General features: G+C 39.2%; 1 protein-coding gene across 1 annotated transcript; it reads left to right on the top strand.

The window, feature by feature from the left end:
- Positions 1 to 14,143: 14,143 nt before the first annotated feature.
- Positions 14,144 to 21,900, top strand: LOC148871143 (alcohol-forming fatty acyl-CoA reductase-like). Its single transcript, XM_088972105.1, has 10 exons — positions 14,144 to 14,272; positions 14,392 to 14,495; positions 14,647 to 14,849; positions 14,976 to 15,076; positions 15,228 to 15,420; positions 19,965 to 20,126; positions 20,246 to 20,327; positions 20,416 to 20,682; positions 21,285 to 21,412; positions 21,547 to 21,900. Exons 1-10 carry the CDS (start codon positions 14,194 to 14,196, stop codon positions 21,698 to 21,700), a joined length of 1,473 nt encoding a protein of 490 aa, XP_088828231.1. The 5' UTR covers positions 14,144 to 14,193; the 3' UTR covers positions 21,701 to 21,900.
- The last annotated feature ends 39,048 nt before the right edge of the window (positions 21,901 to 60,948 follow it).

Raw genomic sequence — 60,948 nt, 5'->3', positions numbered from 1 at the left:
TAAGGTCCTAACCTTTGGTATTTATTTGTACAAAGTTGCCGTTTGAACTTGTGAGAACATGTACCTTGACAGTCCAAGGTTTTACCATTATACGTTATACACCAAGTTACTTTGTCCCCTGCAAGGGTAGAAAAACATAACTGTGGAGAAAACTAAAAACAATTTGCATTTAAAATAATTATAAAGGCTTTCTTCTTTAATTTCGCCTATTAATCTTAGGCATTGTTTGGGAGCACTTAAAAATAAGTGCTTATTCAAAACAAGTGTTTATTTTGGTCAGGATCATATCATTAAGCTTTATTGGTGTTTGAGAAATAAGCCCAAAATAAGTACTTATTTTAAAAATAAGGGCTTATTTTTTAGGCTCAAATTTCTAGCTTTTCTTTAAGTGCTTATACAATAAGTACTTATTCAATTCTTTTTTTTGCTTTCAAAATTATCCCTAGTTGAAATTTAAAATACCACTTATAAAAACTATCCCTAGTTAAATTTTATAAAAGTACTTTCGCAAAAATGTTTTCATAAAAGTACTTCCGTAAAAGTGATATTATTAAAGTGCTTTCATAAAAGTGCTTTTATAAAAGTGTTTTTAGTACTTTCGCAAAAGTACTTTCATAAAAACTTTTGTACAAGTGCCTTTGCTAAAGTATTTTTATAAAAGTACTTTCGTAAAAGTGCTTTTGTAAAAATACTTTCATAAAAACTCTTTTGTAAAAGTACTTTATTAAAGTGCTTTATTAAAGTACTTTATTTAAGTGCTTCTTGGAGAAAAAGAATACCAAACGCTCAATATGAAATATTAAAATTAACACTTAAAAAAATTGGGTGCCAAATACAAATAAATGCTTATTTGAATGAGCATTTGTTCAATAAATACTTATTTTTAACATGAACACTCCCAAAACATGGCCTTAATACAGAACTGAAAAGAGCAACTCTTAAAAATGTTTGTATCAGCTTCATATTGTCATTGAAACTCTGGAAATTCAAGTATTGGAGGTTGGCACACCATTGGCAATCAGATGAAACCAAGCTGAAGGGGTCATACATCGTAAGTTTTAGTTAATTTTATTGGATTGTTGCCCAAACATTCTAAATTGTATACTTTGATATGGGAAACAAAAATAGATAATATGCTTTGTAGAAATGAGGTTCAAATTATGAATTCCATGCCTTATGCATGAATCAACAGATCCAGCTGATCTTAATTAGACAGTTTAGAGAAATTTTTACTACTTCATTTTCCTGATATAAATTACACAAATTAAAAATGGTTTATATGAATCTCATAATTAGGGGTGTCAACGGACCAGTTTTGGGTTGGAGTACATCCAAATCAAAATCAATTTGGATGGACTGGGCGGACCAGTAACACAATTTGAACCGAACCAGTCTAGACTTAACGGTCCAAAGTATTTAGAGCCCGTTTGATTCAAAGGAATAAGGGTTTGGAATCTAAGTCGGAATGGCCTATTTCGACTCCAACTGTTTGGTTGGGCTATATAGCACCCCCCCCTCTCATTTGAGTGAATGGTCATTACCTCCTCCCTTGGGAATAAAATTTTATTCCAACTGATTTCAATTGTCATTCTAATAGACTCATGTCATAAACAAACAAATTATGGGAATAGACTATTCCATTTATAACTTTAAGAGATTTTGATTCTCATTCCGACTCTGATAAAAAAGCAAATAGATTCTTATTGGATTGGACCTGGTCCATCCACAATGAATTTATATTGGATTGGGCTAGATTGAACCAATACCTAGTCCATTGATAGAGGTGTCAATGGACCAGGTTTAGGATGGAACCAAATTAAAACCAATTTGAAATGGTCCATACAATGAACTGGATTGATCCAAAATGATCTAGAATATTCATCATATCGGATTGTACCTTGTCTAACTGCAATGGACTCATATTGGTCTAGATTGGATTGGACCAAGTCCAGTCCCAGTCCAATTGACATCCCTACTCATTATGGAGTGCTAGTGCTGCAATTTGGGCTGGGTTAGACTGAATCCAATCCTAACCCAACCCGAAAAAGTCGGGTTGAGTTGGATCAGGTTGATGCTTGGTTTAGGGTTAGGGTTAAAATTTATGGACCTAACTTTACTCCGGGGGAAACCCCACCAAACCCAAACCCGACTCTATAGTACATATCATATATAAATATATGTATATGATCATACATTGATTTGTTTAGATGCATGATAGTTGTATAGCCACTAGGGGTGGATTTGAGTTGAGCCGAGCCGAATAGTACGAGACTCTAGCTCAACTCACCAAGGTAGTCTAAGGCTCAAGCTCAATTCGGGTTTAGCTTGACTTGAGTCAAAAACTCGTAAGCTCGAGCTCGGCTCGACTTGAGCTTGACTTGAGAATTTTTTTTTATAAAAATAAAAAAATTATATATGGAAATATTTTTTATTTGATATTTAAAATTAGGAATTGTAATAATTAGTTATTATTATATAATAAAATAAAAATATTATATATATTATTTTCTATAATTTTCTATTATTATTATTATTGTTATTATTAATATTATTATTATTATTATTATTATTATTATTATTATTATTATTATTATTATTATTATTATTATATGTAGTTATTCAAGCTCGACTCATGAACCTCATGAGCCGAGCTATATTAGGCTCGAGGCTAGCTCAATTATTAAATGAACATGTAAATTGGACTCAAAACTGAGCCGAGCTGAGCTCTAGTAGCTCGTGAAGAGCTCGGCTCATGGCCACCCCTAATAGCCACTACCACATACTATCACTTATTTCATTTAAGATAATCTTTGACTTAATCCTAATTGTAAATACTAAAACCTTGATAACATATTTTATGTTTTCTGAATATTTTATTATTTATCCCCTCTCTGTTGTTTAACACCCATAGCTTGCTTCCCATAAAAGATCTATTATAAGTCATCATAATAAACTATAGTCATTTCAAACACTTTTTTTTTTGAACTTTGTACTTAAAGAACCAATAAAAACATCAACAAACAAATACTAATAAAACATAGGATTAATATATGTAATGAAAGTTGAGTTAAGATCTAAGATTAAGAAGCTCTACAAGATTTTAAGGGATAGGAAGAAGGTCGGGTTGGGCCCAACCCAAAGGTCAGGGTTGAAGGAATTTAGTTAGGGTTAGGGTTAGGGTTGGGTAGGTCGGGATAGGTTAGGGTTAAGGTTGGGGGTTTAGAACTTAGGGTTGGGCTAGGGTTGGCCTCAACCCGACCTAACCCAACCCAACTTGCAGCCGAGAAGTGCAGTGGCTTCAAAGGAAGAGCTTTAACCATACATCAATGAAGTTTGGGATTCGGTTTCTAGCGTTGTTGATAGGAACTCAGTTGAATATCCCAACAGAGTTGATGGCGATGATGAATTAGTCTATTACATTGTTGGCATTCCTGCTTTTAGAAAGTGAAAAGGATTTGAAAGATCTTGGGAGAATGATGGTTCAACCCAGGGTTAGAATTTTTAGGCCCAAAATACAGTTGGGGTAGGTGTCAGCTTGGAATTGATGCCAATTCACGGGCAGTCATTAGTGTATAGAATGGGGGGTTTTGAAATTTTGAATGTTTATACGTCTATAGTGGAATTCAGAAAGCTACATTGGGACTATCCGTACTTTTCCAAAAGATCTTTATTTGGGCACTGGTTTGGAAAAAGTAAGAGGTGGGAATAATTTAAGAGGATAATGGAGAGGAATGGGAAGAAAGCATGGGTAATCTCTTCAAAGTAGTGTCTTTTTGGCTTTAGATGGGGTCTTTGATGTGGACCTAATTGGTTTTCTATTTGCAATTTTAGATGATCTCTGGCCTTGGGCTTGGGTTTGAGCTCTTGGGCTCTTCTTGGCTTTGGATAATGCTAACTCAAGACAGGGTAATTTGTCCTAAAGTTTGAAACCCTACTTAAAGTACCTCTACTACTAGGGATGAACATTCGGTTTATGCGGTTAAAAGCTGAACTGAACAAATCAAATTTTTAAAAACCGAATTTATAAAATATAAAACTAAACCAAAACCAAATTATTAAAAAACGAAAAAACAAAACCGATTTTTTCAGTTCTGTTTTCAGTTCTTTTGGTTAAAAACGAATTTTATAAATATTATACTAATACATATTATATATTATATATATTAATATATTTATGTATAATAAAATATATGTATATGTTAATGTATTTTATATATTTTAATATTATATATAATATATTATGTTTTACATATTAATAATATATATTATATTATGTATATAATAAATTTTGGTTAATTCAATTTTTTCGGTTAACCGAATTTCCAATGCTGAAAATCGAAACCGAAACCGAAATTTATTAAACTGTTCAAAAACTTCCCGTGAATTGTAAACAATTTTGTCTTGGAGATACTGTCATGTGCAAATGTACGTACATGTTCACTAGTATATGAATATGGCCCAAAATACAAAGAATCTCCTAGCGATGTCTACCTTCTTTTTCAACAACAACCATGTTGTGTTAAAAAATCTATGTTTCATATAATGCTCAAAAAAGTGGGAATTTTTCTTGTCCTGGAACCATGGCTACCTGGTTTTAGAAGTAGCAACAAAATGAAAATGTCATTCAGAACGCTGGCTGGTTCTAGACTTGTTTGATGATAGGTGAAGAAGAAGCTGAGCTGAATGATTTATAAATGCCTTGTTTTTAATGGATAAAACAATTAAATAAAGAAATATTTTAGGATAAAGCAGTTGAGCCAGTTTCAGGTTCAGTCGTTAATAAATCAAGGACTGTTGTCCAATGTGAATTGCTTTTTCCTGTTGGAGTTCCTAACAGAAGAAAAATAATATGGTTTGAAAATAGATTGCATATTAAAACAAAAGCACCAAAAAAAACATGTTCAGCATCGAATTGTATGTGTTTTTTATTTCGATCGTATCCTGCCAGCATGTATGTACATGTGAATATATATGTACATGTACATGCACATGTGAATCAACATATATATGAAGGATATGATTTAATTGGTCCCCATGCCCCCATCCCCTTCCCATAAAACAAACCTTTATATATGTTGGGTCGTCTAGCTAGGTTCAATCTAATTCAACTTGATAGTTGGAATCCCCACGGATTTGTTGTCGATCGGGAGACACCAAAGGATGAAATCGCGTTGTTGAGGGTGGAAATGGTGGACGTGATCGAGTTGTTGGGAGTTTTATTCTAATTAAAGTCAACCAATACTACTGATTGTGGTAATTAACTTATGGTTGGAAGTTGGAATAAATGAATAAATATTCATAATCGACACGTCCAAGGTTTGGCACCGGCCGACATATATAGTACCTCTCTCAATCCCTTGGCACTTTCGCAGGCAGGCAGCACATTCTGCAGCCAAACGAGGATTAACACGTGGCATTTCCAATATTATTCTCGGCCCAACAGTCAAAATTCCCTACCAGTTATTAATCCAATCAAACGTCACTTCCATAACGGAATTGTTCTGACCATCATTTTGGGGTCCATAATTTGACCGTCCAGTTCAATTAGATGGCCTATTCTAATTGAGAAAAAAAAAAAAAATAGTCAAAATCTATTGAACAGGTTCATGGCTCAACCATTTAGATCAATGGGTTTTTTACCAAATCAATGATTTTTTACTAAGGATTCCATTGAAAGTGAAACTCAACTAGTTGCTTGGATGGTTTCTAGGACGAACGGTCCAACTTTTTGAATCAATTGCAGTTCGAAAATGCTACTTCAAACAATTGACCAATCATTAATCCCTCTTATACATATTTCTTAAAAAATAAATATAGACCTTCTTAGAATTCAGTAGGGGTGCTCACGCTTTGGTTAACTAAACTATTGATTTTTTTGAAACTGAAACAGTGATACTGGTTTTTCAAAAACCGATAACCAAAACTGAGCCCGAAGCCAATTGGTTTGGTTAACCACCGGTTCGGTTCATTGTTTTTTTACTGGATTTTTTTGTTCGGTTTAGTTTTCCAATTTTTCTTGTTCGATCAACCCTAGAGTTCAGTCAACCTCAACATTCATTTATTATTCCCCAAAAATATATCTATTTTTTTAGACAAAACTTTTCTAAAAAAGAAATATCTATTTTCTCTTCCTTTTACGCAGGGAATAAAGATGAACTAACGTTGTGTTTCTTGTTGAATCTCTAGGATGGGAAAATGACTGAAAGAGAGATCCGGTTCCAAACCGTCAGGAAATTCTTCCAGCTTACAATTAAAATTAAATTACAAACAACATTACAAGACAGGCATTTGGTCACACTCCATATTCTCGTCAACAATAGCCTCAGGCAATATTTTTAGATTAAAGCAAAAGATCTTGACCATTGTACAATTACAGGAAATTCAAGAACAAAAGCATACAATATTTAAATTACAAGTCTACAATACAAAAATAAATTCCATGGGTTCCTTCTCTCAGGGTGATTGCATTGTTCAAAGAGAAATTAGATCCTCTCTTACAATCAGACCAAGGATAAGAACAAGGAGACCAAGTGTGTGGAGGGTCTGCGTGTAAGGAGATAATGTTATTACTGCATCAATCGGAGTTCTCTTTATCCTCTTAGTTATTAATATCGAAGGAAGCTATGTTTTTGATCAATCAAAAGAATAAAGTGGAGAACAACCGTACCAAGCACTAGAAGTTAATGGTTGGCAGTATTCAAATCCAAAGGACTGGATTTCTGTTTCTCTTCGTCATCCAACAACGTACAAACTATATAATGCAGCTCAGGTTGTGAAACACTCCGAGAACTATTGAATTATCCCGTAGGTATGGTTAGCACAAGAAAACCACACGAACAGAGATAAGAAATGAAGGAAGCAGAGAAGAGTTTCCAACCGCCAACTCAACTAACCGTCACCTCATGCCAACTAATATAACAAACATAACTATCTAGCATCCCAATAGAATTTCCCGCCACTTTCTATGCTACATCAAATCCTCCCCCTCAAGAACCTTTGTCCTCAAAGGTTAAACCCAAGATACTTCTTGCAGAGGTCATAATAGAACTCCCAAGTGGCAGCTTTCGAAGGGTAATTCTGCCATTTGACCAGGACCTTTGTAGCAGCCACATTCCCTCGCCTGACCATATGACGATCAAGAATAGCTTCAGGGACTTTTGGGGCATCGGAAGGAACCATGAGAGGAGGCAAATCAGAAGCAACAACATTCGAATAACTCTTCTTCAGCTGGGATACATGAAACACATTATGAATCTGAACTTCAGTAGGCAACTCGAGTTTGTAGGCAACAACACCTATCTTGTCAACAATTTTATAGGGGCCATAATACTTGGGGCTGAGTTTATGATTCGAGCGATCAACAACGGTGCTTTGACAATATGGTTGCAACTTAAGGAATACCATATCCCCGATATTGAAGCACCTTTCACTCCGGCGTCGGTTTACCAACTGCACCATCCTATTTTGAGCTCTCTACAGATGAAATTTAAGAGATTTCATCATGTGCTCTCGCTGGTGGAGATTGCGACCAACCTCAACATTTTTAGACTCCCCTGGCAAATAAGGCAGATGAAGAGGAGGGGGCTGCCCGTATAAAATCTCATATGGAATCGTACCAGTAGAGGTATGGAAGGTGGTATTATACCACCACTTGGCAAGAGGAAGCTATTTACTCCATGAAGCTGGTTGATCATGACACATACAATGAAGATATGTTTCGAGACAGCGATTGACAACTTCCGGTTGGTTGTCCGTTTGAGGATGGTACGTAGAGGAATGGAGTAATTCAACACCTTGCAGTTTAAACAAATCAGTCCAAAATTCAGAGAGGAACATAGGATCCCTATCAGAGACAATGGTATCTGGCAACCCATGGAGCTTAAAGACCTCATTAAGATAAAGTTGAGCCACCTGCAGGGCTGTATATGGATGTCGTAAAGCCATAACGTGGGCAACTTTACTTAAGCAATCAACTACAACAAAAATAACATCATTCCCAAAAGAAGTAGGCAACCCCTCAATAAAGTCCATTGATATTGCAGACCAAACTTTATTAGGGATATGTAAGGTTTGCAGTAGACCAGGATAAGCTGAGGAATCATATTTGCAAGTTTGACATGTACTACAGGACCGGATGTATTGGTGAACATCCTTAGGCATTCCCCTCCAATAAAACAGTGACTTAATCCTCTGCAAAGTTGCTGCATGACCAGAATGACCTCCAAATGGTGAATCATGGATCTAGTTAAGAATAGACTGCTTAAGAGTAGCAAAAGAATCCATAACCAATTTCCCATTTCTGCGCAACTGACCATTACTCCAAGTATAATAAGGATGAGTTGTTGGATTTTGTTAAAGCTCAAAGATCAGTTTCTGTAAAGCTAAGTCAGTATTCCAAGCCTGTTGCAACTGTTGATACAAATTTGCATTCAGTGCACTCAAAGCCAATAACAGAAGTTCTGAAGATTGCAGCCTTGAAAGAGCATCCGCTACCTTATTTTCCTACCCCTTTTTGTATTGAATTTCAATGTCATAGCCCATTAGTTTTGCCATTATCTCCTGCTGTGCTGGAGTAGAAATCTTCTTATCCAACAAATACTTGATGCTTTTTTGATATGTCCTTATAATAAAATGTCTATTCAGTAAGTATGTACTCTAACTTTGGATTGCAAACAAGACAGCTAGCAACTCTCTTTCATATATTGATTTTTCTTGATGCAAAGGACTAATGGTGCGACTTATATAAGAAATAGGATGATTATCCTGTGTAAGAACTGCACCAATACCCACACCTGAAGCATCAGTCTCAATGACAAAAGTCTTGGAAAAATCAGGAAGAGCTAGAACTGGGGCAGAGCATAGAGCTTCCTTCAATTGATCAAAAGCCAATTGAGCCTATTCATTCCATGAGAATTGATCTTTCTTGAGAAGATCAGTGAGATGTTTAGTAATATGACCATAATGCTGCACAAACCTCCTATAATATCATGACAATCCCAAGAATCCCCTCAGTTGTTTCAGGTTAGTAGGTGGAGGCCAATTCTTGACTGCTGAAATTTTAGTAGGGTCAGTAGCAACCCCCTGGGAAGAAATAAAGTGCCCCAAGTACTCAACTCTAAAAGCAGCAAAGGAACATTTGCTTCTCTTAACATACAAAGAATGTAGTTGCAACAACTCAAAAACAACTTCCAAATGATGTAGATGAGTCTGCAATTCTGGACTATACACCAGAATATCATAAAAAAAATACTAAGACAAATCTTCTAAGATGTTGCTTAAAGACATGATTCATCAAATTCTGAAATGAAGATGGAGCATCTGTAAGGCCAAAGAGCATCACCAAAAATTCATAGTGCCCTTCATGTGTCTTAAAAGCTGTCTTGACTACATCCTCCTTATGCATTCGAAGTTGTTGGTAACCAGATCTTAAATCCAGTTTAATAAACACACTAGCACCAGATAGCTCATCCAAGAGATCATCCAAAAGAGGGATATGGAACTTATCCTTCACAGTTCTATTGTTTAATTCCCTGTAATCTATACAAAGACACCATGAACCATCTTTCTTTCCCACTAGAACAATATGGGAAGCATAAGGACTTACACTAGGTTGTATAATACTTTTCTCCAACATTTCATTCACCAACTTCTCCATAATGTTTTTATGTAAAGAAGGGTACCTATATGGCCTCTTATTGACAGAGAGAGCCCTAGGTTCAATTGGAATCTTGTGATCAAAGCCTTATCTATAAGGAGGCAAGCCCACAAGTTCTTCAAATACAGTAGACTACTTGTCCAAGAGCTTGCAGAAGACTGCATTATCCAGAGTAACAGAGAAAAGAGAAGCAGTAGCATCAACATCCTCTTCAACACTGCAGAGTTGCAACAAGGCTGATTGTCCTCTTTGCAGTAGTGATTTAGATATTCTTTTGCCATAAACTGCTCTTAGTTTATTAGTGGTAGCTCCTCTGACAACATGCTTCTTCCCCTCAACCTTAAATTCCATTCTCAACTATTGGAAATCCCAAACTATAGGCCCTAAAGTTGACAGCCACTGAATTCCCAAAACCACATCACAGAGTCCTAAAAGTAAGACCATGGAATCTGTTGCAAAAGTGGTGCCTTGTATCTACCAACTAAATCCTTTACAAACTGTTGTTGCATACACTTTATTACCATCAACAACTGATACAACCATTGGTTTAATAGTCTCCACTTTACACCCTAACTTCGTCACAACTTTCTCATCCACAAAGTTGTGTGTACTACCACTATCAATCAAGATTTGTAGAGGTCTTTTATTATGATACCCAGTCACCCTCGTAGTCTGAAAATGTGAGTTTCCTGTAATCACATTCACTGATATGCAAGGCTCAACAGGGGGTTCTTCTTCCTTACATTCTTCTGTAGTGCCATCTTCCTCCTCATCATCATTTAGTTCCACAACATATAGTTGGGCTCTCTTATGTTTCAATTGGTGCCCTGGTGTAAAGGGTTAATCACAGAACATACACAACCCTTTAGCTCTTCTATCAGCCATTTCCGCAGTTGAATACACCTTAGGTGGCTTGTCCAAGATAGGTGTTCCCTGAATCTTGAGAGGAACAAATGGTGATGGCTTAATAATACCTTGTTTAGATGTCTGATTATTACTCACAGCCTTTGGATACACACTCTTGATTTGAGAATACTTCGACTGCTTGTATTCTTGTGCAGATTCAAATAACTTTGCTAAGTTGGTAGCATGTTGAATAGTTGTGGGATGAAACATTCCCACATGCATATGTGTTTCACATTCTAACCATGTAATGAAGCAATTGACTTTATATTCTTCAATCAATTCCACCCTGGTCAAGATGTTCTCAAACTGCTCCATATATTCAACAACAAATCCTAATTGTTTAAGCGCCATTAATTCTGACATAGGATCATCAAAGGCAGGGCCAAACCTACTCGCAATGGCCTTAACATAATCCTCCCAATTCATGGGGTCATTAGTGAGTCTAGACTTCATCAAAGCGTGATGCCATTGCAACGGTTTACCTTCCAGATGAATCACTGCCAATTTGACTTTAGCAGCAAACAAAGTGCTATCCAAAGAGAAGAATTCGTCACATTTATAAAGCAAATCCTTTACACGGTCCTCATTGAATTTCGGGAAATCTACCTTTGTAAGCCTCATGGAGAAGGAGGAATCAGAGAAGGAATTACCATTTCCACCACTTCTTGGGTGTCCTCTCCCTAACCTTTCCCCGGTCTGCTCATACCTTGCTTGTTGTTTAACCAATGCCATTATCATATCCTTTATCCCAACGATGGATTGATCCAGCCGAGCATTAGTTTCATTCAACTTCTTTGTTAAAGATTCCTCCACTTCTTGAATGGTGGTTTGTTGTCGTGTCTCATCCGCTATTATCCAGAATCAGAACAGGCTCTGATACTAATGATGTAGCTCAGGTTGTGAAGCACTCTGAGAACTACTGAATTCTCTTGCAGGTATGGTTAGCACAAGAAAACCACACAAGCAGAGATAAGAAATGAAGGAAGCAGAGAAGAAGAAGGGAATGAGAGAATGCATGTGTATATTTTCTGTATTGATTTGACTCAATACAAGGGCTTTTTAAGAGCTCGTCCAACCGCTAGCTCATGCCAACTAATACAACGAACATAACTGTCTAGCATCCCAATAGAATTTCCCACCACTTTCTATGCTACATCACTATAAATCGTAGATAGGGTATGAACATACGGAGAGGAGAGAGGGCGAAAGACTAAGGATAAATCTTTTGTGCCTAAAAGGAAAATAGAAATTTACTTTTTAAAAAAGATTTATGGTTTTAAGTAATATGTAAATGAGGCATTAAGCTAATAAGTTAATTGGATTAATAGAGAGGAGAGTAGATTTAAGTTAATTGGAAGTCTGGATTGGAAGGGTTTTAGGTTGGAGAGAGAGAGAGGAGGGGGGGGGGGAGGGGGAGTAGGATTTTGGCCTTTTGAGTGAGGGAAAGGGAAACAAAAGAGATTTCGGGAAGAGGAAATAAAGCGTCATTTATTTGTAGGGATGGTAATTTTTACTCTATGCATGGGTATCTACCCATGTGATTTGGAATTTTACAACTTGTACAGTTAAAGATAGGATACGTTATTACACTAAAGCCATGAAGGTATATGAACTTATGTATTAGGTGGGAAGGTATATGAACTTATTTATTAGGTGCTGAATTTAATAACATTTTGAATTTTATGTAAAGGATAATTGATAGTTTATATATTTTTTATATGTCCTAATCAAATAGTTGGAAATTTTCATATTTATTCATGTTATTTTACTTGTTTATTGCTAACATATGTAGGGAGGGTAGGGTCAGGGAGGTTTTTGCATTTTCATGTGCGGATAGGGTTTTGATTCTAAAAATCTAACATCTCATGGGTACGGTCTAGAATTTATAAAACCCTTCTCATTGGCATCCCTATTTATTTGGACAACAATGAGGGGGGATTTGGCCCTCCAATGACATAATAGTGCATAGCATCTCAAAATAGTCAGTTGACACCTCAGCATCACGTAAATAAACCTTGGGAGTACCTCGAACACCTTGCAGCCGCCTTAACGAACCTTGGCAGACTGAACTGTGATCGACTTGGCAAAATGTCAAGTCGATGTAAGACACAACCTGCTTTCTCCGACTTGATGCAAATTCAACTAAGGACCTTCTTGTCGTGTTGAACGACCTCCTTTACAGGTGGAGTGTTGTTTTTGACTTCACCATCAAGCAGTTTGGTTTCTTCTTATTTAATTAAAGGAGACAGCTCCATTAAGTTACTTTCCATGAGATGGCAAATGAATAGATGTGTGCATAGAGGGTCAACAAAGCACTTTTTTATGGTTATATTTGAATTTAATCTCATTAGAGATTAAGTTTCAAGGGTGTTTGATTAATTAATTACATAGGAATGTAAACGGGGCAGGGACCATACTCCCTGATCCTCACTTTGAAAAGATTCCCATCCCAGACCTTAATCCCCACTAGTGTTAAAAAATTATCCTCCATCCTTAATCCTTGAAAATTTTCAATTAAAAGTTATTTGGAAAATATATTACCTAAAATATAGGAAATTTTTTAAATATAAATCCTTTAAATCTCCTCTGGGTTTTCTGAAAGGCCTTAAATCTCCCCTCAACTTTTGGTTTGTCCTTAAACCTCTCTTAACTTTGGGAATAGGACTTATAGACCCCTTCCGCTATTTTTAAGTGGATAAAGACATTAAATGTCTATTACGCTCATACTAATTCCTCACCCTTAAATTTCAACTTTACCCTTAAATTATTAATATGAGTAAATAAAATTTAGTATTTATTTTTTTTATGGCATAAACAAACCATTTTTGGGTAAAGAGAGGTTTAAGGTTCTTTTTAATTAGTTAAAGACCCAAGTGTATGTATTTTATTAATTAGTTTAAGAGTATTTCAGTCATTAATAATTTGATGATTTTAAATAAGGGAAAATCTAGCATTATAATAACATTGGCACTTGTTAGGTTTTTAAAGGTAGAGCAAAAAAGGCTTTATAAATTCCTTTTTACCCTTAAAGTAAAAAAAAAGGAAGGTGATTACTGATTATTACTGGAAATAAACTCTATTAATCCAAAGTTGGAAGAAGGCTAAGGTGGACTGCCAGATCGAATACATATCTACTTCATTATGAATCCACTGGATTGGCCGTTAAGATTCTTCCATGTAACTAAAACAGAGTGGATGTGGCAGATCCAAACCATCGGCCATGTAGGAGGCCCTCTATACATTGGCCAGATGTGCAGTCCTCCGGTCTAACACACCACACATGTATTAGTATTTTATCCGATGAAAAGATGCAGATAAAACAAATGTAGGTCCGTTCGAATTCTTAATAAGTTTTGCCTCGTGGAAAGTTCTGGGTTGCTTGAGGGAAATCACCGGATGACATCTTTTCCAATAGCGTTTATTCCAACGAAATGCGTACATTGCATTACACAGTTTCATGAGCATAGTGGTTCATGGTTGTGTAAATGGAAAAGAATTAAATAGCCGAATTGCATTAAACACTACTTTCCTGCACTCTGACATTAGAAACTTTTACATTATAAATACACGCAGAATTAGAAGAAGGTTGTCCAGCCATCAGATTGATCTTGTAGCTCTTTTCTCTTTTCCAAATGGAGTTGGTTGGTATTCTGGAGTCTCTTGAGAACAAGACTATCCTTGTCACTGGTGCTACTGGATTTGTAGCAAAGAGTACTCGATAATCTCCTTCACTCTCTTTCATTTCTGTCATAAAATGGTTTTTTTATGTTAATATTTCTCACTGGCCATCTGTTAGTTTAACAGCACTAGCTCTGCTTTATGGGATGCAGTTTTTGTGGAGAAAGTGCTTAGAGTTCAGCCTAATGTAAAGAAGCTGTATCTTCTTCTAAGAGCTCCCCATACCAAGTCAGCCATTCAAAGGCTGCATAATGAGGTAGACAGAAATTGTTCTCTCTCTCTCTCTCTCTCTCTCTTCTGTTTCCTTATTTGTCATGCGTAAAATGGTAGAGATAAAACTGAAAGGAGATTTGCTCTGCTTTAGTCTGCTTCATCTGCTAACAATATTTTTTTTGTTAATCTCATAGGTGTTAGGAAAAGAGGTGTTTAGGGTCCTAAGACAGAAACTTGGTTCTGGTTTTGATTCTTTCATGTCTGAGAAGGTGATTCCAGTGCCAGGCGATATCACTTGTAAGAGCTTGGGAGTAGAAGAAACTGATTTGAGGGATAAGATGTGGAGAGAAGTTGATATTGTTGTTAACATTGCTGCAACAGTCAACTTTGATGAAAGGTAACCATGGAAATAAAACAATTTGTATCATTTTGTATGCATTTGCACTGTACACATTTTTATTTGTACTCTTTCCAAACTGAACCCTGGATAATTTGAAGAATGAGATTCTTTCTTTGTGTGCAGATATGACGATTCATTGCATATCAACACCATGGGAGCAAAGCATGTTTTGGAATTTGCAAAGAAATGTTCTAAGTTGCAGATATTTGTTCATGTATCAACTGGTGAGTTCACAGATTTGCTTTATCCTTAGCTTGGTGTATGGGATAATAGCCAATCTTTCTACTCCCTCTCTCTCTCTCTCTACTAGAAATTAATTAACCGAGTTTCTTGGGTTGTTGATGGATTAACATGTGACATGCATGGTTATTTCAGCATATGTGGGTGGACAACAGGAAGGACTGATACTGGAGAAACCATATCAAATGGGCGAAACGCTCAATGGGACTTTGGGGCTAGACATCCAACAAGAGCTGAAGGTTGCGGAGGAAAGATTGAAAGAACTTCAGGCTGAAAAGATCACAATAAAAGAAGAGAGAATTGCCATGAAAGAACTTGGATTAAAAAGGTAAGAATTATTTCCAACCATGGCCTGTCTCTATGCTAAGATTAGGGGGTTGTTCTCTAGCTTTTAGACCTGCATCACCCAATGGAAGTTGGAAAGTTGGACCCAAGGCCCCAAGCATTTACTGTACTATACAATCGAGGATGAGATGTCCCTTTTCTAGTTTTATAGATGTTTCAATGCTGTTAATTAATAGATTATATCAGTATAGGAAAGTTGTGATTCAATATTTCAATTAGATGTTTCTAATGAATTACTACTGAGAGTTTTGGTAATGCAACCAAACACAAACAGTGTGGCTGTTTGGTTGAAGTGACCTTGAAGAAGTGAAGAGTGAAGAGATCCCTATTACATTGAAATCTGAAATCCCAAAAAATTCACTGACTCTTTATACCTAAAAAAGGTCCAGTAATGACTTTAAGAGTGTTGTACAGTAAGACAAGTAAAGACACGTGGGAGGCCTCACAACCTATCAGAGTTTGTGACTTTAATGACTTTAAGAGTGTTGGATAGTAAGACAAGTAAATCTAGTGGCAGCATACCAAAGAAATTAATAGGACATTTATATTTATATAAATATATTAAACTAAAATGTGTATATTAAAAATGAGGGAAATGAAATCTAACGCTCTCTCCTATCAATTTTTTCTTTTTTGCTTTTTTATTTTCTTTTAAATTATAAAAATGCCATTCTGTCAATTCTTTCATCTTTTTACAAGTTACAAGAATTTTATCTCTCTCCTACCATATCACTTTCTTTCTCCAATGGAGGGAGATCTCAACTCAATATGTCAGTTGCTAAGAAACCTATAATCAAAAGTAGTCGAATTTGTATTTCTGATCTCAAAGTCAAGTCTTTAATTTGAATAAATTGGAGCCTGGATGAAATAGGGCCCCATTGTGATGGTACGTATGTAAGAATTAATAACTATTAATATGGTAAGTATGTAATATAAAATTTGAAATAAAAATTAATAATTTTATAGTAGTATTTAAAATTTCATTTAATTCGAGGACAGAGGAATCAACTATAAGATCATCAAAGAAGATTGGGAAAAAAAGTACAAGAGAAACCAGGGCAAAACTAATTTCCCCTCCCTGAATTGTCAGTTGTCACTGATGGCCTGCTGCCTGCTCTGAGCATTAGATGCATACGGACTGTTTTCTACACCTTCCTCATTCACTGGGGTGCGTTTGCCATCTTGCATATGAACGTCCCCAAAACTTTATCACTCTCTCCTTTTTTTTTTTTTTAATGGGAGGAAACAGACCCTAGAAAAAGCTCTATCATTATCAGCGTAATCAGCTTGCCCCGTGATCTTCATTAGCTATCCATTGACCCAGAAACCACCATCTATTAAGGGCGTTTTTCAGTCAACTATTTGAATAGCTATTAATAACGAACACAAATACCATAAGTTGGAACATTGGATTCATGTGTTGTAAACCCATCAATCGGTCAAAAATTTTGTATTCCCATTGGAATACATCCAAACTTTCCAAAGTCATAATTTTGTATTCCCATTGGAATGATATTTTTCTTGATTTTGGGTAATTTTTTGAGATCTATGTGTCCTAAGATGCCCTAGGCACATTGTCCAGCTATTTTTGTGAAAAAACTCTTTCTTGGCTTTAAATTACATTTTTTAATATTATTTATAAATAAAAACTTAAAAACTGAATTAAAAACATAAATTAAATATAAAATAATACATATAACATATCTAAAAATAATAATTATACATTATTTATAGATAAAATATGTATTTATACAAATAGTCCAAATTAGCTGTCCATCATTCATTTCAAGTGCAGGTATGGGTCCTTAAAAATTGATATATATTTTATGATATACAGTGATACTTAAAAATCAATGTTTTAAAAACTGACATATACCTTGAGTACATAGATGATGATGTGGTATGACATGGCCTGACGTATTTGATTCAGACAGTTGAACCAGTGACCTGTGATCCACGAGGCAAAGCGATTCAACGTATATGTCAGTTTTTTAAACATTGATTTTTAAGTTCAACTGAATGTTGAATAATATGTATCAATTTTTAAGGTTTCATACCTGCACTTGATGGACAACTAATTTGGACTTCCCCAATTTTTCACAAATGTTTATAGGCTATTCATGTGAGTAGGAATGGCAACTGGGAAGGTTCACGGTAGGGATCATATTCCTTGTCCCTGTCTCCAATTCCCACTAGAGATAAAATTTTCCCTCCATCCTTGATCCCTGACTGGGATGAGTTCCCTGAGTGGACCCTATTCCTGAATTTGTTTAGATAACAGTATGTATTTCAAAAATAAATTTATTTAAATTAAATAAAAATTTAAATCAGAAATAAATTTTTAAATATATTTTGATATATATCTATATATATATATACACACACACATAATCAGGGTCAGGGCGGGGCGGGGCAGGGCGGGGCGGGGATCTCAATCCCCATCCCTAACCCAACCCCCATCGGATTAGGGAAGTCAGGTCCCCATTAGGAATGAGAAAAATTGCCATCCATACATGTGAGGTTTATCTCAGAAGGTAAGAAGCCGCTGCAGTTTAGCCCTCCCAATTGAATACATAGTCTGACTTTGTAATTTCTTTTGTATAATTATTATTTAATTAGTTTGTCACCAATCTGATGGTTAGTATTGTTTATTAGAGTTATAGTTGGTTTGATGGCTATTCAGACTCAAGGCAGCTTAGGTGGCACCCCAGTGTAGCACACCTCCAATATTTCCTACTTAAATTGTTTGAACGAAAGCAATTAGACTGTATTACTATTTGGTTTGAGAGAAAATAAGAGAGTAACAAAAACTTGGGAGAAAGTTTTTAACAAATCAAACCCAGTAGACAGTTCCTGTCCGGTCCATTTGACCTAGGAATCAAACCCAGAACGGCTCCTGAAAAAAGAAAATTAAACAAGGGCCAATGATGTCAGTTGGCATTTATTTCTCTTTGAGGAGACGTGGGTTCAAAGTTCCAAAGCATAGAAAGTGAGGCCTGCGTAAATTCTTTTACTCTAAAAATCAACCTTAGCTACTACGTGATTTTAGCCTTGTCTTTTATTTTTTTATTTTTTTTTATTTTACTCGGTGTTATAAAACATGAATGTCTTTATGGAAACCGATATACACATATTATGATTTATGGAACCCGATATTGAATAACCAACATATGTCTGATTTCAGTTTTTCAAACGAGAAATATATATCTATCTATATATATATATATATGCATCTAAAAAGTAAAAACATATTTTCTGTGTTTTTTTAAACCAGATGGTTTTGATTTAAAACTCCCAACAAGAAAAACAATTCATATTAAGAAACAGAATCATAGATATTGTGATTTAAAACTCCCAAAAGGAAGCTAAGAATAATATAATCTTGCTGATGTGAAAATTGTTTTTCTTTTAAGAAACAGAATCATAGATATTGGCAAACATCCCCTAACGAAACAGCAAGAAAACCTTGAGAACAAACCTGCCTTGACCCGCCCAGACTATACGCCGGCCTAAACTTAACCCAAGTTATTTTGGGTTTAGTTTGAATTGGTTTAGGTTCGTCAACACGAACTTTGACCTTAAATTGGGCGAGGCTTGGACCTAAGTCTAGGTTTCAATATTGGGCCAAAATTGGCCCAACCCACTCCATTATACCCGTAACAAAATTCATTCTAGCCCACCTTTATGGATGTGGTTGCCACATTCACTCTGATGCAATAGCTCTCAAATCTAACACAGTTGGGTTCAAATATTAAGGCATTGTCTAACTCATCTGATGAAGTATTCCATGTGCAAGGAGGCCCCACAACTTAATTTTATTAATTTTTACATTTTCTCTTTTAAACAATTCATCTTTACATAAAAGAATTTATGCTTAGTAAATGCTGTTTATATTTAGTGCAAAATTGAAACGATTATGACAGTCAGAAAACCTTTTTCTAGTTTTTATCTTTTATAATCATCATCGTCGTCTAAGTCTTATCTCAACTATATTAAGTCAGCTACTTAATTACATCTTATAATGTTCTGAAATTTTTGTTTCTGCTTAGGCTATGTTTGTTTTGAAGGAAAAACCTTGTATAGATTTCTCTACATTTTCTTTTCTTTTCCCTACCTTTTCCTATCTTGTATAGATTTTCCTGTTCCCTACCTTTTCCTTGAAACCAAATATGGCCTTGGTATCATCGATTGCTGAATTCATCATCATCATCATCCCAGCCTTGGGTTGGTTAGATGAAGCCCCTTTCATCATATTCCATTCTGTTCAGTGTTGTATCTATCATTAAATTATGAATGCTTAAATCATTTCTTATTACTTCTACCCATTTTTTTTTCAGTTTTCCTTTTATAACAAGTGCTCTAGATTTAAATGGATAGGTTAGTTGAATTTTGTTGTCTGATTATTCTCTGTTATTTTGCTTTTGTAAACTTATTAATACTTGTAAGGCAGTGCATGTTATGTTTAGCATGTATAAAGTGCATATGGGTTTTGTTGATGTTCATCTTTACTTTTTATTATCAAATTAGGGCAAGATTATATGGCTGGCCAAATACCTATGCCTTCACAAAGGCAATGGGAGAGATGCTTCTTGGGCACTACAGAGAAAACATTCCCCTTGTTATTATACGCCCAACCATCATAACAAGCACTTACAATGAACCATTTTCAGGTTGGATTGAAGGGGTCAGGTAATTGCATAAGTTCGCTCTCTCTCTCTCTCTCTCTCTTTTCAAAATTATTTACTTTCACTGCTAAAGCAAACTGGTTTCTCATCACATTTCCTTTTCATCATTTTGATCAATTACAGAACCATTGATAGTCTGATACTGGGTTATGGCAAGGGGAGGCTAACTGGTTTTCCTGGTGATCCTAAGTTGATCATGGATGTGGTGAGTTAACTCATCATCTCTATACATCATTCAACCATGTACATACAGTAAGAAATACTTTTGATATTAAAGTTGGAAGCAATGACAGATTCCTGGAGATATGGTGGTGAATTCCATTATTGTGGCCATGGTAGCTCATCTCAATCACTCATCTGAGTTCATCTACCATGTGGGGTCTTCCGTGAGACATCCCGCCCAATTCGCCATGCTTCGAGAGACTGCTTACCGTTACTTCTCTGTGAATCCATGCATGGATTCATATGAGAAGCCTGTCAAGGTTGGGAGGATCGAAATGTTTAACAATATGGATGACTTCCGCAGATACATGGCTATACGTTACTTGATCCCTTTAAAGGTTAGTTTTACACACCATATTGGTGCAGGTTGACTGGATTAGCTGAACGTGATGGCTGTAATAACTCCGGCGACAGCCACGTACACTTTTATGGCTGACATGGGGTGTTATTATTGATAATGCAGCCCCTAGTACAGTCTATAAATGTGTTTTCTTTCTTTTCTTTTTCTTTGATTTATGGGGAGGGGTCCATAAAATGGAAACCTTTTTCTTGATAGTAACAAAACAAGGATTTTCAGAAAAGATGAAAAGTTCTTGTTAGTGGAATTTATTAGTGAACTTGTTTCTAATGTTCTTTTATTAAATTACTTCACTTGTTTATATAAAATCTAAAAATAAGTGACTTTCTTAGTTTCCTTTTCTCCCATTGTCTTCACAAACCTTTTTTATGAGCAATAAGCTTGCTAAATGGGTTAATTACCTAATGAAGCATTAAATTTGGAAGTCTTTGAAACACAACTTAGAGCATGATGATGGGTCTTGCAACTCATGTAATTGAATTTTTATCACCCTAACTTCAAATTTAAGGGCATTCCAAATTTAAGGGGAATCCATAAGTACTAGCTCTTCTAATTTTGTTGATCTTCTGACTACTTTTTTAGGTCTTGCAACTGTTGAATATGGCATTTTGTCAATATTTCAAAGGCATATATGGAGATCTCAAACGAAAGATCAACTTTGTAATGCGTTTGGTGGAGCTTTACGAACCATACTTATACTTTAAAGGAGTGTATGTATCTTTATATCTTTTTTCTGGTGCTTGTGAGTGAAGCCAACTTATTCTTGATAAGTAGAACAATAGTTGATTTATTAACAAAAGTCTGTAGATGTTTAACTGATTTTAAGCTTAATTTTGACATGTAGCTTTGATGACTTGAATACTGAAATGTTACGTAAAGCAGCCCTGGTGAACTATGTTGACGCGAGTATGTTTCAGTTCGACCCCAAGTGCATCAATTGGGAGAACTACTTCATGAATATTCACTTTCCTGGTCTTGTAAAATACGTTTTCAAATGAAACTGAAAATGAAAAGAATGGCGTTTCACAGATGTCTAGTTGAAATAATCAATAATATCTTCATCTGCAATCCCTATTCTTTTTATTGGTATATGCATATTTTTTCTTTTCTTTTTTATGTATCGCTTATTTGGATAATATATTTAGTAATATATGCTTTTGGACCTTTTATTGGCATAATAAAAATTTGAGTTCAATTATATATATATCTCATCTAGCTAGGTTTGCATGTTGTAAAAAAGCCAAAATCCAGTGGAACTGATGTGGGAGTTACGACCAATCTCATTGGCCAGCTTGATTTCACACTTGCTGCATCCTGTGTAGCTCCAAATTTGAAGTGACCAGTGAAGAAAAAACATCACATCAACTGAAGTTTTGATCAAAACATTAACGTGTTTGCATTTCATAAAAAATTAGCCTGGGACCCGTGCGATGGCAAAAAAAAGTCAGGCTTGTAACGGTTAGGCTTGATTTTTCGACCGGCTTGGGGACTTCGGTGTTGAAATTGCATTCCGCGATAAAGTCAATTAAGGATTGGGCCTTGATAGCAGTTCGTGGCTTGTACTGGAGGTCGTATTCGGTGAGCCCGATGGCCCACTTCATCAACCTACCAGAGATCTCGGGCTTGAACAAGACTTGCCTCAGAGGCTTGTTGGTGAAGACGACGACAGTATGAGCTTGGAAGTATGGATAGAGCTTCCAAGCTGCAATGATTAGCGCATATGCCAACTTTTCGATCTCTGGATACGTCATCTCTACACCCTGCAACACTTTGCTAACATAGTAGATGGGTCGTTGGACCCGATCTACTTCTCTTATCAGTACCGAGCTGACCACATCGTCACTTGCAAAGAGGTACAGCTCCAAAGCATCACCCTCCTCGGGTCGGGTTAAGACCGAGATACTGGCGAGGTACTTTTTGAGCTCGTCGAACATGAGCTGGCATTCTTCGGTCCATTCAAAGCCTTTGCTTTTAATCTCCTTAAAGAAAGGCAAACAACGATTGCTGATTTGGATATAAAGCGGCTTAGAGCGGCTATGCGGCCATTCAACCTCTGAACCTCCAATTTCCATGGTGGTCTCATATCTAGGATGGCCTTAATTTTATCTGGGTTGGCCTCAATGCCACTCCGGTTAACGATGTACCCTAGGAATTTACCCGAAGTGACACCGAAAACACACTTGTTCGGGTTTAACTTCATATTAAATTTACGCAAAATTTCAAAAATAGAATGCAAGTCTTGTATTAAATCATTTGAAAATTGAGTCTTGACGACCATGTCATCTACATAACATTTTACTTTTTTGCCAATTAATGGCTAAAATAATTTATTTACAAGTCTTTGAAAGGTGGCCCCAACATTTTTTTAGTCCAAAGGGCATGACTTTGTAACAGTACAGGCCTAGTTTGGTTATAAAGGCCGTTTTCCTTCATCGGTATGGTTCATTCTTACCTGGTTATAGCCCGGGTAGGCGTCCAAGAAACTCAGCAACTCGTGCCCTGAGGTCGCGCCCACTAGGCGGTCAATCTTGGGGAGTGGGAAGCAATCCTTCGGACAAGCTCAATTCTGGTCGGTATAATCAACGCACATGCGCTATTTACCGTTGGCCTTCTTTACCAGGACAGGGTTGGCTACCCAGCTTGGGTAATGAACCTCTCTAATAAAGTCGACTACGGGGAGATTCCCGACCTCCTCGTCAACTACTCTCCAACGCTCTGTGGATAAATTGCGTTTCTTTTGTCTAACGGGCCTAACTACAGGATCAGTATTCAGCTTCTGAGTTATGATGCTAGGGTCTATGCCAGGCATCTCTGCCGCGAACCATACAAAAACATCTAAATTTTCAAGTAAAAAACTTACCAGTTGGGATCACAGAGGCTCCTCGATTGAAGCGCCGATCTGGAGAGTCCGAGTTGGGTCCTCAGTTGAAGTTGGGACGAAGACAGTCTCTTCTGTGGGTGCAGCTTGCTCCTCACACTGCTCCGTAGGTCTCTCCAGCTCGAGGTCATCTGCCACCTTGGCTTTTCCTTTGAGGGCGACAACATAGCACTTGCGAGACTCAAGTTGATCGCCTCGCGCCACCCCAACTCCGAAGTCCATAGGGAACTTCATCGCAAGATAGTAGGTGGAGACCACCGCACGTAGGGCATGGATGATGGGCCGACCTATTATGGCATTGTATTGGAGGGAAGTCGCGACCACCAAGAAGTCGTGGTTGAGCCTCACTATGCTAGGCTAGGTGCCGACCTCCATAGGTACAGTGATCCCCCCAAGGGCCTGACTTCCTCTCTGCTGAAGCCCACCAAGGGAGTACTTGCGGGCTTGAGGTCGCTTTCTTGGAATTGAAGCTTGTCGAATGCCACCTTGAAAATAATGTCCGCCGAACTGCCGGAGTCGATGAGGACACGCTTAGCTTCGAAGTCGTTAATCCTTATCTTCACGACGACCGCATCATCGTGGGGGTAGTGGACCCTGCGTGCGTTGTCCTCCGTGAAGAAGATCGGGTCTTCCATCCTTGGCCGCTTCGAGGGGTTCTGGTCTTCCCTTTCGACCTCGAGGGCTGATGTCCGAGCTGTAACCGAGGTGCAGCCCACGGCGATCGATCCTCTGACGATCACATGAATAGTCCCCCAAATAGGTCTCTCTTCCGGGGGCTGCCTCTGCGGTTGCTCTGCTTGCCTGCTGCTGGGTTCGGGAGCATCTCTACTTTGCTTCTCTTGCCAAACTGCTTTATTATTATTATTTTGTACAAAACTTCTTAAATATCCGCGATGGATGAGCTCCTCTATCTCGTCAGAGAGGTTTTTACAACTCTCGGTATTATGACCATGATTTTTGTAGAAGCTACAATACAAGTTCTTATTCCTTACATTAGGGTTCCCTCTCATCCGGGGTGGACACTTCACATACAGGGCGTCCTTGATCGCCATAAGTATCTCGGCCCGCTTCGTGTTCAGGGGCGTGTAGTCTGTCCTCTTTGTTGGTGGAGTTCAGAAAGGTTGACCTGGCCTTGCCCCTTGAGCTGGGTCTTTTTTCTTCTTGCTGTCCCCCTGTGTCAAGGACTCGACTTCCCTTTTTCCTTTTTCAGGGACTTGCTCACCCTTCTGGTTGATTTCCTCCTCTGTCCCTATAAACTGGTCTGCGAGCTTGAGGAACTCGGTTACCGTCTTGGGCCGATTAACAACCACATGCCACTTGAATTCTTTATGCGCGATTCCTCTCAACAGAGTGGCTTTCACTTCGCTCGAGCTTACCTCTTCTTTTCCTTTGAGTTCGGGCATGCACTGCGTTGTAGTTCAGCGAGCTCGGCGACGCCTCCTCTACTTTTTTGCGGGCTCTGCAATGGTGCTGCTGGCCTCAGTATTGTCGGGCACAGTTTTTGCTGGGAGGGGGATGGATTGCTGGTGATGCCTGTGGATAGAGGGATCTTGCTTGGAGTCTACGGCCAAGATCTCAAACCAGTTCTCCACAAGCGGGGCCATGAACTCGGAAAGCTGAGGTGATGCGGGTTTGGTAGGTTGGGACCCTCCCGACCTAACTGTGCGCGGTGAGGTAGGGGTAACTGTCTTTCCTTCCTCTCCGTGGGATGAGACTTGACTCTTGAGAGGATTCTGGGTCTGAGAGGTCTCTCCCCGACGAGAAGGACGTTCATTCTGACGGCAAGGCCTGATTTGTTGCGTAGCCGGATGTCAAGGAGGAAGCGGTTGTTGGGTCTGAGGCAGCAGAGGAATCTGCTGCTAGTAGTGATGCTGAGAAACTTGGTGCAGCACTTGCTACTGATATAGTTGGAATTGTTGGACCTATTGCATTTGAGCTTGCATAGCTCGCATGCATTGCACCAGGTCTTCAAGCTGGTTTTGGGCGGTCACCGGAGGAGCAAGGGAGGGTTCAGTGAAGGTTGTTCCAACTGTGAAAGTGAGTGGAGCGTTCACGGGTGCCATTGTTTGAGGCACATTCAGAATGGAAACTCCATCTATGGAGAAGGGGACGGTGAACTGTCCAAAACACACCGCTGGGACCTAGAGTTGCTCCCCGGCGGTGTTCATTTCTGCACTGCATCCAGCGTTGCTGGAGGAAGCCATGAGAGCTGAAGTCGACAAAGTTTTGGTGGAGGGCTTTTTGAAACATTCCCACAGATGACGCCAAATGATGTAGCGCAATTCAGTCACTCCTAGCTGGCGGTGGCCTGGCTCCTAGCTGGCGACGGACAACACCTGAGATGGAGAAAACAGTGAAGGATTCTCGGGGAGCTCGCCCGGCGGGAACACTCTGATAGTCAAGTTAGAACTCTGAGAGAGAATTGTAGAGAATACAAGGAGAGCTAAGAGTGCAGATAGCGTGAAATCAATTACCTTTGTCCCTTGGGGATCGGGACCCTTTTATACTGATGCCCTGTCAATTATGGCGTAACTGCTACTGATACTCTGCTGCAGACTGCAGCCTGTAGCCATTATTGTCATACATGAGGTAGTGGGTGCAGGTAACCATTGTAGGGTACGGCCCTTCCAGATAGGGGACGCTTGTTAGAGCTTGGCAGGCATGATGCTTGGCAGGCATGACGCCGCCTGGCTAGAGACGTGGGTGCAATCTCCAGATCTGGTAGGTACGATTCAGGCGATATACCGAGTTACCTGGTATCGAGCTACTGCTGACATATCGAGGTGCTCCTGCCCGAAATAAGTTTTTGAGTTGGCTACTTAGGCTTGGGCTGGAGCTTACTGGCGAGCTTACCCGAAGTGCCTTCAGTTCGGGATGTCCCTTGCCTAGGGATCTTAGATCGGGTTGCTTCCTTCTTGAGGGGGAGCTCAGAGGCTCCTTACTGAGGAGGAGCTCGAGGGCTCCTCACTGAGGGGGAGCTCGAGGGCTCCTTAATAAGGGGGAGCTCTGGGGCTCCTCACTGAGCGGGAGCTCGGGGCTCCTCACTTGGAGGGACCTCGGGTCACTCCTCTAGTGGGAGAGAGTTTGGGGTAACCTAAATACTGCCTTGTAGTGAGTAGTTGCCCGTGCTGAGCCATCAGGCTTGGCTCCTGCGAGCTCATCACGCCGAGTTGCGGCTAGGCTATCATGCCGAGTTGTCACTAATGTCAAATCATGTCCACGTGTCCCCCTATTATGAGGTCGGGCCAAATCACCATCCATCAACAGCCATCTAGGAGGTTGGAGAAACACAGAAATAGAGAGAGAACTATCGTCGGAGCACTATCTCGGCCATCTAGCATTATCTCAGTCAACTTGGACGTCAGAATGCCCGCAGAAAGAAAGAAAACAAAGAAAAATATAGAAGATTAGAGAAACAAAGAAAGAAAGAGTTGATCCTTGAGAGATCTAAAGAGATCTCAAGAGAGAGAGAGAGAGAGAGAGAGAGAGAGAGAGGAAATAGAGGAGAGGGGAAACAAATACCTCGAGAGAGAAGGGGAAAAAGCACAGAAAAAGGAGAAACATAGAGAGGGGAAAAACACAGAACAGAGGAAAACCTCTCTACGAACAAAGAGAGACAAACCTCGAGAGAGCAAGAGAAAACCTCCCTAGGAATAGAGAGAGACAAAGCAGGGGGTGACGAGGGAGTCACCCCCTCCTAAATAACTCTACGGTGGACTTTGGCGCTTCCTAGTACGTAGAGCTTGAAACTACAACCACATCCATGTTTGTATCTCCTATATAGTATTATGCAGGGGGAAATGTTCTCAGTTTATGGGAATAGTGTGTTGTGAGCAAACGTAGGCAGAGTTTTTGTAGACAGGAAATCCCACGTCCCATAAACTCTTTGCTGGTTGTAAGGGAGGCTTGGGATCGAATCCCACTGGTTTGGAGGGTTATAGGTTGGGGATGGTAAAAATAATCAAATCTAAAATCTTTCTAAGCTTTTTCTTCTGGGGTTAGGTTTCTTTCTTTGAGCTCTGAGAGTCCCTGGGCAATTTCGAGCTTTCATGCATAGCCGAAAACCCTCAGGCCCGCTCTCCTTTTTTCATTACCTGATTCTGCAACTATATGATTAGATCATCCAATGCAACTCCTTCCTTGTTCATACTGTCAACATTCTCATGTCCAATTAATCCATACTACTCACAAAACACAGGGAATCTTCATAAACAAATCTCTGTTTTCCTCTGAAATTAGAAAAGATCAACGGAAACGTGGTTCTTCTCCTCTGAAATTCAACATACACGATCCGAAAAGGACATTTTGCATTTGCACTTGTTGAGGCTAAAGTAGGGAAATGCCCCATTTTCCTGTAGATGGCTGAAATAGGTAGGGTTGTCTAATACAAGAAGAATCATTCTACAATAATGAGGGTAACGGGTACCCTCCATTTAACTTTCACATGCCCCATTGTCCCATTGACCCAGATATGTGAACCCCACCATCAAATGGGTCGTCTTACCTAATGGATCTTATGTCCCCTACCCAATAATAAAAAACAAATAAATAAAACCTTTTCAGCCATCTGAATTGTGAACCCCACTATCATATGTCTTTTAGCCAATAAGAAAATGTAAATAAATAAAAACTTTTCAAACATCTGAATTGTGAATTACTTCTTAAGTTGTCATAGTAATCTTTTCCACCAATGTAATGGTGAGTATTGTTTATTATAAGTATTATTTAGTTTGCATCTTTTCGAACTCAAAGGAAGCTTGAGAGGCACCTCATTAAAGCACACCTCCAAATACGGGTCCTACATGAATTAAGACTTCTCTTTCATTCTTCCGTTTTTGTTTTTGGTTTGACAGAAAATAAGATATAAACAAAAAAAACAAAAGAAAAAGTTCCTTAATTATTTTACAAAATTTGTTAATGATTTTCCATCAACTTTCACTTTCTTCCTCATTTTCTATCAAACCAAACATAATATTAAAGAAATTTTGTACTATATGTAGTGGTGTAATTTAGGAAAGCCCAACCCGAGCGTAGACTAATCTAGCCAACAAGTTCATATGGGTTAACTTGAATTTTGGTCCTTGGGTTGGGCTTGTATCTAAAAGTTTGGACTTTTCTATTTTTCACGCCAAACAAGACATAGCCTATAGTGGCCCAAGTCGGGCTTTGACCTTATCCCAATCTGAGCCTACTTTGATTTTGTAGGGTTTTAAATTTTAAGTATAGGTTAGGGTTAAGATTGAAAAGTATGAAACTAACTTAAGTTGAGAAATTGGGCCAACACAGGCCCAACCAGGATCCAGCCTGATCCCAACCCAACCGATTAAACTGATCTCTGTTTTTTTCTTCTGTTTTTAACCTTACTTGTAGGTAGATCTGTTTGTGGGCCAGGTTTCAAGGCAGGCCAATTCAAATATTGGCAAAAGCCAATCCTAAGCTGTCCCGTGAACAGATATACTTATAAGCAATCCAAATCTCCTACCACACCTACTCACAAGACACTACAAGTGTATATTGGGAACATCTTCCATGAATTGTAATATGCAAATACATGAGGTGTTCTCAATGTGCAACTATAGTGATGTGTGGGTAGGAGATCCAAACAGACTAGGGCAGTGCTTGTTCTGTTTTAGCATGTATAAAGTGTATATACAAGGATTATAATGTTTAAATTATATAATTTATAATTTATACAAAAAACAAATGTATTTTAAATACACTATGAACTAATTACATGTACTTCTTGAAGATTATTGATAATTGGTACATATTTTCAAAAAAGTAATTTTAATGGTTATATTTTTTTTAAATTATCTAATTTATCATATTTATTGGAAATCATGTTAATCCATATTTGGTATTTTTTGGATAAATTTTAGTAATTATGAAAAAATTATTGGTGCTTTATTTTTGGTTATTTTATTGGCTAATTTTTGTTCATTAAATGTAATTTTCTACTATATATAACTTAAATTATATTTAAATATAATTTCTTTTAATTATAGTTTAAAATTTAATTGCATTATTTACAGTTTCAAATATAATTTATATAATTTTCATTAATTAACAATTTAAAAAACTATTCCCTCCCTCCTTCATCTCTCTCTCTTAAATGTTTTTTTTTAATGTAATAGTAACATGCATTAAAATAAGAGGCATTGGAAAACCCAAAGGTTTCCCTCTCTCTCTCACACTAATAGTGTGTAGCTTTATTAATCTAATCAGAATAAGCAATGATTACTTTTCTATATTTCTAAAACAAAAGAAAATAGAAAAAAATGCAAAAAATTGAGAAAATAAATTATCTCAAAGGAAAGACATAATGACATGAATCATCCAATTTTATTATATATATATATATATATATAGATAGATAGATAGATTGAGAGAGAGATTAAGACAAGTAATTTCATAAGTTCTCTCTCTCTCTCCAAAATTATTTACTTTCATAAACTGGTTTCTCATCACATTTCCTTCTTGCCCTCATTTTGATCAATCACAGAACTATTAATAGTCTGGATACTCGGTTATGGTAAGGAAAAGCTAACTTGTTTCCCTGCTGATGGTCCTATATATGTTGATCATGGATGTGGTGATTTAATTCATCATCTATCATTCATTCAACCCAACCGACTGATGCATCTATTCATTAATTAATATAGATACGTACAATATACATATTCAACGCATTCACTTAAAAATATAACATTTATGTCTATGTCAGTGAGCATTTCCCATCAATGCATGCATACAATAAGAAATACTCTTGAAGTTGGAAGTTGTGAAAGATTCCTGGGGATCTATGGTGGTGAATTCCATTGTTGTGTGCTCATCTACCATGTTGGGTCCTCCTTAAGACATGGATTCATATGAGAAGCCTGTCAAGGTTGGGAGGGTCGAAATGTTCAGCACTATGGATGACTTCCGCACGCATATACATAGCTATACCTTACTTGATCCCTTTAAATTAAGGTTTATTTTACACACCATAGATGTAGATTGACTGGCGTTGACATGATTTAAACAAAATTTTAAGACTGTTGATAGAATATTTATCGAGTACTTATCAAATATGCCTACGAATGTTTGCCTATTGAATCAGTTCTCTTTTCTTTTCTGTTCTTTTCTTATGGGCGAGGGATCAGTTAAATGAATACGCGTCTTCCTCAAAGTAAATAGGTAATGAAATACGGATAAACAAGAAAGATGAAATACTCTTGTAAGTGGTGAACTACGTTGGCGCGAGTGTGTTTTAGTTCGACCCAAAGTAAGTGCATCGATTGGGTGGACTACGTATTCATAAATATTCACTTCCCCGGTCTTGTAAAATACGTTTTCAAGTGACACTGAGAATAAAAAGAATGGCGTTAATTTTTCACATGTGGCCAATTGAAACAATCAATAATATAATATTTTCATCTTTATCATCCCTCTTCATCATTTGGAGTCCCAGATCATGATTTCTCTTCGCCCCGATCTGACGATTTGCCTTCATCGCCAACCTGGCGACCTCGACCATAACTTAGGTCGGTTAGAAGCACTTCGTCCAAGGCCAACCTGTAGCACCTTGTCACTGGCCAAAGTAACATTGACGCGCGGAGCAACCTCACTCGAGGGCGTTACGGCCTGATTGAGGTCCAGGTGGCGACCTACGAGACGTGCTCGCCGATAAAGTCGACATGCATATCCCAGCGCTACCAGGTTTTCGGAAGTTGTCTCATGTACCGAATGTTCCAGAGGATGGTCAACGTGGATGGTGGTTACCTCTAAGAATCTCGGACCAGTTAAGCACGACCTCCCGGAAATCTCGGATGCGGTGCATGAGGCCTACACCAAACAATGGCTATATAAAGGCACCAATCCTAAGGACACAAGAGAGAGGCGAGTAAGCACATTTTAGCTCTCATACTTTCTAATTTTTTAGCTTGCGATCTACTACAAGAGTATTGATGGTGCGCAATCTGGTCACTCCTAGCTGGAAGTGGCTACGCTTCTACCTGGCGCCGGACGAGAGATACTTGTGAGGAAGAAGATGAAGGAACCTGGGGGGCTCACCCGGCAGGAACACTCCAATGGTTAAGTTAGTAACCGGATTGAAAGCTGGGTGAGAGAGAGAGAGAGAGAGAGAGAGAGAGAGAGAGAGAGAGAGAGAGAGAGAGAGAGAGAGATTGTAGATAAATTAAAGAGCTAGAGTGATGATCACACAATACCCTTGCCTCGAGGGGCTGGGGTCCTTATATACTAGTATCCTGACATATTAGGTGCAACTGCCTTCGAATCTCTGCTACGGCAATCTAATGTCAGATAACGGCTTGGAGTGCCTGGCCGTTATTTGTTAGAGCTGAGCTGGTGGGCGAAGTTGATCGCTATAGAGTACGGTCCTGCCAGAAAAAAATAGCCTCTAGGGTTGGTAGGCACGATGCCACCAGGCGAGAGATGTGGGCACAGTCTCTAGGGTTGAAAGGTACGGTTGTCAGGCAGGAAACCTCCTGCGATACGCCGAGCTGTTCTGCAACGAACTACCTTATACCGAGCTTTTGGTGATACGCCGAGGTGATTCTATCTGAGGCAGGTCTTCGAGGTGGCCTACTTAGGTTTGGACAGGAGCGAGCTTATTTTAGCTAGGGAGCTGACGAGCTTAACCCAAAGTGTCTTCAGTTCGGGATTCTCCCTACTTGGGAGAATCTTAGCTCGGGGTGCTCCCTACTTTGGAGAGTCTTAGCTCGGGGTGCTCCCTACTTGGGGGAGTCTTAGCTCGGGGCAATGGAGTATTATCTTGTAGCAAGCTGCTATTCATGGCGATCTGTCAGGCTGGGTTATAGCGAGCTCGTTACGCTGAGTTGGAGTGAGCTCATTATGCTGAGTTGTCACCTATGTCGAGTCACGTCCACGTGTCCTCTCGTTATGAGGTTAGGTGAAATCACCCTCCATCAAATACTAACTTAATCACCGGAGCAACCTTGTTGGGTTAGCCACCCAAGGTCTTCTAACATTGATTCCTTGCAGGTTTCTCTGAAGAGCTACCTACCTCGGAAATCAACCTAGCTCGGCACCCAATCTACCCCCTAGCTCGGCCTAGTCAGTTCAGCATCCAAGTCCTCATCTAGCAAAAATCCTCCACTTTGGCCTCTGAATCATCAACCACCTGAAAGTAATCCGAACAACAGGGTATTGCCAAAAAACCCTTCTAGACATTATACTATACAATTCCGAATTTCACTACAACTCTATACAATTTAAAGTAACAAATACCCCTACCCTAAAACACGAATACCCACTTATATATTAATATCAATTCCGATCTGCCACTTATCCCGGGCTAAGATTTATTTTTATATATGTATCGATTAGTTATTTGGGTAATATGTGAGTATAAAGATATGGGACCTTTTATTGGTATTATAAAATTTTGATCAATTCAAACAGTGAGTCTATTGCTATCCTTTAGGACCTTCGTTAGCATATAATAAAATTGAAAAGGGATCTGCTACCCATAAAATGTTGCTACATCTCTATCGAATGTGCAGCTGATAAGTCCTGTGCGTAAAGATGTGAGTAGCATATCCGAAGCCAATAAGATTGAGTTCAATCAACTTCATTTCAAACAACGAAAGTAAAACACACATCTCTCCCTATTCAGTTTAGTCATGATGTACCTTCGTCTAGGTTGGCATGTGGTGAATTTATTGCTACGTTGTGGGACCCCTTTTTTGAAATAATAAAATTTTGAGTTCAATCGTGTAAAGACAGCTCTCTCTCTCTCTCATGATGTTGAATCCAAATTTTGTATTATGCCAATGAGAGTCCCAAATTATTGAACCGTGACAAGATGTTGGTCCAATTTGTCACGGTTCTTGTTTTAATTAATTAATTTATGTTTTTAATATCGCATCCTTATGAATCTAGATCTCCAGATTCTTCTGTTTTTTCTTCTGTTTTTTCTTCCTAAGTCTCAAGGGATGGAGGTCCAGGGTGTAGCTAATCAGGGTTTGTCTTTGGACTGGAAATTACATGGATTCTTGGATCTTTTTTTTTTCTGTATTTCTGCTATTGAAATGTTTTGAGAATGTATATATATATATATATATATATATATTTCTATAAATTAATTCTACTTTATCTGCTCATAGGTTGGCTCAGGAAGCTAAGTTGTTTGTTGATGATGTTAATATTATTTGGTCGTATGTCCCATGAAATTGGTTTCAACATACTGTAAATTGTCTATTTTTTAATTTATTTGTAGTATTATGCTTATCAAAAAGTCGGATGATCGATGTTATAAATAAGGTTGCAGCTTGGAAAGATCAGACTGGGTTCAGGGCCAGTCCTCGTTCAATTATAAAAATTGGTATAAATACATACTTTATCAATAAATAATACATAATTATATTCTACATGTTAAATATGCACTATTTTATATTTTTTAATTTAATTTTTAAAATTTTATTTGTAAAAATCATTAAAATTTGCATTTTCAGGCCAATTTTTTTTTGGCAAAAATAACAGGGCAAGTAGTGCCTTAGGATGCATAGATCTTAAAAAATTACCCACAATCATAAGAAAATCACCTCAATCACACATTTGAGCATAAGGTTATGGCCTCCAAAAACTTACACATACATTAAGTTACAACCCGTGACATGATGACCGGGTCAAATAGGTCAAAGGTTCAACCAACCAAATTGTACAGTTTCTGACCAAATCAACAACCTTTGAGCATATAGATTCTAGCATCATTTTGTCCCCTTAAGTTACAGGTGAAAGTAAATTTACTAGATTATCCATAGGCAACAAATATCAAAATTTATTAGATAATCATTCTAAATAACAAATTATTATCAAGGTATTGATGAACCGATCATTCTAAACGTTCTTTTGAGATGAACATTGTTTAAAGAAAACTGAAACATATTATTCGAATTTAGATTTTGAAAAACGGTAAAATGGTTAAAAAAATAATATAAAAATAGTTTAGGGCTTTAGAAATATTTAATGAAATAATCCATAAAAATAGTTTGAATTTTCTTTTGGGAAAAAAATTCACAGGCAATTCCATTCAACTTAATAGTTCGATCAAGTAAGTACCAAAAAAGCTCAGTCAAGTCAAAATGGGACAAAGAAACCCACAGCCGGGAAGGTGTGGTGTGAGAGTAGACTCCTACAGCAGATTTATGGTTTTCAAAACTGGACCTAATCAGACGGTCGGACTGGAAATATCAGGAACTGAATTGGTCAGGTGATCAGTTCCGTTTTTCACTAAAATTGGATTTTTGGGTAAAATGTTGATTTAATCAATAAACCATTGATTCGGATGGTTAAACTGTTTGAATTATTTAATAATTTTGATCATTTTTTATTTTATTTTTATTAGAATAAACCCGACCGTTTGACCCAGAAACCGAACTCCTGACTGATTCGTTATCCGAGTTGATTTTAAAAACTTTGGCTGATATGCAGGGGGCTGAATTCAAATGTTCCAAACAGATAGGCGGTATTTGTTAATGGATACAAAAGCTTCGGTTTTGGAAATTGGGACAATTATTCAGATTTGTTTCTCAAAGAAAGCCCCTCACACCAATTTAACATCATGTTTCAGCAGTGTATTGGGAATATTTCTCCGTCAATGATAATTTATAAAGTTAGGGAGATCAGGAGGTGTGGCTTCGAATGCTGTGATGTTGGTGTGATTAGGATGGCAGTGTGAGGAGTAAATCCAAACTCTTTAGACCTTGAAGGGAAATTCAGATTTAGTCCTCACAAAATGATACTCACACCATCCTAACAGCCATTTGCAACCGTATATTAGAAATACATTGACATTTTTATCTTTTTATTTCATGGGGAGACACAACTGCAAGTGGCTATAAACATGATTTTTAAAAACGACACAAAAACTGAATTGTTCAGGGGTTCAATTACCAGGTCGTACGGTTAACTGCCCAATTCAGCGGTTTATTGACCAAAATCAACGGTTTTAGGCAAATTTCCGGTTTTGGGGAAAACCAAAACTGGTCACCTAACCGGCTTTTGCTATTTCCGGCCGAACTGTCCGATTTTTAAAACCATGGCTATAAACAAGTTTTGTGAGAACTGAATCCAATCTCCATGCTGGCTACAAAAAACCTATGCAACTCATTTATTAGATAAAGTGGGCCGGGTTGAGGTAAGTGGTGATTCCATGTCCTATTAGGTTAGGGCTAGGGTTAGGGCTGAGCATTCGGTTTATTTGGTTAAAAACCAAACTGAATAAATTGAAATTTTTAAAACCAAAATAAACAAATCAAAATCAAAATCGAAACCGAATTGTAATAAAACTAAAATAATCAAATCAAAATTTTTAGTTACTTTGGTTAAAAACCAAAATTAATTAATATACAATATTATATATATTATAACCTATAATATATATTATTATAATATATTTTTTGAAATTTAATTTCATTATAATACATTATATATAATATATTAATATATAAATATATAGTATATTATATATTATATATTATATCATGAATTTTAGTTAATTCGGTTTTTTTGGTAACCAAATTTCTAAATCTAAAAACCGAAACCAAAATTTTCAGTTCGGTAATTTAGTTTTAACCGAATAATGCTCACCCCTAAACTCTACCCATACCTAGTTTTTTTTTTAGCTTCATGGGGCTACACAACAGTGGGTAGCGGTTGGATTATTTCTTTACACATTGCTAAAACCCTAAACTACCCTCATTTTATGAGACCACTTTATTCGTTTAGTCAGTTTTTTTCTTGGAATTCTAACTGTCGCATGTTTTCTTACTTTCTTTAAACAAAGTTCATCTTAAGAATGTCATGAGAATTATAGGTTCATCAATGCCTTGAGAGGTGAGAGTGATTTCTACGGTAACAGGGTTATTTTCATCCTTTTGATATTTGTTATTTTTAACTGTTATTTTACTTTCACAGTCCGAGTGAGATCGGATCTAGTAGACACAACATAAATTAAATTACTTGATAATTAATTTAACAACTGTCAAAAATGGGTTTTAATATTTTTCAATGATAGGGTAGGTGTTAAAAAAAATTTCAAGTGCTCATTAAACATGCTTACAACATTGTATTTATCTGACCCGAACTGTTTCAGAGCATGCATTGAGAACATCTGAGGAGATGTTACCAATACACAGTTGAGATGGGCTGCGAGACGCATGTGGGATGCACTCTGTGGGGCGCTGATGTAAATTTTCATAATCAACCATATTGGTTCTACAGCCTATTGAGAAGCCAAAACGTTCAGCTAATCCTTACTCTCCTTTTATAAGATGAAAAGGTCAAGATCACATCAGCGCCCCCCAGTCTCCCCACATGCACATCTCAGAATGTATTAAAAATACCTCGTAACTTATCATCTGGAAATGTTCCCAGTGCACCGGAGGGATGTGATGTGGGGCACTGTAGGATGCACTCTTTGGACTGTGGGGTGCAAATGTGAAGAAAGAAAAGTTTAGCAGATCTAGGTAACCAAACAGAATCCTTATAATTAGTCACGATTCAACAAAAGATTCCCACCATGTGGAATATACGAACACATGAGAAGTTTATGATTGGTTGAAAATTGACACGTGGCGGTAGGATAGTGTGGCAAATCCCATGGTTCGTTTGGTTTCCAATTGCCACCTCAGTAGTCCAAAGTGACAAGGAACAAAATTCCCATCGAACAAAGGCAAGTAGGGAACAATGAGATTGGTCTTCCTTCAATAAATAAACGGTGAAGTACAAAGCAATGATGGTATAAGATTTTTATGAAACTATTGGTTTAATTGTCCAAAGTCAATCTCCTTCGTGATCAATTCTCGCCTCTAATTTAATGGATATATAACAAATTATGACCCGCCTCCAATCACATTATGACACCTGGCAGCCTCTTGACAATTAAGTACAGTCTCTTGATAGCTAGGCAGCTCGCTATCGGCAATTCGCCACAGGCAGCTTACTATAAGTAGCTCACCACAGGCAGTTCACCATAGGTAGTTCATTCTCATGTAGCCCGGCACCTCAAAACAACTAGGTGACACCCAGGACCACTTTGGCAACAACTTGCCTTTGCTAAGATGATGGTGTCCCACAGGCACGACCCTGCGGCCTGGCCCAGGTGCGACCTGGCGGCCTAGCCCAGGCACCAACCTGGCGGCCTGACACAAGCACCAACCTGAAAACCTCGAGGAGCTCGCCATCGTACCCTGCATTTTATGTGATTGTGACTTGTAACGGTTATATTAGCTCACATACTCTCTGGTTCTGACGAGAAGGGACAGTTTTACCATTTGATGGCATTTCACCCACCTACCACGCAAGCCAGTCCCATCACAACTAGGATCGAGGAACTGCTCCACCTAACCCATGAGGACTCTAGTATATAAAGACCTCACCCCCAAGGGTGAAGGTAGGATGCGAAAAGGGATGGATGACCTCTGCTCTCTAGCTCTCTAATTCTCTTATCATCTTCAAGCTCTCTACTACTATACTGTGCTAACTTAGCCACTAGAGTGACCTCACCGGGTAAACACCCCCGGGTTCTCTAATTTAGTTCTCGCAAGTCTCTCAGCTCCCGTCGCTTACAAAGATGAGCAGATCATTGCCAGCAGGGAGTAGCTAGTTCAGTTATTGTCGTTACTAGTAGCCAGACCACCTCTTGCCGGTAGCAGTCGGGTTGCACTACACTAGGGAGCTCGGCATCAAGGTAGCTCACCTCCAGGCAGCTCATCAAGGTAGCTCACCTCCAAGCAGCTCATCAAGGTAGCTCACCTCCTAGCATCTCATCAAGGTAGTTCACCACTAGACAGTTCGCCACCAGGGAGCTTCGCTTCAACCTCCGAGTCACATGCCACTTGGGAGCAGACGAGATGACGAGGTACTTAGCCAAAAAATTGACACATCACAAAAAAATGATACATGACTGGAAACGGTTACATCACGTATTATTCACGTAGCGTTGGTTGTTGCCAAGGAGTTCTCCGATCGTTGGTTGCAAAACTTGAATAAGAACCGAAGTTTCGATTCTTGAACTACTCCCCCAGTTTTGCTGTCGAGGAGGAGGAATGCTCGACCAGATTATTGCGCGGCCGCGTAGCCTTGTTTGGTGCTGGGGTTCGGTTGAGGTCGGTACTGGTCATTCCAAAGGGTTGGTGTCCTTGAACAGCCCAGCCGAGGATCCGCGTCGGTGTTTGGACCAGCACTTGCGGTCGAACTAACACAATTAATGGTCGTAACCACTGCCTATTAGGGACGCTGCTTTGGTTTTTGATGCTTTGCGCAACGTTATTGGTGGCATTGATTGGTATTTTGTGGCATTGTCATGGGTGCTCCATCTGCACCATTGACGTCTCCTCAGGTCATGCCCCTAGTCGTTATAAAAGAAGGGGGGGGGGGGACCCTCTCCTCTGTCATTTGCAAGAAGGTGGTTAGTACTGTTCGACAGTAATTGCTCAGGAGATTGCTTAGTGGGTTGTTCGGCAGATAGCTCAACAAATTGCTTAGTGATTTTCGTTCCTCAACTCCGTAGATTGCCCGGTATGTCTCTTTCATCTCAACTCGTTGGTCATCTTCCTATTCCAGGTCCTCCAGTAGTTCTAGTTCCAACTGTTCTTGCGGCTCAAACTATAAGCCTTAGTTGAGAGATTTTGTGGTTGCCGAAGTCGAGGAGGCTGAGGCTGGCCCCTTCAGGACGGAGGCAAAACTTCCTCTACGAGCAGGTCACCAATTTGGCACCATGCCCTGCATCTTGAGGCCCGAGAATATGGCTTAGATTTGAGCTATGTGCATTATCCCCATGGAATACCAAATGAGGTGTCCGCTACCTGGCGAGATGGCTACTAATGCTTAGCCTGGTGAGTGATGCATCTATGAGCATAGCTTGAAGGTTGGGCTGAGGTTCCCATTAAGCGAGGGGGTCATCGAGGTACTAGGCTGGTACAGGGTGTTGTTGGTGCAATTGATGCCAAACTCCTTCAGGTTCTTGCTTGGCCTTACGTCCTACTATGCAATCTGAGATATCGAATTAACCCTGGGGATGGTGACTTTTATGCCCCAACTGAAGCACCACCAATAGGGGTACTACTATTTCTCTAGTAGGCGGAATGTCCGATCGCTGGTCGGGGCTCCTTCTTCTGTGAAGCCTCGAAAGGAGTCATTCTTCTTTGTTCACATTCTTGGGAGTCTCCTTTTTTGGGCTGAGCTATGAGAGCTGAGGAAAAACGTTCCGCAACCCAAGTGGATGGTGCTCACTCAGGAGGAGAGGTCGGTCCTGAGCATGATCCATGAAATAGATGTGATCACGTATACATGCTCGAAGATGTTGATGCTCACCGGGTTGATGGAGAGGGTGGCCGATGTGTTTTCTTTACTGTGTTTGCTAAGTTGTTTATTCCTTGTCTGCTCTTTACTTATCTTGGGTACTTTGTGTTGCAGGTATCAGGATGACCAGTGAGGAGGAGATTGTTCGTCGGATGAGGTCGCTTCGACAAAGGCAAGGGCGGGCTGGTGCACAGTCGGAGGCTCAACTTGAGGCAATAGACCAGCCACAATTCGCAGATAGAGTGGCCTGCAGGCACTGACGGGTTCGGCAGTAGGAGGCCGAGGAGGATGATGTCATGGTGGTTGACCCAGAAGGGGCTCGTCGTCCTACGGGTGCATCTAGAATGGAAGTGGGTGGCAGTAGCTTGGGCCTACACATGCCACGGTGGTCGATTCTTTTTTATGACAACTTGGAGATGTCTGGGGTTCCCGAGCAGTTGTTGCAAGGGATTATGACTATGTCAATGGCTCAGGCATTGGTTGGGGTCGACAGCGGAGCCTTAGAGTGCATGCTTCTATGGTTTGCTACCAAGGTGATTTCCTTGTGTTTTGCTCTTTTTTTTGGGGGCGTATACTCATCATTCTCTTTCGCAGAATGCTTGTGCAATGGTTATGTTGGTTGATCGGCTCCGGGACGTTCAATCAATGTATGAGCAAGAACACTCTGAGTATCTGCAGCAGAAGGCCCAACTAGTCGAGCTTTAGGCTACCGGGGAGCGGTCGGTTGCGCTAGAGAGAGAGGTGGCCGAGCAGGCTAGCGTTGTTCGCGGGTTAAGGCAGGAGATCTCTAAGTTGAAGGCGGAGTGGGAGAGGCTGAAGTAGGAGGTTGCCGAGGAGGCAGTCAACCAGTATAAGGCATCATAGGAAATGCAGCTACACATGGATGAGAACACCGAGGCTTCCTTCATAGCTGGATTCAACGTCTTCTGACGAAGGATCCTTCATCGCCACCCAGAGCTGGCCGAGGAGTCACAGGGTTGGGGAGCTTGCGATCTATATACTCTGCAAGGTTCCACCGAGGAGGCCAATGAGGAGGCTGGGAATGAGGTTGAAGCTGTTGATGGGGCTGCTGACTCTGCCACTGAGGATTGAGCGGTCGTTTCTTCCAAACTATGCTTTTTCTATCTTTCATGTGCTCTCTTTTTTTTTTGTTTTTTGTATCGGCTCGGTATGCCGAGCGATGAACGATGTAATGCACTTTCTAAAGTTGAATATCAACTCTTCTTTGTGTTGACTATATACATGCATCTTGTTGTTAATGTTATTTTTTCTTGTGCATTTTTCTTTTTCCAGTTGAAGCATGGCCGGCTCGGCTATTGCACGGGCTGAGTCAGGCTATGGCTCGGGTATTCTCGTGCACTTTTCTTATGCTGACCATGGTGTGGCCGGCTAGGCTTCTACGTGGGCCGAGCCGGGCTATACCTTGGAATCCCCAATATTCTACTGACCGAGGTGTATTTTTCCGAGATCTTTCAGTTCAAAAGCTCTCAGCCATGGGTTGCTTAGTTTTCTGGTCTCAGGAGCCTTTGGGGCCCTTCTAGGGCTAGCCGTTTCCCAGCTAGTTCAGCCGTTAAGCCAACTATTGTGCAGAGTTCCATGACTGCCCTCAGGCCTCAGTGGGCGGGGGCGTTCTTTCTCCATGTTTGTGCATAGCCGTGGTCAGCTGAGTCGGGTAGCTTAGTTGGGGATATGCTGTCGTGTTGGGCGTTATGGGCTCGGCCATTCTGGGATCAGAGGAGTCAACTTGGTCGGTATTACGGCTTGGCTTGTGCGTGTGTAGTGTGTGCAGTGAGCGTGTGTGTGCCTGGTGGGCAGAGATGTAGCTTAAAAGAAAGGAAACTTTCATTGCTTGTAGATATACTGGTAGTACATCCAAAGATTTCTTGAGTTCCAACCCCTTAGTATCGGTCGGCCTTCGAGGTCTTCGAGTCTATTAGTACTCGATCCGAGGACCCTAGTGATCCTATACGACCCTTCCCAGTTTGGTCCGAGCTTGCCTTCTCCAGGCACTGGGACTACGACCCTGTGAAAGACAAAGTCACCTGTCTTGAATTCACGTCTTCTGACTTTGTTGTCGTAGTGCCTTGCCATCCTTTGTTGTTGTGCGGCCATTCTCACATGTGCTCAGCCCCATGCTTCTTCTAATAGGTCCTACTCCGTGCGTAGATCTTCGTCATTCTGCTCCTCGTTGAATAACTTGGTTTGAATAGTTGGTGAACCTATCTCCACGGGGACTATGGCTTTGACCCTGTAGGTCAGGCTAAAAGGGGTCTCTCTGGGGGCGGCTCGCGGGGTCGTCATATATACCCATAGAATGCTTGGTAGCTCCTCAACCCACCTTCCCTTGGCTTGATCCAAGCAAATTTTCAAGTCGTGTAGTAGGGTGCGATTGATTACCTCGGTTTGCCCATTACTCTGGGGTCGGTGTACTGTAGTAGTTTGATGATCGATTCTTAGGTCGACACATAGGGCCTCAAACTTCTTGTCGGTGAACTGCATCCCATTGTCCATGATGAGCATGCGAGGGATGCTGAAGCGGTAGACAATTCCCTGCCAGAAGAAGTTCCAGGCATTATGGGTAGTGATGCGTGCCAAGGCTTTGGTTTCCACCCACTTTGTGAAGTAGTTCACTACTACGAAAAGGAATCTCTTCTGTGCAACCATGGTGGGAAAGGGGCCGAGGATCTCCATTCCCCATTGGGTGAATGGCCACAAGCTGGTGATTGGCTTCAAAGGGGCCGCAGGTTGGTGATAGAGATTAGAGTGCCATTGGCAATTGTCACACTTCCTAACTAATTGGGCAGTGTCCAGGTTCATCGTCAGCTAGAAGTAGCCTTGTCGGAGTGCCTTATGGGCTAGTGTGCATACGTCGGGGTGGTCTCTGCAAATGCCCACGTGTATCTCCCTGAGGACGTAGTCTGCCTCGGCTAAGGGGAGGCACTTCAGGTATGGGAGAGTGTGGGAACAATGGTAGAGTTGGCCATATATTAGGCAGTACCGAGCCACTCTATGTTGGAGCTTATTCGCTTCTACTCGGTCTTCTGGGAGAGTGCCTTCTCGAAGATACTCGGTTATGGGGTCCATCCAAGCTAGCCCATTGGTGTGATACTCGGCTGGGCTAGTGTATCCAGTCAGACAGTTGAGTCAAGGTCAGTCTGCGATGAGCTGGCTAACTTTGAAAGGGTGTCAGCTTGGGTGTTCTCAGCTCGAAAGATCTGCTGAATATTGAAATGCTTGAGCTACTGAATGAGCTCCTACACCTTTTGTAGATAACTCGCCATGGAGGGGGTCCAAGCTTCGAACTGACCATGAATTTGGTTGACCACTAGCTATGAGTCACTAAAGGCCTCGATTCTTCGGGTCCCAAGGTCCAAGGCAAGTCAGAGCCCAATAATCAAAGCCTCATACTCGGCCTCGTTGTTGGATGCCTTGAACTCGAACCTGAGGGCGTGTTCCAATACTACATCGTCTGGGTTGAGGAGGATGAGGTCGGCGCCACTTCCCTGTTGGTTTGATGATCCATCTACTTGCGGAGTCCATACTGGGGGCGGCGAGGCTGGTTCCTCGATGGTGAATGTACATTCTATGACATAGTCGGCCAGGGACTGGGCTTTGATCGCCGATTTGGGTGTGTACTTGATGTCGAACTCACTTAGTTCCATGCTTCACTTGACTACACGGTCAGATACTTTCGGCCTTTGTAGTATCTACTTAAGGAGCTAGTCGGTAAGTACCTAGACGTTGTGTGCCTGGAAGTAGGGCCTGATCTTTCTAACGATAGTGATGAGAGCTAAAGCTAACTTCTCCAGGTTGGAGAACTGGGTCTCTACGCTGCTAAGGAATTTGTTGGTGTAGTAGATTGGCCTCTGTACCCGATCTTCTTCCTTAATCAATATTGAGCTGACAACCTCGTCTCTAGCCGAGAGGTAAAGCAATAGCTCGTTCCTTGGGTTTGGCTTGGTTAGGAGGGGCGGCGAGCTCAGGTAATACTTCAACTCCTAGAAAGACTGCTCAAATTCTTCAGTCCAGCAAAAATCTTTTGGCCGCTTAAGGGCTTTGAAGAAAGGAAGACAGCGATCCATGGGTTTGGACATAAATCTGTTAAGGGTGGCTATTCTCCCGATGAGTCGCTGCACCTCTTTATGGGTCTGGGGAGATTGCATGTCAGGGGTTGCCTTTATCTTCTTTGGATTCACTTTGATCCCTCTCTATGTTACCATGAACCACAGGAACTTGTCGGAGCCGACCCTGAAAGCGCACTTGGTTGGGTTTAGCTTCATCTTGTATTTTTTGAGGGTATCGAAGACTTCGCGAAGGTAGGCCAATTGATGCTCGGCCTTCTTACTCTTCACAAGCATATTGTTGGCATATGCATCTATATTCCGACCGAGTTGTTCAATGAATACCTCATTCACCAGCTGCTGATAAGTGGCGTCGGTGTTTTGAGGCCGAAGGGCATTACCCTATAGTAGCACAGGCCACAGTCAATGATAAAAGTTGTCCTCTCCTGGACATCTGAGTGCATTCGGATTTGGTTGTAACCGGGGAAGGCATCCATGAAGCTTAGTAGCAAATGACCCACTGTTGTGTCGACGAGTTGGTTGATTCTCGACAATGGGAAATTGTCTTTGGGGTAGGCCTTATTTAGGTTTATGAAGTCGATGCAGATTCTCCACTTTTTGTTGGCCTTCTTCACCATTACTACGTTGGCCAGCCAATCAAGGTACTTGACTTCTTGAATAAAGTTGGCGTTGAGCAGTTTCTGTACTTCATCGATGATCACTTACCACCGCTCTATAGCAAAGTTCCTCTTTTTTTGCTTCACATGTTGATAGCGGGGGGTGACGTTCAGCCAATGTGTGATAACTTCAGGGTCGATCCTGAGCATGTCCACTGTCGACCAAGCGAATACATCGGCGTTGTTCCTCAGTAGTTGCACGAGTTCTTCTCAGAGATGGTTGTCTAGTAGGGAGTTGACTTGGGCTGTCTTCTCGAGAGATTCTTCAGAGAGGGGGACCTAGACAAGGTCTTCCATGGGTTGGCCCTGCTGTTCCTTTACCTTGTTGCGTAAGTCATAGGCCTCCGCCATCAGTGTCTCGGTGGTTGGACGTGGTCCTCGGTAGGAGAGCTGATAGCAGTGTTGCACTGTCCTTTGATCTCCGCGTGCACCCCTATGCCGTACTTGGTTGGAAATTTCATGGCGATTGGTATGTTGAGACTCCAGCCTACAGGGCATTGAGGGTCGGCCTTCCAAGGATCACGTTGTAAAAAGAGGGGAAACACACCACGATGAAGTCTACCATGGTCATTACAATGACACCGCCGTCTCCGATCAAGAAGGGAAGAGTTATCCTCCCAGTGGGTAGGAAGGGCTCTCCCGAGAATCCCATCAAGGGCATGTTAACCGGCATTAGCCGCTCTCTGTTGATGCCGAGCTTATTGAATGCATCTTCGAATAGTACATTGGTAGAGCTCCCTATGTTGATTAGGATTCATCGCAACTCAAAGTTAGCCACCTCGGTTGTGATCACCAAGGCGTCGTCGTGCGGTGTCTGGACCCCTCGGAGGTCGTCATCGGTGAAGGTGATAGATGTGCTACGCTTCTTCTTGTGACCCTGGTCATCGATCTCGCATAGTCGAGCATATCTCTTACGACCCGAGCTGCTCTCCCCTCCGGTAGCGGTTCCTCCTAATATGACGTGGATAACGTCGGCTAGGGTCCCTCAGGGCGGCAGCTGTCAATCTTCATCTGTTTTTCGCTCTTCTTGGGCTAGCTTGTCACTTCTATTGATGAAGCCACTAAGGTAACTACGCTTGCTCATATCTTCGATATGGTTGCGTAGGTCGAAACAATTCTCTGTGTCATGGTCGTGGTCCTTGTGGAACTTGTAGTTTTTGTCTCGGTTCCTCTTGTTACTTTGCATCTTCATCTTCTCAAGCCACCTGATGTAGTTGCAGTCACGGATTTGCATCAAAATTTCAGACTACAGAATATTGAGCAGCGTGAAATTCTGGTAGGTCGATGGAGGAGTGCGAGGTCTATGGTCTGGTCGGTGATCTTGTCTCTTGTAATCTTTGCCCGACCTCTCGGACTTCCGCTCATCAGTATCTCTCCTCTTCTTGTCAGGCTTCTCATCTTCGTCTCTGAGCTGTGCTTGAGCCTCTTCAGCATTGATATACTTTTGTGCATGGCTCATTAGCGTGAATAGCATATGGGGAGGATTTTTGGAGATGGATAAGTTGAATGGGGAAGGGTGGAGCCCGTGCTATATGTCCGTAACTGCGACTGATTGGTTCAAGTCCCTTACTTGGAGTGCTTCCTTGTTGAACCTCTCCAGGTAATCTCTAAGGGACTTTGCCTTCTTTTGTCGGATTTGCATGAGGTTGGCCAAAGTTTTCCAATGCTTTTGGTTAGTGGTAAACCATGCCAGAAACTAGGTCTTTAGCTGGTCTCATGATGTTATGGAGCGTGGTGGTAGAGAGGAGTACCATGCCAAAGCTAGACCTTGCAGGGTGGCTACAAGGTCTTTGCACATCGGTCCTTCCGACGCCAAAGGGTCAGTGTTCTTGTTGTACTTGCTGAATTGGGGGGCTCGCCATCCAGTAGGGGGCATCTTGTCCATTATGTCCTGGACGAAGGGTGGCTCCTTGGCGACATGCGCGGCAACCCGCGCGGGTTGGTCCACGTCGGGTGTCACGCTCTTGTGGGTTTGAGTGCATTCTAGTTCTTCTGAACATTGCCGGAGCTCTTTGATCTCGGCATCTCTGTCGTTCAGGGCCGTAATGTGTGTATCCTTCTCCTTCTTAGGTCGCGTAGGGTGATCCTTTATTGAGCTTGACTCGGTAGTAGAGACCACAAAGGGCAGTGTCCTCTTTCCGAACCTCTCTCTAGCGGGGATCCGAGCTGACTGGTGTGTCTGGCTATGGTGATCCTGCTCGCGGGAGCGAGCAGTAGAGGTGGGCCTTCGGGTCATGTCTTGCCTCTCTTGCTCGGACTACGCTCCCCTCACTTCAGAGCGACGCACTTTGGGGTCCTCGGTCCTAGGATCGTCCTTCATGCATGTTGGGGCATGAGGGGGGATGGCTCGGTTGGACAAAACAGACGACCCCATCGCCTACATAAACTCGAAGATCTTGTCAACCTTCTCTTGCATAGATTAGAGCTGCATTGGGTCCACTACGACTGAGGGCTGCAGAGCTTCCTGATGCGAGGAGCTATGGTGTCAGTTCTTTCAAGACGGGGAAGGACTTGCTGATCGTTTGTACTGGTTTTTAGGTGTCTTTGATCAGTTTTGAGGCTGCGCAGCAAAGGATTTTTCGGGAAGGCTTTTTGTGCGTTCCCATAGACAGAGGCTCGAATGAGGAGAGCAACCAAATAATCTTTGTTGGTTGGGCGGTGGTGAGCTTACAAGGGCGGTGTTGTGCTATGTAACCTACGATTAAGAGTAGTCAGAGGCCCAAGGAGTTGTCCCTAGGTAGATACTCCAACACTCAAGTCAGTGAGAGGGTGGTGAATGGTTGGGCCGAGCAATGGGGGTGTTAGTCTGAGCAAAGTAACGGTATGGGTGCTAGAAGTTGGGGATCCCTTACCTTGAGCATGGAATACCTTTTTATATCTGGGGGTCCGTCTCCTGGTCGGATTAGGGTTCTAGGATAATCGGGATAGAGCATCCCTCCGAGATTACCGAAATAGAGTCGTATTCCTTGGCGGAGTTGTCTTCTCACCCTTATCCATGGTCGGGATTATCTGCGAGGCATGTAGTTGACGTGGCTAGAGGGATAAGACAGGGGAACACGGTAGTAGCATGGTAGAGTCAAAGATGACATGCCTTATAATGTCATTTTTCGAGCCTCCTAATACTATAGGTTTATAATGACCAATACGATGCAAAGGGATGTAAGTGGATAGGTTGTTGGGGGTATAGGAGAGGAGTCTGGATTCAGTACTTGCAACACTTGCATTTCTGCATTGGAAATATCTTCATCTTATTAATGAAAAAGATACAAGTACAAATTTTGTAAGGATTGAATCTGGTTATGTTTCATTTGAAGGAAAAAGTAGGAAAGGAAGGAAAATGCAAGGAAACCTATATCTTTTCCCTACTTTTTCCTTCAAACCAAACATAGCCTATGAGTAACGAATTTATCTGATTTTTATCATGATGTGGTAGATGTAGAGAGATGGAAGGTGCAAGAAAGTGTTGACTTGTCCTTCTTCGGGTCTGAGTTTGGTTTCAGCTTTTGGGGCTTGTATCTAGTGGGGTGCTTTTGTTGTGAGGTTGTTTTTTGGGCCTTGTGTTGGGAGCCCCAAACCCCCATTTTGATTTTGGTGGTATTCTTCTAATTAAGTGGATGTTGTTTCCAAGGATTTGTGGGGTGTTTCCATTTCTTTTCAGACATGACTTCTCTCTCTAGAATCTAGATCCGTACCTTTTCGTTTGTTAGTTTGTTTTTCTCTTTTTCTTTTTAATAATGCCTTATCTTAAAAGCATGTGACATAGAAATAAAGTATTAAACGTTTTATAAAATCCATTTTGAAATGCTAACTAGGAGGGGATTCATACAATGGCCCTTTATTTTGTAAGATGGGACTGTAAATGGATTGGATCTAATTCAGATTTAATTTTATTCCATTTTAATTTTTATATTACAAAAAATTAAAAAGTTAATTATTTTTCAAATTTTATATTTAATAAATTAATATAAATATAATATAATAAATATTATAATATAATCAGATTTGGATTTTAATCGAATCGGATGGAGTTAGATCCAAATTTGATTTGATTATTAATCGAATGTAGGTTGCAAAATCCGAATCCAATCCGATATATAAAGATATCATCTATATCTAAGGTCATCCTGGCTGGCCAAGCTTCTTCGGGTACAAACGGGTGTGGAAAAGGTTGAAAGTCATCGGCATGTTGTGCAACGTATAGTAACGCAATAGACAGATCAGGTACCTAAAAGAATTCAGCACTAGTTGGATGGGTAACACTTGCTGTTTGGCCAATGTGTGCACCAACTCTTTGTCTAGCGAAAACTTAAGTCCGCCCTCCAAACAATGTTCATATCAGCCTTATTTACACGTTCCCCCCTCCTCAAACACCTTAGCCGGTACTCATGATCATTATGTGTTTTGGATTGGGTCCATATCAGCCTTAGTTAAGTGACAGGGCATGTTGTGGGGACCGAGCAGGTCATGATTGGTGTTCTACCTACCCCTTCCAGCCTCGTTAGACTCCTCGTTTTCCTCGGCTACAGCATGGTCCTCACCCTCATCCTTGACCCTAGGCTCTCCTTCCAAGAAGAATTCTACTCGTGAACCTCCTCTTCAAGGCCCACACCAATGATTTTCACCTCGACCTCAGTCACGTTAGCGTTAGTTTCGAGGACCCTCACATCGATGGCCTCTCCCTGAGAGGTCAGTCCCCACTCCACTCACTACTCAAGTCAGACTCTATGGTCCCAGTATACCTGAAAGAGCACTTAGAAGAAAGACATGAGAATGAAGACATACCTCACCCAAAGGATCAAAACTAATGGACAAAGACTACCGAAGATGAAGCCCTTAGACAAAATCTCCAAACCGCTCCCACTCAAACAACAAAATAGATGGTTCTCCCCTCTAGCGCCTTATATAGAGGCAACCAACGGGCAAATCAGGATAGATCAATGCTCTAAATTAAATCCTGAGGCCGTGTACATGCTTGGGCTTGGGAAGGTGAAACGATACGGTCATACAAGCACTCACACAACCGGTCTAACCATAGACACGTGGCTCAACTGGCACTTAGAATTATGACAAAGAGTTCCATAACCGAACACTAGAAGAGCTTGACCTGCAAACTTCATCCAAGCACTTCCACCTCGACTTTGGAATTGGAGGACTGGTGTTAGGGCCATATCCTAGCCGTTGGCATTTGCCATGTGGACACCACGGTATCTAGGTCCATTTGATGAGTTCAGTCACGTCAATAGGCCTGAGTCAGCACTGAGTAAATAATCAAGCCATCTCACGAAGAACTCGGATGGATAAGCTCCAAGACAATCCATGCCATAACACACGAGACCTCTAAAGATTGCAGACCTTAGCCTCTTTAGGGAAGTAGTGTGGAAGACAAAGTGTACTCCAATAGGACATGACACTCGACTATTTAAAGGCACCTTCGCCCAAGGTCAGGCATCTCTTAAGCTCAGTCACTCTCTTGCTTTCATACCTCCTTGTTTCTAATGAGCTCATCCTTAATAGCTTGGCCCAACCAACTTGATCCTCCATTACTAACTTGAGCATCTAAATGCCTTTCCTAGGGACCTCATCCTCATGCCTACACCATCTTTCCACCTCAGCTTCGTCCAAATTAGTAAGATTATAATTGGATTTGGATTTTAATCATCAGACCGGATGAAGTTAAATCCAAATTTGATCTGATTATTAATCGAAAATAGATCACAAAATCTGAATCGGATCCTATTACATAAATATATCATCCAAAGCCGAGGTAATCAGATCAAATGTCAGATCAGGTTGGATATCATTGAACGGCCTATTCCTGATACCCACCCTATAAGCAATGTTTGGTGAAAAACCCAAAAGCTAGAAATAGTTGTTTCTCAGCCAAAAAATATAGTGTATAACTTTATACAAACCCGTTTGGGAGGGCTTTTGCATTGATTGACCTGTATTGATTGAGCCACTTGGTAGGGAGAAGCTATAACTTCACTGAAAAGTTGATTCATCAATTAGTACAAATGCAGCCCATTCATTTACTCAATTCAAACATCACTTAATTTACATGAATTCTAAGAAAAGATAAATAAATTGCAGAAAAACATATCCTGAATTCATTACGTATAATACAATTAAATGCAATTTATACTTTGAATTGATATACTAAACCCTGTATTTAGCCAAAGTGGCAAAGGCGTGTTAAGCTAGAAATGGAACATTTGATTTTGTCTTGTTATTTTTATATTTATAGTGTCATAAAACCATGCATTCTATCTTTCTATTCATACCTCGGGAAACACATACAACTTATACTTTTTAACAAATTCAGACAACTAATTGATGTGAGTTATGTGATTAGTTTCCCATGTCTCCCAAACAACAAGAGGAGTGAAGAGAGAGTAATTACTAACATGGATTCCTAGAAGAAGGATCTGACTTTTTCATCGTATATTATATTTTACCCATTTTGTATATTTATATCAAGAGATACTGAAGATTTCCTTGTTGGGTGAATATCAAGTAGTTGAGACCGGATCTGGCCTCACATTTGACGCCTCACACACACATACTATTATTTATTATTTTTCATAGGAGATGTTTCCAATGTATACTAAATGTGCATGTGAGGCGCCCATTTGTGAGGAACAGATCCCATCACCAAGTAGTTTGACTCTAATTTGAGCTTAATTAGCACATATGCAATCCGAACCCAACTAGACTCCGAAACTCCATTAAACGAAGAGGGGCGCCAAACCCGATCCGATCCTTATAAATAACTTGAAATCCAATGCTAACGTGACCCTAATTAGGGGTGAGCATTGTTTAGTTAAAAATGAAAATTTTGGTTCGATTAGTTTAGTTTTCAGTTAATTTGGTTCGATTATTTTGATTTTCGGTTTTGCTTTTGGATTAGGAAATTCGGTTAACTTAAAAAAGAATTAACCAAACTTTGTGATTTATAAAATATACATGTATTTATTTATTAATTATATACTAATATCAAGGTTCAAAACATGGTTTTTAAAGCTGACCCGGTGACTGAATCGGCCAGAGGTCCGGTTACCGGGTCAAACGGTCTGACCGTTTGAACCAAATGCTTGGCCCATTCTGACAAGAAAATAAAAAAATTATAAAAAATTCAAAAAAAAAAGTCAAAACTGTTTGAACGGTTCAAACGGTTAACCGCCCGATTCAGCGGTTTGCTAACCAAAATCAACGGTTTTGGGGGGAAATCCAGTTTTTGGGTAAAACGGAACCGGTCAGGTGACCAATTCCCAATTTTTCTGGTCCGACCGTCCGATCCCGTCCAGTTTTGAAAACCATGGTTCAAAATATTGATACGCTAGTAGGGGAGCCAGTTTAGCATCAATCGGTACTCTTCTTCTTATTTTATTTATTTATTTATTTTTTGAAACTAGTTCAGGGGAGCCAGTTTAGGGCTCCTCCACCCCCTAAACCGGTCAGACCCTGATACACCCACTATAAGGGCATATCAGAGGGGTCCCGAAACGATAAGTATCAACCGATACGGACTGATACATGTCGATTCTTTGAACCTTGACTAATATATAAGTTACATATCATATAGAATATCTATAATATTTTATAATATATTATATTATAATTTATATAATATACTAATGTACATTAATATTAAATAATTTTGGTTTTAACCAAAATAACCAAAAATCAAACAAAAAATTTTGGTTTCGGTTATTTTGATTTTATATTTCAAATTTTAGTTTTAAAAATTAAATTTATTTTAACTGAATACACCGGTTGTTTACCCCTACTCTCCCTACTAACAAACTAGCTATTCAACTTGCTTACAAATGATCCTAAATAAGAGACAACGAATTTAATTTATTTATTGACCAAAGCAAAGGAACATCAAGGTAGTTTGATTTATAAATCATATTACCCATTTCCAATTGTCTCTTAATCAATTTCTCACCATTATGACTAACATTTTTACTACAAAAAAAATTACTAGATTTACTATAATTTATAAGCTGACTTAACATAATTTAAAACTTATCTAATAACATCCAACAAATTAGCAACCTCTTTCCTAGACACCTTCAAAAGAATTGTCATCAGAAAAAAAAATAAATGGGAAATAGTTAAAGCAAATCCCTACAAACCCTCATAATCAAATTCAAACTCTCAAATCTACAAATCATTCTAGAAAGCCTTTTATCGCTAAAATAAATAAATAATGAGATAAAAGGATCACCTTGTTTAAGACCCCTAGAAGGTTGAATAAAGACTCCAAGAGAATCATTCACAAGATTAGATAAAATATACTCTTCCCAAAAACCTCTTATTAACAAAAAAAAAAAAAACTAAATCTTGAACATAAAAAACAATATCATCCATCATATCTTCCCAACAAATTTTATAAACCAATTCCATCAGGACAATAAGCTTTCAAATTTCCAATATTGAACAAAGCATCTTTAATTACATCCTTTGTAGGAAGAGCAATTTAAGTTCCTAATTTCCTCCTCAAGAATAACTAGAAAAAAATAAATTTCTCAATTAATCCAAATCACGATATCCCTGAGATTGATATAAATAGTTTAAGTATTTTTCCCAATGATATATCCATACACTTAGTTGAAGTGGCATGGTGGATGGAAATAAAGGTAAAAATGTATAAGCTAGAGAGGTCTTGGTCTAAATTAAGCCATGCCCTTAATAAATCAGTTTATTGAGTTTCTCTTGCAAACTCTATACCTTTTTACATGGTACTAGAGCCACTTTGAATTCCTCCATTCTGTTTTTCTTGTTCCTTATTAATCATATAGCTAGGTCTAAATTCACCCTATTTTCTGCATAGCTTAAATAATCCCTGGAGCTAGGTCTTGTGAAGATCAAATGGGATTTTCCATTTCACCTACTTCAAGTGTTTTTGAATTGTTATTGACCCTAGCTGTCAAACTATTGATCCATTCAACCCGTTCAACAATTTTTAGTCATTTTTATTCTAATTTTTTATTTTTAATTAAAATAGGCCATTCATTTGAACCGGATGGTCGAACCATCAACCTAGAAACTGGCAGTCAGTTCTAAGTCGGTTTTTAAAACATTGCCTACACTATTTATATAAATATATTAAGCTGAAATATGTATGTAAGAAGGCCCGAGGATAAGGGAAATTGCATCTAACAACATTTTTTGCTTCTTTTCATAGAAATTACAAGAATGCCACTCTCACTTCTCTCTCTTTTGCTTTTTTTTTTCTTTCAAATTACAAGAATGCCACTCTCTCCTACCAATTCTCTCTTTCTCTCTTGTTTTTTTTTTTTTATTTCAAATTACAAGAATGCCACTTTCTCTTCTACCAACTCTATCTCTCTCTTTTTTTCTTACAAATTACAAGAATGCCATATCTCTCTCTCTCTCTCTCCTTATAAATTACAAGAATGCCACTTTCTCTCCAATTGAGGGAGACCTCAGCTCGACATCTCCACTGCTAGGGGACTTGCAATCAAAGGTAATCGAGTTCAAGCTGAGTCGAACTCGAACTTCTAATCTCGAGCTCAAGTCTCTAATTCCAATTGAGCTCAAGCTCAAGTCTCTAATTCCGATCGAGCTCAAGCTAGATGACACTTTGACCACTAAGTGAGACATCGGTTCGACACCTTGGTCACTGAGGGAGATCTTGGCTCAACACCTCGATAACTAAGGTTGACCTTAGCTAGACACATTATCAACTAAGGGAGACCTTCGCTCAACACCTCGCCAGTTAGGGAAACCTCAGCTCGACCCTTCAGTAGCTGAGAGAGACCTCGGTTTGGCACCTTAGCAATTGAGAGAGATCTTGACTTGACACTTCAACTACTTGAGATATCTGTAATCAAAGGTAACTGAGCTCAAATTTCTGAGTTTTTGATTCGAACCAAGCTCGAGCTCGAGCTTAAGTCTTTAATTCAAATCGAGCTCTAGGCTGATAGTTTATGAGCGAGCCCCTGCAACGCAGGGCCCCCTCCGCTAGTTTATTTATTAAAGGGAGATCAATCATCTCCTACGCCGCTGTTTCATTCTTGGTTTTGCTTCTGATACAAACGGGATAGGAATTTTGTTCCTTGTTATTGTTGGCAAGGACTGCTGAAGTGACAATTGGCAACCAAACGAACTGCATGATTTACCACACTATCCACTGCCACGTGTCAATTTTCAACCACACATCCACTTCTTTAGATCTCACATCTCAAAGGAAAAAATGAGTCATCAATCACATCTGGCGCACTTGCAAAGGGAGGGACCCTAAACAAATGGCCTATCTAAAGAATTCGACGTCAGGATTTATCAGTTCTCTCATGAGTGGTAGGAATTTTTTGTTGAACCGTGACTAATGCTCGTCACACATGACACACGTATTAGGGTTCTGCTTGGTTACCTACTACTTACCTAGATCTCATGATCTCATCTGTCAAACACTTTTCTTTCTCTACTCTTTCCAAGCTGCCCTTTATTTGGACTACTTTCTTAAAGATAATATATAGATAATTATTCTATATTTGGACTACTTTGCCCCATGTTAATAGGGTTGGCTGTGTGGAAGATAGCAAAAAATAATTAAAATGCTTATTCAAAATTTGATGGGTTCACAACAACAAATGTCAAGATGATAAAAATAGATCTTCTAATGCACAAATCACTCTCAAGGCATTGATCAAACCAAGATGAACTTAATTTGTTGAAGTAAAGTCGAATAACATGTGACAGTTTGAACTTTAGAAAAACTGAGTTAAAAGAACAAAGTGGTTTTATAAAGCAAGGGTAGTTTGGGGTTTTTAAAATGTTCAAAGAAATATCCATGAAGTTAATTGATGGAATACCAATAGCAGAGGCAAAATATTGGAATGCAAAGATCAAAGGGAGTCTTTGTTACAAAACAAAATTCGGGCGGTTAAGTGTCAATACCAGTATTATGGATTTTTCTTTTTTTAAATAAACGCTATCATAGCCTCATAGGGTGGCTGGCTATCTGTAAATTACTAAAAAAACAAAAAACTTAAGAAGGAATACTTTTGGATGAGATCGGATCACCTCACTCTGACTTAACAGCACGTTTCAGTCGTGAATCTGAAACATCTTCCCATGTATGAGATGTTTCAAGTGCAAGGCGGAGCCGACCCAAACTCCTTTTGGATTAGGAGAAAATGTTAATTTTTTCACAGTTTGGTGTCCATCAAACATTATGTTGTTTGACTTTTTTTTTCATAGATAAAATCATGGTTTTCAAAACCGAACTGGATGGACAGTTGGACCGGAAAAAACAGGAACCGGTCAGGTGACCAGTTCTGCTTTTCCATAAAATCGAATTTTTCATAAAAACCGTTGATTTTTGTTAGCAAACCACTGACCCTGGTGGTTAACCATTCGAACAGTTTTGGCCGGTTTTCATTTTTGTTTATTTTTTTTTGTTAGAACGGGCAGACCGTTCGACCCGGTAACCGGACCCCTGACCGTTTCGGCCTTCAGGTCATTTTTAGATTTATGGATTTATTTGTCATATACATAGAGCAATTGAAATTTCTTATTTATTTTTATATTTTTAGAATTAAAAAAATAAATGAATAATTAACTATATTTTATCATTTGATCACAATGATTGAATATATTATAATTCTATGAATGATCTATCATATCCACAAAGCAATTGAAATTTCTTTTTTAATAACTATTTTTTGAATATATTATATAATGTTTATTTATTATTTATAATTTTTGAAAATGAATAATAAATAATTATTAATTACATTTTCATATAGAAGTTGTGCCAATGCATATTTTATGCTTGGATAGGAGAATTGGATTTTTACCATTCTATAAAATATTAAAACTTAAGAATCATAATTTATAAATTATAGTTAAGCATAGGATTTTTAATAAAATTATAATTAACTACTATATATTTCTTCATAAAACCATTAAAATATATTAATTTAATGTATATACATCATATTGAGGTCTTATATTTAGTGTTATTGATGTATTTTTATGATTTATTAAATATTTATAGTGTTTCCAAGCATATTTATGCGTATCTTAGTTTTTCTCCAATATACATGGGTATCCCAATACGTTTCTTAAAATTGCCTTTCCATACACTTGGTGTTTTCGATACTTTGAACCTTGGGACCAAGGTAAACTATTAATAAAACATATTTTAGCCCAATTTGTGCACACAGCCCTTTGAATCCTCAAAATTTTCATGGAATCTTGTTAATTTTCACATTTAATAATAATAGGCAACAAGAATTTTATCAAGAATTAACCAAAAAAGTGTGTAGACAGGCAACCCAAAAGGAGTCACGAGGTGCAGCCTCATGTATAAATCATCTTACAATTGAGCCCAAAAGAGGGATTCCCTAAAACCCTTGCTTAACTAAGAAATCTGCTAAGTCATTTGCCTATGTTCTTTGCCACTAAATTCTTACAAGCATATTAGAGATTTAGAGGTTAACCATTTGAACTTCTTTGCCCAAGTTCTAGCTCAAACCATAAGAGGGAGGCAAAGAAACAAATATTTGAATAGGTTCATTTTTAAATAAGTACAAGGAATAAAAAGATGGAAACATGTTGTTAAGGATAAAATTACCAATTCATTGGTCTTCTCAAAATAAACTTTTATCTCTAGTGAAGACATTATATTTATACCTGATAAGGCTTAAAAAGAATGCCATGAATGGCTTTCCATGGTGAAGATAATGGCATTCTTTGAGATAGGCCGGCATCCCATATCCGTTGCCTTGCAATACAGATTTCCTTAAAACAAAATTACCTACTTGAGAAAGATTAGAAACTTTCCATCCATTCTTTGGTTTATAAAAGACAAAAAATTTATTTCTTGACCATAAGGTCCATAACAAAGGAACACCAAGGTGTTATTATTATTACCCATTTTCATATTTGTCTCTTAATAAATTTCTCACCCTTATGACTAATATATTTTTACTACAAAAAATACTAGATTTACTACAATTTATAATCTAACTTAACATATTTTAAAACTCATGTACAACATCCAAAAAATTAGCAACCTCTTCCCTTAGATGCCTTCAAAAATATAAAAAGAAAATACCATTTAGCAAAAAAAAAAAAAAAAGAAATAGCTAAAGCACCCAAGCAAACCTTCATAATCAAATTCGAACTCTCAGCTCTACAAATCATTCTAGAAATCCTTTTATAGCTAAAATAAATAAATAAGGAGACAAATGATCACTTTGTCTAGGATCTCTAGAAGGTTGAAAAAGCCATTCACAAGATAAAAAAAAAAAAAAAAAAAAACTTCTTATTGGAAAATCCTTCACATCTTTCCAACGAATTTTATAAATCAAAGAAGAAATTCTATCAGGGCTAAGAACTTTTAAATTCACAATACTGAACAAAGCCTCTTTAATTACATCCTTTGTAGGAAGAGCAAACAAGTACCTATTTATCTCCTCAGGAATAATTAGACAAAGTAAAATTCTTAACTGATCAAAATTTTTTGATCCCTGAAATTGATATAAATTCCTAAAAAAATCTTTAACCACTTTCCCAATTTTACTCTGATCACTAGTTTAATTACCATTCCCATCGTTAAAACAAACAATATTATATATTCTTCTTTTGTCTAGCTGAAACATATCTATAAAGAAAGCTTGAATTCTTATCGCCCTCCTTTAACCAAAGCTACCTTAAATGTTGTCTCATGATTTTTGATATTTCAATAAAGAAAAAAAAACCCCTTTCCTTAATCTAAATACCTTAGCTCTTCTAGCTTATCAGAATCCAAATCACCACTCTCCAACTCTAGGATCCTACTCTTTATTCTACTCATTTTATAATTAAAATTACCAAAAACACCTTTTTTCCACCTCTTTAACTTATTGTTGATTTTATCTAACTTTCAAGCAATTGTGTAAGCCACATATCCCCTTACTAAAATAATCCAAACAGATTTAATAATATCCAAGCATCTCTTATGATTAAATCACATTTGGAAAACCTAAATACAGTCTAGGCTTTTCCCGGTGTTGCTGGCAGTAGTAGTGTGTGTAGGATTTCTAAACATTTTTGTCAAATTGTTAATGAATTTTGAATTATATGATATAAGGTCTAAGGGATATACTAGTAACCCAATATCTTGATTTTGATAAATAAGACCAATTTTCTCACCTACTTGTAACCCAATATCATTATCTATCACATCCAAAGGGAAATCATGTGTTTGACCCCATACCTCAGCAGAGACTGAAGAAGAGAATTCCATTCTTAAAAAAAAAAAAAAAAAACTGATAAAAAACCTAGCAAGGACTCTCCATTATATAACATGATCAAAATAACCCAAATCTCTAAACAGGGCCCTAAAATACCTTTCTACAATGGAAGAACCTTCATATCTTTTGGAGATACATTCTTTGACTGCATGCAAAGCTTTTCCCTTGCTCCTCAAAAGGAGTTATTGATTTTGGAAACAGACAACCAATACTATAATATCGCCATTATCATTTATACCTAGCCAAAGTTGCACTGCAATGAACAACAATAACATTCACACCTACATCAATACATTTATGGACAACATGCTCAAAAGCAATAAATGACTCCCGTCAAAAACGGAACCAGGCCTAGTAGGCATAACATAAACAAACACGTCAAATTAGCACTTGATAAGTATTTTAACAGCCGTCAAAAGTAAGTTTTAATATTTTTCAAAGGTGGGCTGAGGGTATTTTAACAAACAGGTGTCAAAAGAATTTTCAAGTGTCCATAAAAAGTGCTTACAACGTTGTGCTTATCTGATCCAAACTGCTCGAAAACTAGTCCAAAGAAAGCAAGAATACTCTAAACAAGGAAAACAAAGTAAGCAACCCTCCCATGAAAGCATTAACAAGAAAGAGAAGCAAAAAAACCAAATAACCAGGGGATAAAACCCTACATCAAGGGAAAATCTCCAACATTGGGGGGACCAAAATACCCTCCACAAAAACACAAAACACAAATAGACACTCTCCTTAGAAAACTAGCAAAATAACATGAACACTCAAATTAATGATGCATTTTTTCTTTTCTTCTTCTCCTTTTTTGTCCTAAAGTTCATCTCGATTCTTAATCCAACAAGCCTAAATAAGATTTCGATGGAAAGGATTGGTTAGCCACCTTACTTAGGAGAGGTTTTCGTTAGTGGGATCACGGTTAGAAAAGGAGAGGTGGTGGTTCGAGTTATAAGAGTAGGCTTATGAGTTTGTGTGGGAGAGTCGAGGTTAGAGAAAGAGAAAGTCTATCATCATAGGCGTTTGGTTGGTGAGATGGAGGGTATTCAACGACTCTAGCTACCACACTCCATTTGGAGTTACAAAGATAGATGTGGAATTGCAAATCTAAGGTAGGGGAACAGAGGTGTTGAGTCCGGTGTTTTGGTCTAAAGCTAACTTTGAAACCTTGTCTGTCGATGGGCTAAAGGTAACTGTGAAACCTTGGACTACAAGCTTAGCGAAGCTGCATTATGTCTGGGGAACAGAGGTGGTGAGTCCGGTATTTTGGTCTCCCTCCTCAAATTTGGTGTTGGTATCTAGACAACTTGCAGTGGAAAGAGGTTGAGTCTCTCTAGTTGGTGATCTGGTGCATGCTTCGTTTGAGCTCCCCGAGCCACTAACCATGCATTGAAGTTCTAGGTGAAGTCTTTATTGTTAGGGTTGTTGTTGAGGGGCTAGAGTCTCTATTTGAAATGAATAGACGAGTATATAAGGTGGTGGCGATGGATTTGGAGTAGGGATTGTTAGAGGTTCTACGGATGGTGAAGGGAGTTCGGCTTCAGTCAGGGCAAACTCTCTTCGGGTAGCCTTTACTGTCTTGCATTGAGAATATCTCTATACTAATATGCTTTATTTTATGGGGAGATATTCTCAATGCAAGGTTGGAAAAGGCTGTTAGAACTGTGTGAGCATGAATTTGCCATGACTGAAGCCAGGTCTCTGGTGGAGGACGATGATGGGAAGTCTCTAGCATTTGTTTCAAATTCTAAGGGTGAAGGTGATGCTTGTGGTCCTGTGAAGGGGGTTTATGAGAAACAAATAGGAAGAGTAGAAGGAAACATCCTCACTCAGGACTAATTAATTTTGTGTATTATGTTTGGTTCCGTGGGCATTTATAGATAGGGTGTTTCTCAGATGATCATTTTATTGAAAACTGTTATTTTAAATGTTTATTATTATTTTTTGTTTTTTGGTTGGGTGTTTTAAATAATACCCCATAAAGTTATTTTCCACCTCAGCTTACAATGCTCTAAGTAAGCATTGCACTTCAAT

This window comes from Nelumbo lutea, chromosome 2 (assembly GCF_056320005.1).
Source record: "Nelumbo lutea isolate HS-2025 chromosome 2, American lotus-T2T, whole genome shotgun sequence".
In the NCBI taxonomy this organism is placed as follows: Eukaryota; Viridiplantae; Streptophyta; class Magnoliopsida; order Proteales; family Nelumbonaceae; genus Nelumbo; species Nelumbo lutea.
This window is presented reverse-complemented; position numbering and strand designations above follow the sequence as displayed.

Excerpts from the sequence above, each read along its gene's own strand:
- LOC148871143 (XM_088972105.1), top strand. The coding sequence starts at position 14,194 with ATGGAGTTGGTTGGTATTCTGGAGTCTCTTGAGAACAAGACTATCCTT. Across the intron at positions 14,273-14,391 it reads TACTGGATTTGTAGCAAAGA|TTTTTGTGGAGAAAGTGCTT; the intron begins GTACTCGATAAT and ends TATGGGATGCAG. Across the intron at positions 21,413-21,546 it reads TACTTATACTTTAAAGGAGT|CTTTGATGACTTGAATACTG; the intron begins GTATGTATCTTT and ends TTTGACATGTAG.